Raw genomic sequence first — 72,089 nt, forward strand, 5'->3', positions numbered from 1 at the left:
TTGTATACGTCGATGATGATGATACGATGACAATAGGAGGAGAACATTCGTTCTAGACAGAAAACGTGTAAACCGTAATATTCCTTAGTCTACGAATTTATTGAATAACTAGTTAAATATTGTTCTGTAGCTATTGAAAACGCAATCTAACTATTAGTTGCACTAAAGCTTATCTTGTCGGTAAGAATACAACCAGAATTCCTTAAAATAACTACTTAAAATCAACCTAACTATCCATCCAGGTTAGCGTGCGTAACAGATGCCCATTGGCAATCCAGAAATTAATACTATTACTTCTATATTGTTGGTGAGTTGCTATTTTGTTAAAATCTAAAAAGTAAGCAAGATAAAAGGATAAAAGAATGAAATGATCCACAAATAAAATAGGCACATCCGAGTAAACTACCGTCAATCCCCACGATACCGTCGTGAGCATCAAGAGAACTAAACGTAATTCCCTATAATACAAATATGTATACACATGTCAATGAAACCCTAATCTTGCGTTGTCATCACATTAATAGGAATTTTATAATTCATTTTTGTAAAATGAAATCCTCGGGTTAATAAAAGCAGAAATTATCTCTATATAACGGTGTTGTCAACACCTCGAAAAAACTGAAATACTGAACAATTTCGGAAGGAACTATTTATGGAAGCAAAAATCTCTAGATAAACTTGGGTAAACTGTTGAAAGCCAGAAAAGAAAAGCCTTTGATAATTTTAAGAAAAAAACTCTGCGAGAAACTGGAAATGTATTCAAAGGAGGAATTCCGGAAGGATTTGAAGGAAAAATATGGGTAGATTTCAGAAATCTCAACATAATAACACGAGCACAGAGTACAAACATCCAAATTCATATTTGAATCTGTGTATGGAATGTAACGATCATGAAGCTTGTGGAATTGAACTCCTGAAGGTTTTTTCCTGATTTTTAGAAGTATTCGGATGTCACTGTAGGTGGAAATATGGATTTCTTGAAATTAACTCAAAAGAACTCTGGGAAAAAGTTAGAAATATTCCTTAACCGATTTTTTGTATTATATTCGAAAGAGTTATGTATGGATATTTGGGAAATTTCTTGAACATAATTGAACAAAATATTATTATTATTATTATCTTTATTATCGAGACTTTCAGCCGATGGCTGGTTCATCTCCGATTGAACAAAATAAAAACATTTTATATTCCACCCTGGAAAAACCTTAAAAAAACTGAGAATTTTATTTTGTATTGTGAGTAGACACCCTGTGTTATTACATTCGTTTGCATCGTGTTGCTTTTATATAGTTATAGAAGCTAGTAGCTAAAAATTTGCTAAAGGTTCTCGTCCTCTGACCGAAAAGTTGGCTACGCCCTTGTTCAGGTGTTAGGATAAGAGAGGCTATATTGGTGAAAAAATCCTCAATGTTTGCTTCCGTTGTTCCAGTCCTAAATGACCATTGAAGGCCGGTTCACAAATCTTCGCCGAATGAATTCAAGGTTGGTTTAAAGTTACTTAATTTATATGTGTGTCATATAACTTCAATCCAGAATATTTTACCATTGAGTTTCCGACTGCAAAATTAAAATCGACAATCCATGGCCCGTTGACAGCTTTCAAGTTAGCACCTTCAACACCAAGGGAGCAGGTGACATTTTGCCGCTTCAGACTGCCACTTCCTAACTTCGAACCGCTTGTCCTAACCTTTATCCAAAATGTGTAGCGGTAAAACGATACGCCTCCATGCGTAGCATCTGATTCCAATCCGTTCGTCACTCAACATATATGGGCAAAAGGAAGGTCCCCCAGAGCATGGCCCAAATTACCGTAATGAAATGAATGGCATTTCAGCTCGTCGTGTCAGTACGGTTCTTTTCAACAAACTTGGCAGCTCGATCCCAAATAGGATATGGACCGTTCGTCCTCCCAGGGACATCGCATCGGGGCCTGGCCAACATTTAGTTCATATATTTAGTGGGGGTACGACTAGAAGCATCACCGAACAAATGGAGACAATCTGCTCGGAGCTTATCTTAAAATCGCTCTTGTTCGTCGTCGTCCGATGGCTGCCATGTTGAAATACACCCCGATGGATGCTGGGTGGCTCTGAGCTTCACGGTTCGGAGGTGTGAACCTGTTGAGATTCTATTTCGGTCCCTGCTGGGTCAAACGGGAAAAATAAATAAATGAATGAACCTTGACACGGTTGCTTCGGAAGATTTATTTCGGGACCGATTCAAAGGAACGTCCAAGTAGGACAACACGATGCTGTGCCCTTATCAGTAAATGTTACACTCATGGCATACCTACCTTTAATTGTTTGGAATACTCAAATGCTTACTCATGGAATACAATTGCTACAATCTCGTTGTTTGTTGACTATCATCCTCTATCATTCCCTTCAGAGATCATGATTTCAATTTAAATTAAATCCAGTCCAACTCGGAAGAAAAACAAGAGCCCATACCGAGCTCATCACTGCAAAACCATCCAAAAATGTCTCAATGTCAGACTAAGCAAGCCCTCGTCTCCTTGGAAATCAAATTCCTTCTTCGTTTCCGTCTTATCCCGGTCGGTTCTTTCGCATTTAGTAATTCTGTTGCCGTGCGTAAGAGATCCCGAACGGTCCGAGCTCACAGAGGAATACTTTTTGTTTGCAACAAATTAGTCAACCCACCTTTTCTCCATTTCACCATATCCACTGACTGGATTTGACGGAGAAGGAGACTTTGTAGCTGACGGCTGGTGGAAGTAATTCTGCTTGCGTATGCTCCGGTTCCTGGTTATTTTTTTTTGCGTTCTCCTTGGCTTGATTAAACGAAAGGTCGGTAGCTCCCGAAAAAAGGATAAACTGCTCCTTAGGTCACGGTGGGTAGATAATTATTTCTTTCTTGTGGTAATTTTGAAGAGCTAACATTGAACACGGTACAAAAATAGCATTATGGGCTAGGAGTCACAGATTGGTCTTAAAGAGATAGAATCAACGATATTTTCGTAAAAAATCAAGAAAAGAGAAACATTGCCTTAAAATTACAAATAACTTTTCAATTCAATTTCGGCTGTTGGCTCTCCTTGGCGAAGCATCCCAACAGAACAGTTTTTTTATGATTTTTTTTTCGAACTGACCATTTTTTGCAATTTTACATATTTATGTACACCGTGGTGCATAATTGATCGGACAAACGCCGATTTTTATACAAAATGGCCATCTTTGAGATGCTACAGCTATGGTTTGCTTAGATTACACTTGTTTACAACATTTTTGAACTCGGTTAGCTCATGATCATTTTAGTGTAAAATCATGCCCTGAGTTCGAAAACGTGAAGGAAAAAAAATTAAAGCTGAAATTTTTACGGCTTTCCACACAAGGCTGTCGATTTGTAATCGTATTTTGTTCTAATTTTAAGCAAAGTTGCTCCCGTCATACATCTCTATTTCCGTAGCCAATGCTACGATTGAGCTGAAATTTATACTGTAATTGGCTAACATCTAATGTTTCAAATGTACACTCCCGATCTAAAGTTTGGGGTCTCCCCCTCAAAAACATGTCATTTTTTAGGCCTTTGTCTCCACCAATTTGCACCCAATTTCAAAACCCTAGGTCTCATTCAAAAGATAATAAGTTAAAGAAACATTGATCTAAATGAAACTTTTCCAAAAATGTTTGCATGCAAACTTAAGCTAAAGTTGCCAAATTTTCTAAAAAAATGAATATAAATTTACGGCAATTTCACTGGAAATTGGGTCGACCAAACTTTAAGATGAAAGCGGTAACATAACCTATTTTCTATTAGCTTTCAACTGCTTTTTACCGAATTTAGCTAAAAAATCTAGAAAAAAGTTGATGATTAACCGTAGTGTGGCCAGCAAAAAAAAAACACCCGTAGAAGGCCGGCAGGGTACCCGGATACCCACGAAATGGAAATGATCACATCTCAGCGATTTTTCCACCGATTTTAAAAGTTTTTGCCTCATTCAACTCAGAAACTCTTTATCTAACGAGATCGTATTTGGTTGGACCGGTCCGATCACCATAGGTACCGGAAAATCCGGATTTCCGGATCCATGTTTTTATACAATACAATATGTACAATATACGGGGTTTTCGGTAGGTTAGTAGCAATTTCGGTACCAAGCATCGTAAAATTGCTTTGGTATATTGTATCTGACCGGCCTGGAATCATAAAACGTGTTGACTTTGAAACTGTGATTTCGGAACACGCTTCCCGTGAGGCCATGGTTGACCATAAACACTTTAAGGTATCCTAGCCTTAACAATGTGGGTTTCAATATGGTATAAGGACATGCTCCCAAAAATATGGATTTTCCGAAAACCACGGTGATTAGATCGGTCTAACCAAATATTTTCCCGATAGATGATGAGTTTCTGAATTGAATGAGCTAAAAATTTCCAAAATCAATGAAATACTGACGGAGATATGATCATTTCAATTTCGTGGGTACCCGGGTACCCTGCCGGCCTTCCACGTAATAAAAAATGCAGGAGCCCCTCCCCCAGCCCCTCCTCACTTTAAAATTCGGTCAACTCCATTAGTAGATACTTGTTGGGTTTAATCACCGTTAACTAGTATATATCTATTTTATTGATATTTATCGGTGAACGAGTAAAACAACATCGTTTTTTGCGTGACGTTTCGGCCTAATCACTTTTCAGCCATCTTCAGACGCCTACAAGTTTCTTACAAAAAAAATTAACATTAAACAAGATTTATACATTTTCATTTTTTCACCCCACAACTCACAATTTGATCGCCGCAGCTGATGCTACCTCCTATCCAGCTGGGAGATCACGTACCACTGTCTAGTAGGGTACTATGCGGTTGTGGTGCGCGTCCTCTCTCGTTTCCTCTTCGTCGTCTATCGTTGTTCGTCACTTGTCGTAGCTTAAACACTAACGCATTGTAGTTCGTGTTGAACAATCCACATTCACGCTGGAGGTTCACTGTATTAGTTTCCCCTGCCAGCTTGATGTGGAATGTCTCCGCGACGACTCTGCTCTCCTGGTCGGCGATGCGTTCAATTATTTTCGTCTCGTCAAAATTGAACACATGGCCGTCACATAGTGTGTGGTGCGTCAATCCAGTCCTGTTGTCTTTCCGTTTCACGTCATTTTTGTGTTCGTTGATTCTCGTGTCCAGTTTTCTTCCCGTCTGTCCGATGTACACCTTTCCATCCCCTGTTCCACACGGTACCGAGTACACCACATTTTTATGTTGTCCTGGTGGGATCGGGTCCTTCAGTTTAGCAAAAATCTCATTTTTCAATTTAGATTTTGCTTTCACCGCCAGTGTTATGCCGTGTTCTTTGAGGATTTTCTGCAACTTCTCACTCAGACATGGTACATACGGCGTGGGGATGTACTTCGTTTCATCCACCTCCTTATCGTTCTGCAGTACGTTGTAGTGCTTGTGCACCCTCTGTTTCAGGACATTCTGAATGAACCAATTGGGGTAATTGTTACATTTCAGCATTTCCTTCACTGTACTGATGGCCGAGGGGCGGTGCTGCGCATCGGTTAACTTGATAGCCCTATCCACTAGGGCAATCGCAGTGTTGCGCTTGTGGGAGTACGGACTTTCCGAAACGAAATCGAGATACCGTCCGTTTGTCTGCTTTGGTAACCATTTTTTCTCAAGGATTCCATCTTTTCTCGTTACCATGATATCGAGAAATTTAATCTGCTCATGTTCTTCCTTCTCCACCGTGAACTGCAGCCTATCATGGAAGTCGTAGAAAATCTCCAGGATTCGATCCACATGTTCCCTCCGTGCAACGCAAAAACAGTCGTCCACATACCGTCTGTATATCACCATATCGAGTTGTTCTGCACTCACCCTCTGTATGCTCTCCTGTTCCAAGCGCTCCATAACGATGTTCGCTATAACCGGAGACAGCGGGGATCCCATCGGTACACCGAAGGTTTGCGTGTAGGTGACTCCTCGATAGTTGAAGAAAGTAGAGTCCAATACTAGCCTTACTGCATCCAAGAAACTTCGTTTGTCGATCTTCGTATGCCTGGCTACCTCACTCCACCTTTCCTCGATACACTCCATCGCGTACTGCACCGGAACGTTTGTGTATAGCGATTTCACGTCCAGTGAAAAAAGCACGTGCTCCTCGGGGATCTGCATTCCTGTTACCTGTTGTGCAAACTCAAAACTGTTTTTCACGTGGTGTTCTGTTTTTCCAACAACATTTTCCAGGACCCCTGCCAGATCCTGTATTGTATTGTATAAAAACACGGATACGGAAATCCGGATTTTCCGGTACCTATGGTGATCGGACCGGTCCAACCAAATACGATCTTGATAGATAATGAGTTTCTGAGTTGAATGAGGCAAAAACTTTTAAAATCGGTGGAAAATCGCTGAGATATGATCATTTTCATTTCGTGGGTACCCGGGTACCCTGCCGGCCTTCGACGGGTGTTTTTTTGCTGGCCACACTACGGTTAAGTACTGTTCCTTTGAATTCCACTAACTAAATTCTTAGTGGAATTCAAAGGAACAGTACTTAACGCGGTCTTCTTTTTATTTTTAGAAAAAAGTTTTTAAGTAAATTAACTCTTGATGTCATCGACCAAAAGTTTGGGGTCACCCCTCAAAATTATGTATCGGTCAAAAGTTTGGGGTCACTTTCATAAAACATGGAAAATTGATTTACTGATATCTTCGTCATCTATAGTAAAATTTTAATTCTTTTAGGATCATTTCAAAGATAATTAACTAAATTTACGTTCGATGTATTTAATTTAACGTATTCAACGATTTTTATATTAAAAAATGTTATGTAAATTCAATTTACTTAATAACTTTGTTCTAGATTTTTTAGCTAAATTCGGTAAAACACAGATGAAAGCTAATAGAAAATAGGTTATGTTACCGCTCTCAGCGGCCATGCACAAATTACGTCACGCTTTTAGGGGGGAGGGGGGGTTTTGCATAACGTGACGATCCATACAAAAATTTGAGACATCCCATACAAAAAGTGTGACATAGGGGGGAGGGGGGGGGTTGAAAAAGGTTGATTTTTGCGTGACAAATTAGGTCAACCCAATTTCCAGCGAAATTGCCGTAAATTTATATTCATTTTTTTTAGAAAATTTGGCAACTTTAGCTTAAGTTTACATGCAAACTTTTTTAAAAAGTTTCATTTAAATCATGTTCAAAGTTTCTTTAACTTATTATCTTTTGAATGAGACCTAGGGCTTTGAAATCGGATGCAAATTGGTAGAGACATGGGCCAAAAAAATGACATGTTTTTGAGGGGGTGACCCCAAACTTTTGATCGGGAGTGTATGTTGAGAAAGAATTTTTAAATTGATTTTTCTTCTTGTACCGATTTTTCGAACCCTCTAAGCAGAATACCCTTTTCGAATGAGTGTAATTAGTTTCGATTCCGCCCTGTTTTGCTTATCCTTTGACAGATACGAATATTTCTGTACAATCTCTGGGTGAATTTCTGCCAGAATCTCTGAAAGAATTCCGTAAAAAAATCTGAAGGAATCCATGGAGGGTTTTCTAAAACTTTCTTAAGAAAACCTTGAAGTGCTTTCTGGGGGCGAAATTTATACAATCTAAATCTGGAACAAGCTAAACCCGATTTTTTTTTGTACGGACCTTTCGTACACGGATAGTATTAATCGTGGCTACATGTGTACACAATTTCATGAGAATCGGCTCAAAATTGACTGAGTTTTAGCAAAAACCCAACCCGTGCAAAAAAGAATCGAGTGTGTACAAGTTTTTTTCGAAAGGAATTCTTGAAGAACTTTCTAAAGAAATGTCACAAAAAAAGGAATCCCTAGAAGATATTGTGTAAGAATTTCTAACTGAATTTCTTTAGATTTCTCGGATGATTTTTTGAAGTACATCTACGAAGAGTTTCTTAAGAAGTCCTTAATAGAATTTCTTTAAGAATCCCTGAGAAATTTTGTCAGGAACTCGTGAAAGATTTTTTGAAATTAATCCTAGGATGGATTTCAGCAAGAGTCCATGAAAGAATTATCAAATTAAACTTTGGAACTTTTTTAAAGTAAACCTTAGAGGAATTTGAAAAGAAATCTCTGGAGGAAAAGCTGGAGACATATCTGAAGAAATTATTAGTCAAATTTAAAATGAAAGACATGGGAGATTTTCTGATAGAATCTCTCGAAAATTTTGTGTAGGAACCCCTAGGAAAGTTTCTATAGGAATTCTTGCGGAAAATTCCTGAATGGATCTTACAATTTTTTAAAACGAGTCAGTGGAAGAATTTCTAGAGAAATCCCAAGAAGATTTTCTGACAGAAATTCAGATTAAAAAAAATCCTTGGAGTAATTTCTAAAGTTTTGGAATAAATCCTTGAACGACCGTTTAAGAGAATGCTAAAAAAAATTTCCGAAGTCCCGAAAAAATGGTAAATCTCTGAAGGATTTTCTGAAGAAATCTGCAACTTTTAGAGCAATCCCTAGTGGAATTTCCGGAGAAATTGGGAATAACCGTGGGAATTTCTGATGAAATCTTTGGAAGAATTTCCAAAGTAACCCCAGTTCAAATATTTGAAGGAGCTTTTAAAACATTTTCTGGAAAACTCTGGAATAGTTTCTGAAGGCATCACTGAAAGATTGAATAAAGGAATCTCTGAAGGGATTTCTGAAGAATTGTCTCTAGCAGTTCTGAAAGAACTTTTGAAAAAATTCCTGGAGAAATTTCTGCTCAAATTCATGAATAATTTTTCGCAAAAAAATGAGGATGATTTACTTCTGAAATTCCTCTCATTTTTTCAGGATGCCTCCAAAGAATTATTTGTGGAATTTTTAGGATAAAATGAATTTCTAATCAAACGAATACCTAGGGAAATTTGTGAATAAATATCCAGAGGAATTTCTGAAGTAACCCCTGTGCGAAATTCTCAAACAATCCTGAAATAATTTGTGAAAAATTATGGAGAAATTGGTGAAATAATTTATGTCAGATTTATTAAAAGAATTCTTTGTAACACTTCTGGAAGAACAAATGGCAGATTTTCTGAAGCAATCTGTAACATGAAGCTTTTGGAAGTTCTAGTCGGAGACCGTCGATATAAAGTTGAAAATTCTGGGTTCACTTAATTTTATTCAACGCTGCAGATTTGCAACAAAAGGCAAGGTACATACCTATATAACTCGTACAGAAAGATCGTTCGGAAAATACAGCGCAATCATTAACCAACCACGCTCCATCAAGTGCTTGTCACGAATCTCTAAATTTCCGAAAGAACCGCAAAGCAATTCGAAAAGGAAAATTTTTGAAGCAATTAGTTAAGTAATTCCAGGGTAAATCCTCTGAGACATTTTCAAAGGAATCCTTTAAATTCCTTAATAAATTTCGGAACATTTTGAATTTTTTGGGGCATTAGTGCATTTCCATTGCTCAAAATATTAGATTCTGAACCAACCATACATATTTTTGGAGACAAAAGATTTCGATCGTAACAAGCTTGCGAGAAAGTCCAATCAAGTACAAGACACTGAAGACAACCTTACAGTTGAGGTCGAAATACGTGTCTGTCAAAGGATGCAGATTCTTAGTGGAATTCAAAGGAACAGTACCTAACACGATTTTCTTTTTACTTAGTAGGATTGTGTTGCAGACCTGTACGGGGGTTTCTCACTATTTAGCATTCCGTTTTTTTACATGATTGTTGCGTAATGTGGGGACGAAGGTCCGATAAGCTGAACTTCTTTGAGCAGATTTAAAACTGTCGTTTGATGGATAAGCTAAAGCTAAAAATAAGTATATTATTTCGAATTCATTTTATCTTAGATTCAGTGTGTCTCACAATTTTTCTGTGCGACCACTACTACCTCATCCCTCACTATATGCAAACAAATAATGGCATCATCAGCTTCGCCAGATCTACGATGTTGATTGTGGTAATTAGATAATGCATTTATAAATTTATGCCGCAATATTTGGATTACACGAACACACTTGGATAATTTATAATAAGATGTAATACTTAAGTACTATTTTACTAACTAGTTTACTAAACGCATTAACTATCTAAACTATCAGTCGTCGTTTTTCTTACGCCATTCTTTTCATTCCATTTCCCTAGCAATCTTTAAGATGTCGTTAACTATCAGAAACCATGCACGTACTTTGACATAGGAATCCTCGATATAGTATCGCAACAATGATCTTGTACTATTAATCAATTTATTCGACCAACTTGACTGAATTTTCCTGTATCAAACGTTTCCTAGACAGTAAAATTCTCTGGGGAAATTGTAAGGACGTAACGTTGGGAAGTAGCATAACATCATAGCATGATCATTTTTCTGATTCTACTGCAAAATTCAAATATTTTGAATAAGGGATACCTCAAACTTCGAAAATAGCACCAGAATCACTGCCTTTTTTCTAGCATCGATTGGGCCTGACGAATCATTTTCGGCCTAATGATCCAGCATCTTTTATGGCAACTTATTAGCTCTATTGACCTATTTCCATTACAGTGTTGCTTAATCAAGATAAAGATAGATTCCCGAAATCAATATCGAAAAGATAGGTTCCATCTAGAAGCTCCATCAATCACGCACGAATCTGTTCCAGCAAGCTCGAAGCTAATTTTCGCTTTCGTTTCCAAATTGCCATCTCTTCCGGCACCGGCACCATTGCATTGCCGCCGGTTTGTACTTGTTGATCGCAAATCGCTGACTTGCTTTTATTTTGCCTCCTCGCAATGACACGCTCCGACACCTCCAACGAACGCCTCGGATTCCAATCCAAGTCTAAATATCTACAAGCAGAAGCGCGAATTGTTCGGTCTTTTTTTCCCGGCAGGTGATCAATTATCGTGCTCCTGTGGGCGCTCGATAAGCTGATGGGTTTCGTTCGATTCGCGCGCGCTATTCCATGGCAGGCAGTGCTAGGAGGAAAACAAAACATCAAACGCTCTACCCACCGCCGTCCCAGGAAAATACGAAACAGAAAGGAAATCCTCCAACCATTGGACGGAAAGCTTCTCTCATCAATCAATCCGATGGCACGTGGCGCGTGGCGGCGTTTTGTTCGCAGTCGCATTGATTTTGTATCCATCCATCGCAACGCGAACGCCGCCGCCCGCTAGTTTTGTCGTCTTCTTGGTCGCCGCAATGAAACGCAGCACGCCATGCTGCCTCGCGCCGGGCCGATGTGGTGGAATGAAACGCATCGTGGTGGCGCGGCCTACTGCTGAGATTAATCGTTCGTCCAAATGTTTTCATGGCGCAGAGATTGCTGCGTTTCTTTCCGGTGTGATACTGCACGATTTGAGTTCTTTCTGGTATGACACACCAGCTGGAACACGGCCTGCTTCTTCGTAGAAGCACATATTGCAGTAACTTGTTAGACAGAGGCACTCGGTAATCAAGAGTTTGCTTCTGTCAGTTGCGGTTCAATAGCTCAATTATAAAGATTTAACTTTTAGTCAATAGTTGACACAAAAGAAATTGGAATTCTGGTATCATAAGCACCAGAATAAAAAGCAGTAAACTCTCAGATATTCAGTCGAACTATGCTGAGACTGGGCTGTTGAAGACTAGGACACGTTTACTTGAAGGAATCTAATGGGCTCCAATGCGGGCGGGGTCATTAGTTCTGAATGCTTTGGTTGGCCAAGAAAATGGTTTCAGGCCTTCGATAGGAAATTCCAAAGATCTCCAGTAGAAGAACTTGTAAACTTTGCACAGGTACTAAAAGCGTTCGCCGTAATACGAAGTTGACTATCTTCAAAACGTTGATTAGACCGGTCGTCCTCTATGGGCACGAAACATGGACCCTACGTGCAGAGGACCAACGCGCCCTTGGAGTTTTCGAACGGAAGGTGTTGCGTACCATCTACGGCGGAATGCAGATGGAAGACGGGACTTGGAGAAGGCGAATGAACCACGAGCTGCATCATTATGGCACAAATTTCCCAAATGGAGGAGAACGTGCCTCTAGAGCCGACCTACTGATACGAGCTGCATCAGCTGCTGGGAGAACCAACCATCGTCCATACCGCGAAAATCGGGAGGCTACGGTGGGCGGGTCACGTCATCAGGAAGTCGGATAGCAACCCGACTAAAATGGTTCTCGAGAGCCATCCGACCGGTACAAGAAGACGTGGAGCGCAGCGAGCTAGGTGGGTCGACCAAGTGGAGGACGATCTGCGGACCCTACGCAGAGTGCGGAACTGGAGACAAACTGCCACGGACCGAGTGGAATGGAGACGGTTACTATGTACAGCAGAGGCCACCCCGGCCTTAGCCTGTTTGGTGAGGTAAGGTAAGGCTCAAACGTGGCGTAGTAGAGTGTTGGACGATTAGGATTTCAAGACAGACGAGAGTAATTTGGGTGGATGCCGTGTGATACACGGATTCGCATACCTAGGTTCCCGCAATAGCCGAGTTATCAAGCCAATTTTATCGACAGCTGTCACCGTACGGCAAATCTGCCAGATATTCATTGAATTTTGAGGCGGCAACGAAAGTTATGCAAAACAATAGACTAGAATGAAGGTTTCAAGTGAACTGTCCAGTTCATTCAAATATCACCAAGTGACAACGGCGTGTTCTATTATATTGCATTGCTCGTCTTTACATTGGTGTCACAGTACGAACATAGCAGTGTTGTTTGCCGGATTCCACTGTCATGAGAATTGTACCAGAGACCAAAGTATAATGCAATTTACTTCGATATAAATATTCGATCGCAATTCAATAAAAGCTTAAGCAAATATAGCGTCACATGGTCTGACATGTGAATAACGCTTCCAAAGCCCAAAATCGATGTCAGCCTGGATGGAAACATTCTATGTACCGTAGCCTAAATAAACGAACACCTCTCTGGCTGAAGATTTACCCAGGCAAGTTGTTACAACCGATGATCCAACATCCAACGCGGTTCATGCATTATTGTAATGTACTGCTTGTTGCCTACCCCGCCGACTACGGACCCATCAGCAGGGGGGGGGACGTCAACGTGAAATAGGAGCACTCGTGAAACTCACGCACAACGACGCCGTCCGTCATTGTGATTGAAGCCGGTACATGAAAACGATTTCCTCGTCGTCGTTGTCGGCCGCGATCTGGCTCACTGAATTGGTGCAAAAATGTTTATGAATGAGGTTCTCCACGTGATTGAATGCTCTGCCGATTTCTCGCGTCAGCTTCCCCCACACCAGCCGCAAAGCCTTTGGAGTCGGATCCGTGGAATATCGTTTCTCCATCAGTTGTTTGCTGCTGGTAAAGTTGGCAAAGGATACGATGCCTGACCGAGGAACATAATTCCGTGGCTTTCAGTCGTACATCTACAACACGCACTTTTGTGCCAAAATGCGTACTTTCCGTACCAACAACTATAACGAACACAACGCAGGAAACTCGAACGAACATCGCAAACTGTATCTGTACGGATCACGAGAAGTCCTTCGAGGAAAACAGGGAAAGAACGTACCCCATGCGGTGTTTGTGTGATTATCATAATTCACTCCATCCGTCGATGTCGAGTCGAGAGTTTGTAAGGGGGATGCAATTTCCATTCCGTGAAACAGAGAACGAATAGAAGCTGCCAGTCGCCGTCGTCGTCAGTCAGCTTACGAGAACCTTTTCGAAAAGGTCTTTAGACGTCGAGTATTGAAAGATGACGCAACATTGGACAGCGATTGGAGTGGCTGTCAATCGCGGAGCGAATGTCTAAGCGGATTTTCCGCTAGTAATAAACGAATGCTCTTAAAGCAGGGTTAGCATCTATAGCAGTGAAAAACAATTCGCTTTTTTCGCTAGCTCACGTAGTAATGAAACTCATTATTCATTAAATAAGATAGGAAAAAAACCTCGTCATTGCGTCGTTTCCTTTCAATCATTACACTTACCATGTTAACATTGCATTGGTTGATGTCAACAAATCTGTTTATGAGATGCAAACATTTATTTGTAGAATATCATATTTTTGACAACACTTATTAAAAATTACTTATCTTATAGGAGTGTCCTCTGCTATACATAGGAGTCGTCTCCATTCTACTCGGTCCGTGACTGTGTGACTCCAGTTCCGCATTCTGCGTAGGGTCCGCAGATCGTCCTCCACTTGGTCCACCCACATAGCTCACTGCGCTCCACGTTTTCTTGTACCGGTTGGATGGCTCTCGAGAACCATTTCAGTCGGGTTGCTATCCGACATCTTGATGACGTGACCCGCCCACTGTAGCCTCCCGATTTTCGCGGTGTGGATGATTGATTCGTCTTCTCCAAGTTCCGTCTTCCATCTGCACTCCGCCGTAAATGGTACGCAACACTTTCCGTTCTAAAACTCCAAGGGCGCGTTGGTTCTATGCCCGTAGGGTCCATGACTCGTGCCCATAGAGAACGACCGGTCTACAGCGTTTTGTAGATGGTTAACTTCGTGTGTTGGCGAACTTTGTTCAATCGTAGAGTTCTGCGGAGCCCAAAGTAAGCTTGATTTCCTGCCACAATGCGTCTCTGCTGGTGTCATTGTCTGCAGTCACCAGCAGTCTTGTGCATTATCACCATCATAACACAAAAAAGCTGCAACATCAACATTTCCCTACTTCCTCCATCAACGCTACAGCCGACCGTCTTACTTACCGATCAGGCTAAGGCCGGGGTGGCCTCTGCTGTACATAGTAGCCGCCTCCATTCCACTCGGTCCATGGCCTAGTCCATGGCTGTTTGTCTCCAGTTCTGCACTCTGCGTAGGGTCCGCAGATCGTCCTCCACTTGGTCGACCCACCTAGCTCGCTGCGCACCACGTCTTCTTGTACCGGTCGGATGACTCTCGAGAACCATTTTAGTCGGGTTGCAATCCGCCATCCTGATGACGTGATCCGCCCACCGTAGCCTCCCGATTTTCGCGGTATGGACGATGATTGGTTCTCTCAGCAGCTGATGCAGCTCGTGGTTCATTCGCCTTCTCCAAGTCCCGTCTTCCATCTGCACTCCGCCGTAGATGGTACGCAACACCTTCCGTTCGAAAACTCCAAGGGCACGTTGATCCTCTGCACGTAGGGTCCATGTTTCGTGCCCATAGAGGACGACCGGTCTAATCAGCGTTTTGTAGATAGTTAACTTTGTGTGACGGCGAACTTTGTTCGATCGTAGAGTTCTGCGGAGTCCAAAATAAGCTTGATTTCCTGTCACAATGCGCCTCTGAATTTCTCTGCTGGTCTCGTTGTCGGCGGTCACCAGTGAGCCCAAGTACACGATTTATTTAGTTACCTTGAATTCATAACCATCGAAAGAAATTCGGGGTGACGGGCACGGTGATTCCTCCCTGGAGCCCTTTGCCGTCATGTACTTTGTCTTCGACACATTAATGACTAATCCGAAATCGTTCCACTCGTGTTTATCCCCGCTTTCCTTACTACACCCTCTAAAGCACGAAAGACCATCACCTGCGAGATTCGAAGAGACTCGAGAGTGTCCCTGATACTAGAACTACGCACATCACTCGATCCATCATCGTCTTGATCAATCGTATCAGTTTATCCCGGAATCCGTATTCGTGCATAATCTGTCATAGCTGGTCTCGATCGATTGTAGGGTAACCTGGGGTAATATGCACCTTCGGGGCAAAATGCCCTCATGCTATTTCATTATATAAGTGAAGTTCCATTCGATGCAAGCAAACTAGACGTAAAATTAAGGCGGACAAGCCCAAGAATGAAAAAAGATGCTGTAACATGTTTCGTGACTTTTATATGACCGAAAAAGCGCACAAAAAATGTCTTTTGCAACATGTTTTTGATTTTTAAAAGTTTTGATGTAACTAAACAAACTAACAAACAAACATGTAAGCAAGATGTTATGAAATACATAGCATAGCTTAAAGGCAGAAGTATTTTTGTGGTGTTCATGACTTTTAAAATACAAACTTCTAACATCAACTGACAATCAAGAATGAATATGAGAACGCAAATACATGAAACTGTCAATGTTTTTTTTTTTTATTTTGACAGCAGCTCGTCTGGAAAGATCAAACTAAAACTATGAAAAAACAAATGAAATGGAGAAACGTTAAGTTAAACACAGCCGAGCCAAACTATTTAAAAGTTTAGTGATCCCCATGCCGGAAAAGAGCGTGCGCTTCAAATTTTACCGTGGATTATGACATTTTACCTCCACAAAATTAATGCGCTATTCGGTCAACTGAGTATTTTGTTGATTTTCTACGACCGTTCATCTTTATCAATAAGCTTCTTATCAAGAATCAATATGGTGGCATCATCAAATGGCTGGCTCAAAGATTACACAGTGTCAACCAAAAATATTCTCACATTAGATTTTTTAGTGTTCTTTTAAATTTTCAACAAAACTAACAGAATTTTTTAATTTATACTCATCGGTAGGGTCAACACAAAAATAAAATAAGAATTTACATGATGCTTTAGTGAATATTCGGGTCACTCAATAGATTAGTGGTCGTTAACAGACTGATAGAATTTTGAGGCAAATGTTACACAGCCAAACAAACGTAACACTTTGATCATTACCATCATGCACTAATTTATGGGTCGATTTCAAAATTCGATTGTGGACCGTGGCGTTTGTATCGGCTTTGTTTGCGTTTGACATTTGCACACTACCGCCATCTAGTCAAAGATTGGCTAAATTCAGTCTTTTAGCATTATGCATTAAACTATGTTTTGAATAAAAAATAAAGTTCGAATTATTACTTCTGTTTGTTTTTCATGTGGCTATCACCAAGAATCATGTTTCAGGCCAGTTTCTGCGGGCAGGCATCAAATCATAACTTTTTATTCATTTTAATTGTGAATATTTTTTTTGACAAGCACTGTAACTGTGAACTTTTTGCACAAGCAACACACATGTCACAGTAGTGCACTGCTGCGTATGTTTTGGTTACACAGAAGTCACGGTGACTTACTAGGTGACTTACTTCTAACATTGTAATCCTTTTGCATTTCGAACGTCACGTACGTCTGTCAAGAAATGTTTTATTATGTCTTGAAATATGTTATCCAAAAGTTTCGGAAAGCAAACATACGAAAAAATTATCCTATTTTATTGAGAGTGCAGCCAAACATCAATCAGCTGACTTGCACAACAACATGCGTCACAAACAAAGAAAAAAGAAAAATCTCAATTGAACTAACTATTTCTAGTTCCCAAAGTGGTAGATCTCAATTAATTGCAAATTGAATGGCTGGAATCGACTTGTGCTGCAACAGTGGGATCAAAGCAAACAAAACGGACGGTTGACCGCTTGAAAAAGTTCAACATTACTGAAAAAGACGACATGATGGAAGTTTCACCGCCGTAGCGAAGCAGAGGACTGCTCCAGCCACGGTATCACCGTTAAAGTAAGAAGGATGATCGGCAGTGTGATGCCTTCCGTGGCGGGTGCGGGATACTGAAAAACATCTTGTAGGTCATTCTGGCGGCTTATGGTTCGGGAGTGTGCGCGATCAATGTGCCAAAATCTGTGAAGAATATGATGACGAACTGTCTACGGCAAGTAGAATCTCCTGTCACTGGACAACACCGACTAGTTATTTTGATCCATTTCATTTTATTTTTCACTACAACACGCCTCAGATTCATACAGAACTGATACCCACTGACAAGCAAATGTAAACAAACATTTGTGAAAATTAAACCGCGTATTTCATGTTATGATGGAATGATGTTATGCGTATTGTAAATAAAACTTAACGATAACATGTTTAACAAACATGAGTGACAAACCACTGTCAAGTGACGAAACACACATTTTTTGTGTTTGTTCTCAAAAAACATAATGGAAACATTACTTTGAATACACATGTTTCAAGGGGTCTCCAGTTAGCCTAGTGGTTAAGGCTATGGATCGCCAATCCGGAGACGGCGGGTTCGATTCCCGTTCCGGTCGGGAAAACTTTCTCGACTCGCTGGGCATAGTGTATCATTGTACTTGCCTCACAATATACAAATTCATGCAATGGCAGGCAAAGAAATCCCTTCAATTAATAACTGTGGAAGTGCTCAAAAAACACTAAGTTGAAGCGAGGCAGGCCAAGTCCCAGTGGGGACGTCGTGCCATAAAGAAGAAGAAGAACACATGTTTCCTAAAAACTTGTGAAAACTATTTTTTAACTAGAGATGTTCCCAAAAAACTTTTTTGTAACATATTTTAACATTTTTTCAGCTGCAACTTATTTTGATGTGTTACGATTTAAAATCGATGAACAGGTGATATGTGGGTAGGGGTGGTGGGGGTAAAGTGGACAACCTAAGCATTTTAGTCGTTTCCCGCGGAAATGTGGCAAAATCCATCTGCTTTTCCAAGTAACATGGAAGGTAATGATATACTCTAAAAATCTTGTAAGGGGTTACCTTTAAAAAATATTGTTTTCTTAGATTATTTTCTTCACCAAATCGTGCATCAAAATAGCGTGAAAAACTGGTGGGGGTAAAATGGACAATCGATGGGGTAAAATGAACAAGTCGTTAAAATTTATATAACAGCATATTGTTACTATGTTTTTAAATACAAACTATCAAATTTCATGCGATACCGTTATTTTGTCGTTTTCAAACTTTTAATACAAACTTTGAAACACACCTTAATAATTATTGTAAAAATAGTGTAAAAAACAAGCACTGTTTTGAATGAAAATTATATTTTGTTGAGATAAAATATTTTTTTATAACTTTTTACTTCAACTATCTCACGATAGGTATGACGGCTGATGATTCTGAAGTTTGCAAAAAAAAATAAAATTTTGGTAAAATTTGAACCGATTTTCCATTTTACCCCCACGGTCTGATTTTGTTAAAATTATTTCCAAAACTTTTTTTGTAACAAAATTTAATTTTTTTTTTCGGTCAAATATATTTTACTACGTGGACTTTATTGGTTTAGGGTGTAAAACTTGTTATAATTTTAAAATAACTTACGAGAAAACCTTAGCAATTATAAGCAGATTTTACATCATTTCCGTTTTTTCACGTGATTTTTAAAATTTTTGTCATTTTGAAGAGGTTTATTTGATTTTAATGTTCAAGACCAGCAAAAGTATAATGATTCATGCTTAGGCATAAGCTTCAATCGTTGTAGCATTTTGAAAAACAATAAAAGCCATGAAACTGTACCCTGTCCATTTTACCCCCACCACCCCTATGGGCACGTTGTATTCGCGGCATTTCTGCAACAACTGGCGGATGGCGAGCATGTGGTCCGTTGTAGCGCGTTCACCCATTAATTTAGCCTGATATTGCCCCATGATTTTTCTTGCAATCGGTAATAAACGGAGGCATAAAATTTGAGAGAGTATCTTGTAGGTATACACAGTGTAAATTTACGCGAGATCTAATGCACATAACGAGAATGCCAGCACTGACAAAAAATTCTGCTAGCATTAAAATTTACATGTCCAATTTCGATTGCAGGTGTAAATTTTAATCATCGTGTAAATTTCCTTTATAGCGTTTTTGGTTTGGTGGTTTGTTTTCAACTTGCGAATTATCAATCAGAAAGTGAACCGAGGTGGAAGTGCCGAAATCACTGAAACCGTAAAGACCATCATGGAGAAAATTCATTCATCGTTTAAAGAAATAAATGAAAATCGTATTTAACCTATTTATTTATCTCATTTTATGCAAATTGCAAAATTCACTACAATCTTCGCGTCCTGGAACCTGCAGCTGCTGCTGCCAAGGAATCCGCACCGTCGAAACTCTTGCACACTATTTATTCACTGTCTCAGACAAACGAATCACTATCTTATCATCAGAAATAAACACTGCTGCTTCTAACTGCTAACAGCTTGATGAAATTTGAGGAAATAAATCGAAAAATCACTACAAAATCACTAGTTTTAGCAACCGCGTAATTTTCATTGATATTTCTGAAGTAAATGCCTGTGTATGACAAGGCGCATATTTTTACGCTTGATTTCAGATTACGTGAAGCTTGTATCTGTGAGATCTGTGATTCCAGTGTGCTTAATATTCAGATATTCTTTCTGTGTAACGCTCAGTAGTGATTGCGCGATACTTTCCGCAATCCAACTTGTCGTCCTTTTTGTAGATGGGACACACGATATCTACCATCCATTCCTCCGGTAATAGTTCCACCTCCCAAATCTTGGTGATGACACAGTATAATGCTCTCACCAGTGCTTCGTCACCGTATTTTGGAAGCTAGCTTGGCAGTTGATCTGCTCCAGCGGCTTTATTGTTTTTCAACCGGTCAACCTACTACTCAATCTCTTGGAAATCTTTCGTCTTGCGCACGTAACTCCTAGATCTGTTACCACGCCACCTTCGGTGCTTGAAATATCGCCAGTGAGATGCTCATCGTAATGCTGCAGCCACCTCTCGACCACCTCCCACTCGCTCGTGGGAAGATTACCTTGATTATCTCGGCACATGTTGGCTTCTGGCACAAAGCCTGTGAGTAAGCGGTTCAGCTTCTTGTAGAACTTCAGTGTGTCCTTAGCGCGGTACAGCTGTTCCATCGCTCCGCGATCTCGTCCTTCCTGCTGATGCTTCTTCCTCCGGAAGACTGAGTTCTGGTTGTCCCACGCCTGTCTATAACGTGCCTCATTCGCCCTCGTACGGTGTTGCAAAGTTCTCGCCCATGCTGCATTCTTCTCGTTTTTCAACTGTTCACATTCGCCGTCGTACCAGTCGTTTCTGTGATTCGGAGTCGAGCTGCCTAGTGCTGCAGCCGAGGTCGCCGTTGTTACCTCCCAAAAGGTCCCATACTTTTTGTAAATATTTTTGTGTACATATTTTCTTTAATTTCCTTACTTTAGTATTTCATTATTATTATTCTTTTAAACTTTTAAATTATTATTTCAATTACTTTAATGGCAGAAAAAAAAACTGAAATTAAATTTGAATAAGGAATAGAAAATTGAATTAGAAAAAAAACATCGATAAATTTTGTCCTACCTGAGCACCCCTATTTCCACCTAAATTGCACCTCAAAAGACAGCAGCCGTTACTCCATCGCAACAATCCACCTCGCGACACCCCACATCGCGAGCCGTCTGTCAGTACGATAGTATTGGTACGATGTAGACTCCCGACGCCAACGAAGGAATAAAACTGCTCGTCATCGTGGAGCAGGGATCAATAGGTGAACGGCCATTGTCACTGCAACAGTGCGCGTTTTAATCCGTATATTTTTTTTTTCTCTTGTACATACAGTGAACGCCTAGTATGGCTTTGTGACACCAGTCCAGCTTGGTTGAACCAGCACGTGCAAGAGAAGCCGCCGGTGTGCCAGATTCCTGTTGGCCCGGCAGACACGGAGAAATCTTGCGGAGTGAAACGGATGGATTGCCGGTGTGCCAGATTCTACTTGGCCCGGCCACCCGCAGAAGTGCAAGTTGTGTAATAAAACGCCAAGAAGAACAGAAGAAGCCAGTGTCTCGATTTAGGCGTGGTAGTGAAGTGATCGGAGGAATTACCGGCGCGCCAGACCCAATTTGGCCCGGTCGTCCGTACCAACAACATCCAGACGGGAATCTCCGGTGTGCCAGACCCTACTTGGCTCGGTTGCCCGTTCCGACAGTCCGACGAAGAAGCCGCAGTGTACCCGTACCAGCATCCAAACGGGAATCCCCGGTGTGCCAGACCCTACTTGGCCCGGTCGCCCGTTCCGACAACCCGACGAAGAAGCCGCAGTGTACCCTTTCAGTATGGCGCTGGACCCGAGTGAACGGCTGAAGACACTCGCTGGTCATTCCGGCGAGCCCAGGATCTAAACCGTCGGGACGACTCTCACCGACTAGTTTTGAAGGTCACCTGAAGGACGAGAGAGGTCCCATGTTCGAACCAGGATCGAGCAGCCTTTGGTCGGTAATGTGCATTATTTCCTTACTTTTCCCATATCCTTCATTGAACTTTTGATTTGAATCTAACGAGCATGAATATAAACCCGAAATGTTAAATTAACTAGCCTGCAGTGTTGGAAATTATTATATAACCGCTGAGCCCTAAAATCAACCATCTTTCGTGTCTAGTCTACCTTGCCAGTTTTTTTTAGGGGAAGATTGTCCGTAATCCATCCAATTTCCTCGTCGGAGCCATAGTGAACGACCCTGAGGCCCAGGAAAAAGCCTGGGTGGCCACAATAGGGTGGCCCAACAAAAAGATTTTCTAACAATTGGCGCCCAACGCAAAATAAAGGAAAAGGTTTCCATTTTAACCTTAAAGTGGAACCCTTTTCAGAGTAGCTCCGGGAGGAATTGGAATCCTTTATATTCCAATTGTTCTTTTTATGAATAGTGAAGTGAATTGTATCGAAATAGTATTGTGCTAAACGGAATACTTTTGTTCTTTTGGAATCGTTCGGATGATGAGAACTACTGCTGTGAATCGTTCTTTTCCTTTCGATTCGTCTTTATAAATTAGCCGCTTCTTTTTATAACAGAAAAGTGAATTAGTCTATTAGTAGAATTTAATGAATTATTTGTGAAATTTTGCTTCCTTTTATACACAATGCCTCTAATTTAAAATTCTTTTGTAAATATTTTTCTTTTTTTCATTTTTATACTTTCTAGTGTCTAGTTTAGCATAATATATGCTGGATTAGTTTATTCATTTTTCTTTATCTTTTTTTTGTAATTTTTTTTCCTAATTTAATAGAAATAAGCTTTTATTTAAGCCACTTCTTCGTTTTTTTGGGCGAAAAGTAGCTGTACTGTTTTTTGTAGGTTTAGCTTATTTTGTTTATTTTTTTGGTTTCATTTCTTATTTTTAATTTTACATTCTCATTTGAGAAATGGCGGAGGCATTTGAAACACAATTCGCACACGCCGTTGAGAAGATTCGGGAGTGGTACCACGGCTTAAGGGTGGACCATTTGTCTCCAGAGGAGTTGGACTTCGAAACCAATATTCGATCGATCGTCATTCGGGATGATCCCACCTACTCACGAAGGCGAAGGTGGCTCCGTGAGCATATGAAAACTGAGAAGCAGAATGATACTATTATTGAAGAGGTAGTTTTAGAGGGGAATGGTGAGGAAGTTGTACAGTTCTGTCGACGCAACTTCGACGAACTTTTTGCAGGGTTGCAGCAGAGCGATAAGAATTCAAGGGTAAGGGGCAAAGCAAAATTGCTACATTTCGGTCACCGGCTTATCCTTTATATAAAGCACTTTAGGGATTCGGAGGAAACAGAAAGTTTCCTCAAGTCAATGCTTGTTGATGTGGTGGATCTGTTGGACCAGTATTTCTACACTAAAACCTCTGCATCTGAACAGCACAATCAGGAGGGACTGGAGGAACAAGCTCTGATCGACTTGTTTCGTTCAGAGAATGTTTCGGCAGTTCCACCTCTTCGAAATGCAGATCCAGGTGCAGACGTTTCAGTGAGTACTACTGCTTCAGGAATTCCTGCAGTAGCTAACCAGTTTGAAGGCAGTGACTGTGTACGCTCTTTACTAGCTCGCATTAATGAGTTGGAAGCGAAAATGGCCAGGATGGGAACACTGTGTGAAGAAGAAGCTCAGCACAATGAAACGGAGCTTCCGAGTAGAAGTTCACAGCCACTGGTGGGTGCGCCAACAGTTCTTCAAGTTTCTTCAGCTCCTCATTCCTATTTCACACCTTTTCCGGGATTCTCAAGCTCCTCGCAAGGGTTGAGCTCTTCAGTAGCTGCCAATCCTTCTAGGCCGATTACTAGTGTAACTTTTTCGTTACCGCAAAGTCATCCTACTGCACAGCCGCAGCCACCTTCATCGTGGCACAGCTACCTTCAGAACCAGCAACAACCGTTTCAACCTCCGATCACCAACCCATGGTTAGGATTCCCTGGTGCCTCAACCGTACCATCACTGAATCCTGTTCCGGGGTCCGCGGCTATGAGCCTTGGACATCCTGGGAATCCATGGCTTGGAAATCCCACTTTTACTACTCCGTCGGTCAATCCGTGGGCTGGAACCTCAGTTCCGATATCAACCCCATTCGCTCATCCTTCGCTCGCTTCGTTGAGTTCATTGCCTCTGAGCAACCCGGCGCGGCATACTTTGCCTGTGTCCAAGTGGACAGTTACGAAATACGATGGCGAAGATCAAGGGTTGAAATTAAACCAATTTCTTGGAATGGTTCACGCCATGGCCGTCGCAGAACATGCTTCGGAAGCTGAACTATTTGATTCGGCGATCCACCTTTTCAAAGGGCCAGCATTGCAGTGGTATATGACCATGCGTGCCACAGGTCGTCTGGTGAACTGGCAGCATTTGGTTCTAGAGCTCAGGAGGACTTTCATGCACCCTGATCTAGACACGCTGATCAAAATGAAGGTGTATCAGCGACACCAGTCACGAAACGAGACCTTCCTACAGTTCTATCACGGTATGGAGGAGCTTTTCGGGACAATGAGTGTTCCCTTGCCGGAACACGAGAAAGTCCAAATCCTTCTTCAGAACATGAGGATTGATTACAAAAAGCAACTCAATTTCCTCCCTATTGCTGATCTTCCGACACTTGTGTCTGCTGGTCAGAAGATCGATGCCGTGAACTTCTCAGTCTACAACAAGGTTTTTGGACCTGAGAAGTCGGTTAACGTAATAGAGTACTCGGAACCGAAGAAATGCTTATCCCAGGATAAGCCCAATAAATCCTCTACTCCACATCAACAAGCATCGTCGAGAAATACGAAGGCCAACTCTCCTCCACAGACCAATCAGAATCGGAAGGGTTCCGAAACCGGAACCGATACTCCTCGCGGACCAGCTCGAGCACCAACCACTTTGGAAGACATGATCAAGTCTCATAAACCCCTATCCAGCCGCCGTTGTTTCAACTGCGGCTTATTTGGGCATCGGATGGACCAGTGCAGGCTTCCTAGGGGAGTCCTGTGCGAAAACTGCGGTTTTAGAGGCTATCCGACAAATAATTGTCCATATTGCGTAAAAAACGCCTTAGCAGCGAGCCAAAACCGCCGCCCGCTGAACCCAAACTACTAAGCGTAAATCCCCCTCCATTTTTCGAAGTGGCCTCCGAGAACCTTTATCCGGAAACGCCTGCCTCCTACACCATCTCATATCCACATGCCAATGACAACCGTCCATACATTTCGGTTGACATTTTTGGGATTACTGTTTCTGCCTTACTTGACAGCGGGAGTAATCTCACGTTGATCAACGATGCAGTGTACAACATGGTGAAACCTAAGCGCTTATTTCCTCTCCGTGATCCACCCGTCTTGCGTACCGCAAGCGGAGAAGCGCTCGAGGTCCGTGGTAAAGTTTATTTACCTTTTTCATGGAACGGCACCGTCAGGGTTGTTCCGACATTAGTCATCCCGAATCTGGCAATAAACTGCGTTTGCGGGATGGATTTCTGGAAGAAATTCCAAATTCAACCCACAATCGTAGGCTGCGCTATGGTTGAATATACGGGAGAAAACCCTACCCCGATTCCGTTGCTTTCATCTTCTGTTTTGACTGCTTCAGAACAGCAGACAATCGATCAGATCAAAACCCTTTTCATACCTGCCCGTCCGGGAAGGCTAACAACTACTCCACTGGCGGAGCATTCAATTGAACTCGCCGAAGAATGGCGAAAAAAACCGCCGGTCAGGCAGTTCCCCTACGTAATGTCTCCCAAAACGCAAGGTTTGGTGTCCGTGGAGCTGCAACGTTTGCTCGACGCTGGCATAATCGAACCCAGCCATTCTGATTGGTCGCTGAACTGTGTACCCGTTATCAAGCCTCATAAGGTTCGGCTCTGTTTGGATGCGCGCAAGATCAATGAACGAACTGTTCGTGATGCTTACCCCTTGCCGCACCCATGTCGAATTCTTGGCCAACTTCCCAAGGCGAAATACCTTTCAACAATTGACTTTTCGGAGGCTTTCCTGCAAGTTCCGCTGGAGAAGTCTTCAAGGAAGTATACGGCCTTTAGCGTGCAAGGTAAGGGGTTGTTTCAGTACACCAGAATGCCTTTTGGTCTTGTAAATAGTCCAGCTACGTTGGCAAGACTAATGGACCGAGTTCTAGGCCATGGTGTACTGGAACCTTATGTCTTCGTTTACCTCGACGATATCGTCGTAGTAACGGAGACATTTGAGCATCACGTACAGCTCCTTCGTGAAATTGCGCGCAGATTAAACGGAGCCAACCTTATGATAAACCTGGAGAAGTCTCAGTTTGGGGTGCCGGAAATTCCCTTCCTAGGGTATCTCTTGAGTTCGGAAGGCCTTCGTGGGAATCCCGATAAGATTCGACCGATCGTCGAATATGAAAGGCCAACCACTATTACCAAACTCAGGAGATTCCTTGGGATGGCGAATTATTATCGCCGGTTCATCCCAAACTTTAGTGAGACTTGTGGGCCTCTGTCGGATCTCCTGAAGTCAAAAACCAAGGTCATCGGTTGGAACGAAGCCGCGGAGAGAGCTTTCTGCAAAATCAAGGAGCAGCTTATCAGCACTCCTATCCTGGGGAGCCCGGATTTTTCTCGGGAATTCGTCATCCAAACGGATGCCAGCGACGAAGCCGTCGCTGGAGTTCTAACTCAGCAGCAGGAAGATGGTGAGAGAGTCATCTCATACTTCTCCCGGAAGCTCACCACTCCGCAGAAGAACTATCACGCTGCTGAGAAGGAAGCTCTCGCCGCTCTTCTCTCAATCGAGGCGTTTCGGGGGTACATTGAAGGCTACCATTTCACCCTCGTGACGGATTCCTCCGCACTCACCCACATTCTAAAGACGAAGTGGAAGGTGGGATCCCGATGCAGTCGGTGGAGCTTGGCCTTCCAGCAATTCGACATGACAGTAGTACACCGTAAAGGCAAAGAAAATGTGGTTCCGGATGCTCTGTCGCGTAGCATTGCTGTAGTCCAAGATTCACCGGCCTCAACGTGGTACTCTTCTTTAATGGAGAAGGTCACCAGTCGCCCAGACGACTTTGTCGACTTTAAGGTCGAGAACGGCAAACTTTTTAAGTTCGTTGCAGCCAAAAATGTACCCTTTGACTCTCGATTTGAGTGGAAGGAGCTTGTTCCAACTGATGACGTCCCCCGGGTGCTACTAAACGCACATGATAATAACTTTCACCCGGGGTTTGACAAAACGCTATCTCGTGTCCAACAACGTTACTATTGGCCCAAAATGGCCAAGGATATAAGGGCGTATGTACAGGCTTGCTCAACCTGTAAGGAAGTCAAACCTTCCTATGTCCAAACTGCCCCCGAGATGGGCAAAATGCGTTGCGCGTCCCGACCATGGCAGATCATTTCTATGGACTTCGTTGGTCCGTTGCCACGTAGTCGAAAGGGAAATCAGCATATTTTAGTAATATGCGACTACTTTTCCAAGTGGGTAATGATTCACCCGGTGAAGAAGCTGGATAGTTCAGCCGTGTGTGTGATTTTGAAAAATCAGTGGTTCTATAGGAATTCTGTCCCTGAAACCATTATCACCGATAACGGCAGCTCTTTCGTTTCGAAGGAGTTCAAAGAACTATTAGACCACTTCAAAATCACACACTGGCTGAACTCCCGCTATCATTCCCAGTCGAACCCCGTGGAGCGAGTGAACCGAACAATTAACGCGGCCATCCGCACTTACGTCCAAGAGGACCAAAGGATCTGGGACACCAAGATCCCGGAGATCGAGCTGATGCTCAATACCAGCGTTCACTCCTCCACTGGGTTCACTCCGTATTTCATTACCCACGGACACGAGATAGCGGAACAGGGATCCGACCATCGTCTTTCTCGACACGACGAGGAACTTCCTGCGGAAGAAAAGGAGGAAAGGCGTAAGCAGGCGTTCGCCAAAATCCACGAGATCGTTCGCAAAAACCTCGAAAAGTCTCACGAGGTCTCTCGGGACCGGTACAACTTGCGAAACCGTACTTTCGCGAAATCTTTTACGGTGGGACAGCTGGTCTACCGCCGCAACATGAAACAGTCCTCGGCGGCTGAACATTATAACGCCAAGCTAGGGCGTCAATATCTTCCCTGCAAAGTGAAGGGCAAGATAGGCTCGTCTTCCTACGAATTGGAGGACTTAAGCGGGAAAAATTTGGGAATCTGGCCAGCTGTTCACCTTAAACCCGGATGATAACATCCACGTAAGTACCAGAGATCCTGCTTCGCTTTCCTCCTGCCGATTCTCCGAATTCCCTAAAAAAGGACTTCACGGCCGGTAACATAGACCGAATACTTACCTGCTGCATCCTGTTTTCCTTTTCATTCATGCGTGTTCGTCGATGTCGTCAGAGCTATTATGTTTTTATTTATACTCCTCTTCGCCTCATTCGCAACACCATCTGCTTCTCTTCTATTTTGTTTTGTTCTCTTTGTTCTTCCTTAAACAGGGTCGAACTAAGGAGATTGTTTACATTTTGCGTAACGCCTCCCAGGTGGCGAATTTTGATCGTAGTTTTATGGTCCAACCGAGGGGTCTAGAGCGTTGTTGCTAGGCCTCCTCATATTTTTTAGTAATAGGGTGCCCTAGAATCTTAGTTTAAAGAATATTAGCGTGTGAATGAATTGTGTGTTGTCCTGGTGTGTCAAGTTTTGATCCAGACAACCGTGTGAATGAGTTGAATGAATGAATGTAATTGTATGAATGGTGGGGGGAATGACTGTGTATGAGTGTATGCGTATATTTTCTGTTTCCGAACGAAGTATTCGGTGAAAAACAAGGAAGGAGCAGATTTCGCAAAAGTTTATTTTCTCTCCTAAGTAGAAACAAAAAAAAAAAGTTTTTTTAATAGAATAAAAAAAAAAACAAATACAATTACAATCATAATTAAAATTAAAGTTGAATTTATGAAGATTTGATGGTGAGAGGATGGATAAGAACGCTTTTTTTCTGACGAACATATTTCTGGAAGGCTGTTTTTCAATTTCATATACTATTTCGATACAAATCAATCATCGACCTCATAGCTGAGCAGCCAATAGAGAGCTTCTTCGCTGAACTCCTCAATCGTCCCTTCCTGGTGGACAGTCTCTATTATTAAGTGTTATGTGATTATGTGGGAAAGAGTTCCTCTACATGGACAAAATCATTCCACATAATCAGCTAACACTTAACAAGAGGAGGGCCACATTTTCAAGACTTTTCCCGAGGGGACAGTCTCTATTATTAAGTGTTATGTGATTATGTGGGAAAGAGTTCCTCTACATGGACAAAATCATTCCACATAATCAGCTAACACTTAACAAGAGGAGGGCCACATTTTTATGACTTTTCCCGAGTGGACAGTCTCTATTATTGAGGGTTGAGTGATTATGTGGGAAAGAGTTCCTCTACATGGACAAAATCATTCCACATAATCAAACTAACGTTCAACAAGAGGAGGGCCACAATCTCCCGGTGGACAGTCTCTATTATTGATTGTTACGTGATTTTGTGGGAAAGAGTTCCTCTACATGGACAAAATCATTCCACAAAATCAGCTTAACAATTAACAAGAGGAGGGCCACAATTCCCAGAGGACAGTCTCTATTATTAAGTGTTATGTGATTATGTGGGAAAGAGTTCCTCTACATGGACAAAATCATTCCACATAATCAGCTAACACTTAACAAGAGGAGGGCCACTAAAACAAATCCAATTCCCCTTCGACCCCTTCAAAAAAAAAACAAGGTTTTTTTTTAACTGGAGTGAGGGATGAATGTTACCTCCCAAAAGGTCCCATACTTTTTGTAAATATTTTTGTGTACATATTTTCTTTAATTTCCTTACTTTAGTATTTCATTATTATTATTCTTTTAAACTTTTAAATTATTATTTCAATTACTTTAATGGCAGAAAAAAAAACTGAAATTAAATTTGAATAAGGAATAGAAAATTGAATTAGAAAAAAAACATCGATAAATTTTGTCCTACCTGAGCACCCCTATTTCCACCTAAATTGCACCTCAAAAGACAGCAGCCGTTACTCCATCGCAACAATCCACCTCGCGACACCCCACATCGCGAGCCGTCTGTCAGTACGATAGTATTGGTACGATGTAGACTCCCGACGCCAACGAAGGAATAAAACTGCTCGTCATCGTGGAGCAGGGATCAATAGGTGAACGGCCATTGTCACTGCAACAGTGCGCGTTTTAATCCGTATATTTTTTTTTTCTCTTGTACATACAGTGAACGCCTAGTATGGCTTTGTGACACCAGTCCAGCTTGGTTGAACCAGCACGTGCAAGAGAAGCCGCCGGTGTGCCAGATTCCTGTTGGCCCGGCAGACACGGAGAAATCTTGCGGAGTGAAACGGATGGATTGCCGGTGTGCCAGATTCTACTTGGCCCGGCCACCCGCAGAAGTGCAAGTTGTGTAATAAAACGCCAAGAAGAACAGAAGAAGCCAGTGTCTCGATTTAGGCGTGGTAGTGAAGTGATCGGAGGAATTACCGGCGCGCCAGACCCAATTTGGCCCGGTCGTCCGTACCAACAACATCCAGACGGGAATCTCCGGTGTGCCAGACCCTACTTGGCTCGGTTGCCCGTTCCGACAGTCCGACGAAGAAGCCGCAGTGTACCCGTACCAGCATCCAAACGGGAATCCCCGGTGTGCCAGACCCTACTTGGCCCGGTCGCCCGTTCCGACAACCCGACGAAGAAGCCGCAGTGTACCCTTTCAGTATGGCGCTGGACCCGAGTGAACGGCTGAAGACACTCGCTGGTCATTCCGGCGAGCCCAGGATCTAAACCGTCGGGACGACTCTCACCGACTAGTTTTGAAGGTCACCTGAAGGACGAGAGAGGTCCCATGTTCGAACCAGGATCGAGCAGCCTTTGGTCGGTAATGTGCATTATTTCCTTACTTTTCCCATATCCTTCATTGAACTTTTGATTTGAATCTAACGAGCATGAATATAAACCCGAAATGTTAAATTAACTAGCCTGCAGTGTTGGAAATTATTATATAACCGCTGAGCCCTAAAATCAACCATCTTTCGTGTCTAGTCTACCTTGCCAGTTTTTTTTAGGGGAAGATTGTCCGTAATCCATCCAATTTCCTCGTCGGAGCCATAGTGAACGACCCTGAGGCCCAGGAAAAAGCCTGGGTGGCCACAATAGGGTGGCCCAACAAAAAGATTTTCTAACACCGTCCCTCCAGCCATCTTCATGTGTAGCTGCTCCAAGCTGCTCTTCCGTTGGTAGGGCCACTGCTTACTGCTGCGCGTAGTCTTGAGCCACTTCTACAGTGTATCAAACAATTGTCCGTACAGCAATTTTTTGGTCAAAATAATTTTCCATTCAAATGTTCATTACTTTTTTATACGTCAATCAAAAGCGCTCAAATTTTGACCAATCATGAACCATATATTAAAGCTCCATTGGTAAAATTTTGAGCGAGATCGAATAAGTTTTCTGAAAGTTATAGAACTTTTAGAAAAACTTATAAGATTTCTGAACACATTTTTAAAACATTATATCTCAGTATGTACTCGATGAAACTTTTTCAACTTTTTGTGTGTTACAGCTGATACCTAAGGCTTCCATATGCAGCTACTTTTGAGGTTTTATATTCACTACAAAATATATGAAAAATGTGCTTATGTAGTTGACGATTTTTAAAAATTTACCATATTTTGCACATTTAATCTGCCAAACGTTTTCCACCAATAGAAGAGCATTGACTCAACAAAAAATACATAGCTTCATATGTGGTTTAGTAGGTCCTGTATAAAAATATTACATTAGGAGAGTTTCAAAACGTTGAAAACACTTGGCACTTTTGTTGATCAAAATATGATAACTTGCCAAATGACACTCTGAACATAGGGGAAATTACCTATTCTCGGCCGTTTTGTTCTCTTCGTCTTTGGGTTTTTTTTTTGAAACCTATTGAACTCAGAGTTGGTTTCAAATCATTCCCAACTAAGCTGAATTATATGGCCAAGTTTCGGGCAATTCGGTTGACGAAAACCCCACATGACGAAGAGAACAAACCTGCCGATAATACCCATTGTGACCCTATACAGATTTTTCATATTTTTTGTAGTGAATATAAAAAACTCAAACAAAGCTGCATATAAAAACCTAAGGTATCAGCTGTATCACAATAAAATGAAAAAGTTTCATCGCGTACATATTGAGATATAATGTTTTGAAAATGTGTTCAAATATCTTATAAGTTTTACTAAAAGTTCTATAATTTTCAGAAAACTTATTCGATCTCGCTCAAAATTTCACCAATGGAGCTTTAATATATGGTTCATGGTTGGTCCAAATTTCAGCGTATTTGATTGACGTATAAAAAAGTTATGATCATTTGAATGAAATGTTTTTTTGACCAAAAAATTGCTGTACGGACAATTGTTTGATACACTGTACGTTACGCAGCTGCTCGATGTTGAGCCGTGGCGTTCGACTTCGACGTGTGGTGATAACAGTCGAAAGTTTTGAGCGCATGCATACAGCGACTAAGTAGTGATCCGAATCTATATTCGCACTGCGGTATGTGCGGACATTGATTATATCCGAGAAGAATATTTATCGTCGATGAGAACATGTTCGATATGGTAACGTAATAAAAATACCCTGTAATAATTTTGGAAAAATTGAAAACCAGCTGCAGTTCTCCTTTTGCGCATCGATCACGCCCTCACCGTGCTCTTTGTGCTGCTCGCCAACTGAATTAGTAAAGAATACAAATTTACAGGGTCGTTCCCCGGCATTCTCCCAACATGTCCTAATCACAGTATTCCTTCACTTTTAATGTTAGGTTTGCCGTGGACAGCACCAAGCTGATATTGATATATGAAATGTTGTTAGGCTTCATAAAATAAGCGATGACCTGTTTAGTATCGTCACGATAAATTGCCAATTTTTATTGTTGTAATCATGACATGTTTTCTTGGACACAAGGTTTGACAGTTCGCTTCGATACATCGAATTCATCTCCGCTGATCTATGTTTACTCTACTATTCGAAACATAATACAAAAATAGGACAGAAGATACCAAGCAGAATAGTCTAAAACTCCGAAAGCCAAATTCATTTGAAACAATTATTTACTATTTCACAATGGATTCTTATTTGTAATGCTAGTTTTGGGGAACCGTTAAACTTGCAGTTTAGTTGAGGTTTGGGAGAGCAATAACACTTTGGGAAGTTATGGGATTGGGTGTATCCGCTCCTTGTTGAGCTAGTAAGCGGCCGCTAGGAAATATTACAACCCAAACAAACATGTTTGAACCTTCATACAAACAATTCTGCAAGTAAGGAGAGGTGTAGAATAATCGTAAAAATTCTTTAGGTAATAAATGGACAGCCCTTGGGCTTTTCCCCATCGTAATCCTCATTAAGAGTAAAGTCAGATGAGGTATAAATAAATAAACAAATAAACAAACAAATAAACAAATAATAATCTCGTTTTTTTTTTCTTTCATTCTTTTCAGGTACTACAAAATAAACAAAAAAAAAACATTGATAAATATTGGATGCGTAGGTAAGAAAACTATAAAGCAAATGTTTCAAATATGCACATTATGGTGAGCTCACAATGCTGTAGAACTTTATGGGTCGCATCTTTTCCTGATGGTTTTGTAAATTACCTAAAGTGCCTTTTTAGCTACTGAAGTATCTTTTCAAATCGGCAAATAACATTTTTTTGTGTGGCCAAAACTATGAATGAACTTATAGAATTTTAAACTGAAAAGCAGGTTCTATCCTACTGTGAACATCACTCGAAAAAAAAGAGACAACAAATATTACACGATAATTGGCTGACACGTTTTATAACTTATTCACAGTAAAACGCAACACTTCTTGGAGTTTTATCGTGATTGATTTCACAATTTCAATTTCCCCATTGATTGTAACGATAGAGCAGACAGAGCCTCGTGTTGCCTCCAGCCAGTAGTGATATCCACTCAAAAATGCACGGTCATGTTTGTATAAGTTCCACTTGGTGTGCTCCGGCTCAGTTTGCGTTGATGCGGCAAAAAAGAATCCACCGTACCGTATCCTATCCATATCCATATCCAATCCATAGCCAACAACCTGACATACCTACGTACGTACGAACACACACGTATCGCTTCGAGAGATTTGATATTGGCCCCGTATGCAAATATCTACATCATCTCTCGATCCCCTTCTCGGTGTGAAAGGGATGGGAGGGGAGAGTATTACATCGTGTGAGGAAAATTCACGCACGGCAGGTTTGCACACAAACAAGGTTTTATGCTCTTTGCCAAAAAATGTGCATTTTGCTACGGAAAAGTGAACGGCTCTGCAGCATGATTGCTAGATAAGTGATTGCTAATATGCATGTGAGAGCAGTCTAGCCACAGCTCGTCGACGAATGGAGGCAGTTTTAACCGAGAAGCAACCATGTGTGTGATGTGATATGCGTTTTTCTCAGCCACTTTTAATGGTCCACTTGTTGTTCAATCGATACGCATTTGTAAGTCCCAATGGGTTGGAAACATTATCCGGTGCAATAATCATGAATTAATTTAGAGCTAACCATGGGCGCCAACGACTGAGAGCAGTCAACTGTAAGATTTTAATCGATATCTACATTTCGTTATCAGCAAAACAATTAAATCTTGCGTTTGTGTACAATCTACAGCTTACATTTAGAAAACTTTAGTCATTACTCTATCGCCCACATAGAAATGCGAGCCTCCCAGCCGTTCAAAGACAATTGCTCCAAGATTGACCCAATTCGGTTGGATGTTGAATAAAAGATTACATTCACCACACAAATAGCATCATTGCTCTCCATGTTTCACTGTGCATACTTTGGATTGGCTACATAGCGTCAGCTAGGCAACTCTCAGCTACATATAATCGGGCATGATCTTTCAGCAACGGAGAGGCCTTGCTTAACTTTACCAACTTTAATTACAGTACGGCGTTTTGCATTGTTTCTTGCTTCTATTATGAGCAATCAGGATTTAATACACTCTGGAATGGAAGAATTTCAACAGCAAAGCATAATGTCGATCTCTTTAGTCGCTATCAGCTCCACTTCCTATATCGACTCGCCGTATACTATGAAGGTAATGTAGTTAGTAAAGCAACCCCACTTTAGTCCGGTGGAAGTGTGAGCCTCAATTCACCGCGTTCCATAGTACCGGACCACTTTTATTTTCTTCTATACCATAGGGAGAGAATCTGCTCAACAGACACCCGTACAGAAAGGTCCGGGTAGTGTGGGATTACAATAAAAGTAAAAACCAGGACTACTCTCTCCTCGACCCACTAAACATATTCCTATGATCGCCAAACCCTTCGTCTCTCCGGAACCACCACGAAGACCTTGCTTCAGAGAGGGGCTAGTGCACATCGCACCCACAAGGTTAGCTGCATAGCCTGCAGCAACGAAATTCTACGACTCGCTTTGGAGAGTTCATCACGATAGCATGCTAACGCTTAGCCAGTTTCCCGAGCGGTTCTCATCACTCCCTTTGTCCTCGGAAGACGACAGGGTCAACCCCACGCCCGCGCCCAACTGTTTTTCAGGCATCAAGAACTGATACCTACATGCAACCAGATCTGGCCTGCTGAAGGCAAGGGTATCACTACCCTTCATGCCCTCTTATCTGCACCAGGAGGTTGTTGCTGACAGTAGGGTTTCCACCTGCCTCGGCCCTTACCGGGGACCCCTTTCCCACCACGGGCTTGGATCCAATCCAGTAGACCGTCGCCACGACAGCAACACAACCAGGATGTTCTCTCCACGGCCACTTAATCGCTTGTAAGGGTCTATTTCGACCTCAGGCACAGGCATGGCCTACGAATCCGACTCCGAATCCCTGGATCATCTCTTGTACATCATCTGAACTAGCCATTCTCCGAGTCCACGCGTCACCTCCTCTGTAGCTCCAAGACGATGTGGGTGATAGCCGTTTAAACGGCATTCCAGCCAATCTCATCCCCACACATCCTCTGGACAAGATTGTCCGGAGTTGTGTCCACCCCGCATGTAGCAAGCATGCGGTTCCGCATTGTGCGAAAACGCGGGCGCACGAACGAAACGTGTTTCGCCGGTTCCTCTAAACTAGCACAAAGAGGGCAAACGGGAGAACCCGCATGCTCGAAACTGTGTAGTTACTGTCGAAAGCAACCATGACCTGAAAGGACTTATGTCAGGTGGAATATTACTTCCCCATGGCGCCTGTTTATCCAACAATCTACATCGAAATCAACCTATGGGTCCACCTTTCTTTGGTGGACTGCCATTTGACCATGGAGGCCATCCTGGCAGTCCCGCGTATGCCTCTTGTGCCGCGAATTTCGAAGCACTCTTAGTCCTCCCTGATAAGAATGCATCGTACCAGTGATGACGCAGAGCGCATCGTGTAACACGATACAGTATGTGCTCGCAACCCTCAGGCACATTAGCTTGTAAGAGCTTTCCAGCTTTCGGTACTTAGCGCCATGTCCCACGCCTAGCCGCCATACCTTAGTATGAACTAGGCGCCACTAGCCAGACGCTTGCACTTTCTGGCGTACACCGCAGGGCTATTAGACATTATCCGGGGCAGTGCCACTATGGCTGTGGAGGCTCTTTTACAGGTGTGATCAACGTGGCTACTGAAGGTAAGCCTATCGTCGATCATCACACCCAAGTGATTGACGGAGCGCTTCGACTTGATTGTGCAATCGCATACACTGACCGCCGACTTCCGGCTGCTCACAACCATCATGATCATCAGTTTTATGCTGAGTCAGTTCCAGTTTCCTGGACCTCATCCACGCCTCCGAAACCTTGATCGAGTGGGTGGTAGTCAGCTCCACGTCTTCGATCGACTCACCGTAGACTTCGAGCGTATTTAATGTCGTCAGCAAAGCCGACAATCTCCACTCCCATCAGATACTCTAACCTCAACACCTCGTCGTACATGACATTCCATAACACCGGACCCTGTATGGAACCTTGCGGGACTCCTGAGGTTATGTGATAGCACTTCCGACTCACCTCAGTGTCGTAAACTAGTACTCGATTCTGGATGTAACTTCCGAGGATATTGTACAAGCCCGGGTATTCCAGACGCAGGAGTGCATCGGCAATAGCTGGATAACTAGCGCTATTAAACGCGTCTCTTACATCCAGAGTCACTACTGCGCAGTAGCGAATCGCCCTTCTCTTACGCTCGAGTGCTTTCCCGGTGGTTTTTGTAACCGGCAGAATAGCGTCTACGGTCGACCTCCCCTTCCGGTAACCGTACTGGCCGTACTAGCCGTAATCGAGAGACAATTTACACCCTCGGTGTACCTCAACATTCAATTGAGGATGATCTTTTCGAGAACCTTTCCCGCCGTGCCCGCCGTCGTCGGATCTCCGGGTGGTTTCCCCGCCTTTGGCAATAGAACCTGGCTCGGCCTCTTCCACACTTCTGGGAAAACTCCCTAGTTCAGGCATTTCTGCATAGCAGACCTGAACATCTAGGGAGCCTCTGCAATAGCTACTTTGAAGGCCAGGTTCGGAACACCGTCCGGACCTGGGGCCTTACCTGCGCTAAGGGACTTTGCTATCCCCGCAAGTTCCGCATCGGTGATCCTCTCCTCATCGCCAGCCCCAGTCCCCGGCTGTCCTACGAAAGGAGGCCAAGGACTAGGATCATGACGCGGAAAAAGTCCTCCAATGACCCCTCCAACATCTCTGGAGAATGCTCTGCAGGAGCCATCACACCTCTCGTCTTGGCCATAACGATCCTGTAGGCGTCACCCCACGGGTTCGTATTGGCACTCTGACAGAGACCCTCAAAGCAGGCCTTTTTGCTTGCTCTTATCTTGGTCTTAAGCGTGGCTTTTGCAGCGGCGAACACCACCCGCCGTTCGTTTCGCTCTTCCTCTGATCGTGGACGCTGTATCCGCCGCCTAGCCCGTAGGCAGGCGCGGCGCAGGTCCGCAATCGCGTCGGTCCACCAGTAAGCCGGTGGCCTCCCATTTCTAGGGTGGACTCGCCTAGGCATGGTCGCATCACACGCACGTCGCCGTCTACACCGATTAAGTTTTGCTCACGGCGGAGCGCCTCCCTAAATACCCCTTCGTCGAAGTATGATGTCTTCCACCTGCGAGGGCTTCGCCTTGGCCTAGACGCCTCTTCTTCTATCCGCTGTCTGCTGTTGTTGTAGGCGATACTGTAGCGAACCGCCAGGTGGTCGCTGTGAGTGTAGCCATCATCTACTCTCCAGTTCGAACTACTTGTTAGGCCAGGACTACAAAAGGTCACGTCAATAATTGACTCCGCTCCGTTTCGACTAAAGGTACTCTTGGTACCGACATTAGCCAAGTCGACATCTACGATGGCCAGTGTTTCTAGCAGGATCTGACCCTGCTGGTTCGTGAAACGGCTTCCCCATTCCACGGCGCAGGCATTAAAGTCACCCGCTATTACCACCGGCCTTCGCCCTGTTAGCACGGTCGTTAAGCGGTCCAGCATTTGCGTGAACTGCTCGATCGGCCACCGCGGAGGCACATTTACAGAAGAATACCTTGGCGACCACGAAACCCTCATAGGTAGTAGACACCAACTCCTGCACGGGCTATTTACCCGTCGTCCATATCGCCGCCATTTTTCTGGACCCATCCGTGACCAAATTGCCGTTGCCAGCGGGAACTTGGTATGCGTCCGCTATCGCTATGATGGCGATATCCGTCTCCCACTCAGAACCCGCCTGACAAAGCATTTGCCGCGTCCCAGTGGCAGTGGTTCAGGTTCAGCTGCGTTACTTGCACTGTGATTTGTTCACTGCGGCTTTCTTGAAGGCCGGGCACTTCGAAACACTCGTTGGATACCTGTTGTTCACGGATTTCCTGGTAAAGATATGAAAAATGCGCGAACTCGTGCAGCCTTGTGCCTTATTGTGTGGCTTCGTGGTCGTGCGGCTAGTGTCACCAAGCATTTAGTCGCATCGTGCTAGGAGCGCGGGTTCGATTCCCGCCGCAGCTGTCAGGAAAAGTTTTCGGCTGTGCCACTGGGCGTTGCATGCTAGTCCGTTGTCTAGTGTCGTGCTTCCTTCAAAGAGCGAATAGCTCACTGGAAGTACTCAACGTGTCCGTGTCTTTTTTTTATGGCCTTCGGCGCCGCATCGCCTACACAGTTTGCTCCTTTCAGGGCCTTTGCAGTCCCATGACTTGTGTCCTGGTTCCAGTTACCTGAAACAAACCTCCGGTGGCTCGTGGAACGTCAGGTGACATACGCACCAGCCTACCTTAATCTTGCCTACTTAAACGGACTTTTTAACGTCCGCCACAGGTAGCTGAACTAAAGCTACCTGTGTCCCTGCCGGTCCCTTCCATAGCCTAACGGCTGCGGCGCGGCGGCCACCTTCTCCTCACACTGTTGCCGCAGTGCCGTGAGGAGCTCTTCCACTTCGGTGACTTTGTCTAGATTTTTCACCTTCAGAATCGCCTGTAGTGTGAGAGCCGTCACTTCTACCTCTTCGTCAGGGACCTCTTCCGCCAAACTTTTGTCGGCGGCGTACTTGCACTCCTTATCGCGCTTCAGCTCCAGGACCATCTTGCCCGTACGAGTACGTCTGATACTGCATACGTCGGCTCCCAGATCCACGAGCTTGGCGTCGCTTCGCATCGCCTTCAAGACGCCCAAGTTCTTCGACTGCTGCCACGATCGAACAAAGCTCGCCGTCACACGAAGTTAACTATCTACAAAATTCTTATTAGATCGGTGGTCCGCTATGGGCACGGAACTTGGGCTCTACGTGCAGAGGACCAACGCGCCCTTGGATTTCTCGGTGTTGCGTACCATCTACGGCAGGCTGCAGATGGAAGACGGGACTTGAAGAAGGTGAATAAACCATGAGCTGCATCAGCTGCTGAGAGAACCAACCTTCGTCCATACCGCGAAAATCTGGAGGCTACGGTGGGCGGATCTCGTCTTCAAGATGTCGGATAGCAACCCGACTGAAATGGTTCTCGAGAGTCATCCGACCGGTATAAGAAGACGTGGTGCGCAGTGAGCTAGGTGAATCGATCAAGTGGAGGATGATTTGCAGACCCTTCGCAGAATGCAGAACTGGAGACGTACAGCAATGGACCGAGCGAATGGAAACGACTCGTCGACTCCTACATACAACATTCAGGGCTAAGTATGACCGACAAAGTTACTGTGCGCGTTTTGCTAATCGGTACAAAAATGGCAATTGTACAAAATGTTCCACCCATCAGTGTACAAGTAGATCGTGCGGGTGCAATTGCTCCACCAACTATAGACTTGTCTCTCGTGATGATTGGGTCTTCTTACTCAGCTATACAAGCATACAGCAGAATGAGGAAAGCCACAAGAAGCCGCCAAAATTCAAGCTGATTGAATCGCGAGATAAACCGAAAGCGGAATACGAAAAATTAAGAAACACAAACATTATTAAACGAAAAGACGCCAACGTAATTCTTTTTCCACATTGGCCTCCACCCGCCGTGCAGTCTTGTGTAGAGCTGCGGCGACCGCTGCGCGCTGGCTGGTGTGGTGAACCGTCTTGGAATGCCACATTCTCTGTTGTAACATCAGATGAAGCCAAGATGAATAAACAAAAAAATAGCATTAAACGCTAAACTGCGGGTGTGGCGTGTGGCGGAAGGGTTACCATCGTCGTATAGAAGTAGAGGAGATGAATTGAATCGCATACGACTGCGAGCGAAAACCGGGAGGAAGTCAACACTAGAAGAATAATATTGCATTTTACAAGTTGATGTCGTTTGGGGGAAACAAAATTGAATGGCAGTGCCCTGAGGGGAAGAGATGCACACCACACTGACTGTGAATGGGGCACAATGGTAGAAACTGAGATCGACGCCACGAAAATCGGCTCCACCACACCGACCGGGTGGGAGGAAATGCTGGAAGACCCGGTGCGGTGGAGGAAAATGCTACTTTTTTTCTTTTTGTTATTCGTGCGCCTTGGAGTGTGCTGTAAGCAGATGAGGAGAAAACAGATTAATGTAAAGCGTTTTGTTTTCTGCTAATTGTTTTCAAATAGCACGTGGAGAAAACATCAAACATTTTAAGCCAGACATCTTGGGGTGAGGTGCGGATCGAGTGAGAGGTCTAATGATAAAATCATGTTTCGAAAATATCATTAACATGTGAAAAGCGAAGGAAGGAAGTGAGGCCGATGTTTTTTATGTATGAATGGGAGCTTTTAATCGACGACATGATATCTTTTTATTTTTATCTTAGGAGGTACAACCCTAACAAAGAAACTGATAATTATGTCTCCTCTAGACAGGAATGTCTCAACATATCTTTGGACAGATATGCCAGTCTAAATTTTCTAGAGTTTCTCATTTACACAAGACGTTGCTCGTATGCTCGTTCATTCAATTCTTTGAATATGATTAAATTTTCGCACATCCAGCTTTAACTGGGACTAATATTTAAAGCTACCAGTTTATATTTATAAAGGATAATCTGGCAAAAAACTAACAACATGCCCTATATTGATTATCTCATCATTAAATGAGTTACCCAGAAACGCACAACAACAAGGGCGGCTTTCATCACAAAACACTAATTTAGCACGATTCCAAGTTTCAGCGCCATACCAATCATGGCAGCAGAACTCCTATAAATCCCACCTCATCAGTTCCCCAATTTCGTTCCAGATCGGCATAAAGTTGCCAAAAGTTTAAGCCATCACCATCATGAGATTTACACCAAGCGCCGCCAGAGCGGCATATTCCAGTCCAGGATCCGTAAACAGCTATTTAGCGAAATGAAATTGCCAACCATAATTAAATTACAACCCGGACTACGGCGGGTTCGACCAACTCGAGCTGGTTGGCTAGCATCGCATCGGTCTCCCGTCCGTCAACACCGTCATCGCTAGGGCCAGGACAGGGAGGATATAAAGAAAGGGAGTTCCATCTACCTAGTACCTGCAACTGGGTGTTGTAAACGGTAATAACTTCCACTAAATATGTCGATTACGACCGCAATTCTTGATTGGATTGGAGCGCACGGCATTACGATCCGCGCCCGACGATTGAATGTGTCGATTGAGGCACTCATGGGAGCAGTCGTACCCGTAGAGTTCAGTAGAGGGTTTTTGGATACACTGTTGATAACTGTGTGTGTGCAGACTTGCTGATATGCTAATATTGATACAGCATCTGAAATGCAGTTCTATGTTTTATGAAAATTGGCTGATAGTTAGAAATTGATTCATTTTAGAGTAAAGAGAATAGAAAAGTGATAAATAGGGAGTTCTACCTAGTGGGACCTTTATAGCTATGTATAATTCAGCCAACGAGATCAAATGCTGGCGGCATATAGCCATTTAATAATATCATACTAATGGATTACTAAAATAACTAAAACTGTCGCTATGGAATGAACAGATAGTGCCACCGTAGCCTTGCGTGTTTGACATGACTCGGCTGCTGTCACAATGCTATTGTCCATATACAGTGGCGCCTTTGTTTACATGCGGTGAAGGCAAGAAAAGTTTTCTTCATTGATCCATTGCTTAAAAAGTGACTGTTGTTGCTACATGCTGTTTATTGTTGTTTATTGTTTATTCGTCAACAGGAGAAATCCCCACCCCAATGACAATGGTTTATCTTAAAACTAACATAAAACTCTTCTAAAATTAAGCTTATTAGTTTCCCGGAACAAATTAAAATTAAATACACGATGACATTTGTTGAAAACACGGGACATACTGCGAATCGGTTCATGGAATCCATAATTAGTTCTGGTGCGGGGAAAACGGATGAATGCATTTTGGCGAAGATTCCGGTAGTGTATGTTGATATCCAGCATGCTGAGGAGCAGCGGACAATCAATATTGCCTTGTAGGAGATCCCCTATAAAACACGCTTTTGCCACGTCGCGCCTCGGCTCGAGTAGCTCCAGGCATATCAGTTTGCAGCGGCTTTCGTAGCTTGGCAAGTTTAACGGGTGCCTCCAACTGAGGTGACGAAGGGCGAAACGAATAAATTTACGCTGCACGGCCTCAATCCGTTGAATTTCGTTCCTGTAGTACGGTGACCATACGACGGATGAGTATTCTAGTACTGGACGCACAATAGAACAATACAAAGCTTTCAGGCAGTATACGTCCGTGAACTTTTTGCAGAAGCGAAACAGAAATCCCAGCTGTGACGAGGCTTTTGAAACGATGTACGCCACATGGTCTTTGAAGGTCAGCTGAACATCCAAGAGAATACCCAAATCCTTCACTGTAGTTTCACGCTTCAATCGGGTTTCCGCCAGGTAATAATCGAAGTGTAATAGGGAGCATTTACGGCCGAACGAAATTACCGAGCATTTTGACACATTTAGCGACATTCGGTTGACACGGCACCATCGAGAGAAAATTTCCAACTGTTGTTGCAGGAAAGACGCATCATGTAAGTTCCTCAATACGTAATACAGCTTCAAATCATCGGCATACGAGAGTTTCAGACAATCCAATACAAGATTGACATCGTTCATGTAGAGCAGGAACAAGAATGGACCGAGGTGGCTGCCTTGAGGAACGCCGGACCAAACCGAGAAAGGCATCGAAACATGGTCTCCAATTTTGACGGACATGCTTCGTCCGGTCAAATACGATCGAAGCCAGAGGAGCAAATTATCGTTCATCCCTAGTTTATCGAGTTTAGCAATCGCAATCTGATGATTCATTTTATCAAAAGCGGCAGACAGGTCGGTGTAAATAGCGTCAACTTGCTGACCGGCTTCAATTTGGCGAATCACAAATGAAGTAAAACATGCCAAATTAGTTGTCGTGGAGCGTTTAGGCATGAAACCGTGTTGATCCGGCGAGATGTAATGACTGTAGCTCTGAATTAGCTGTTGCAGAACTATCACCTCAAATAATTTAGAAATCGAACTCAGTGCAGCTATACCACGATAATTCGAAACATTCATTCTACTGCCCTTCTTGAACACAGGGAACACATATGATAGCTTCCAACATTCCGGGAACACCTTGGAGGTCAAAGACATGTTGAACACTGTTGCCAAAGGTGCTGCCAATGAATCCAAACAGCTTTTTAATACCAAAGAAGGAACTCCATCTGGGCCGCAACCCGTAGAAGATTTCAACTGCTTTCCAGCTGCAATAATCATGTCGTCGGAGATTGAAAACTGTTGCATCGATGCTGATATTCGAGGAACATTGGCGGTGGCGTCTGCTACGTCTTGAGAGCTCAAGTGTTCGTTGGTAAACACGTTGCTAAATTGAGTGCGGAAAAGGTTGGCTATATCCGTGGTAGAGTCTGCCATGATCGAGCCGTCGGTCATGGTAGAAGGCAGTCCCGATTCTTTCCTTTGGTCATTGACATGACGCCAAAATCTTTTCGGTTTCGATTTCAGGCTGTTTTGTAGACGCTATCGTTGTAGATTGTAGAGACGATCGTTGTGTTTCTTGTATTCGGTGTTCACTTCCAAATATACTGTTCTAGTAGCGTCGGTCCGATGTTTGCTATGTCGCCGAAGGGCTGCCTTCTTCAACCTCTTGAGACATCTTAGATCGGCATTTGACCAAGCCGGCTTGGGCGCAGCACGTTCAGATTTCGTTGGAACATACTGGTCTATGTCATACCACAAAATTCCAGAAAGCGTTGACGCAGCGAGATTGGCATCCAAATCGCAAAAAACGTCGTCCCAATCGACATGTGCCAGAAAGTCGTTGATTTTATTGAAATCAGCCTTACTATAATCCTAGGATACATTTTCCACCGTATCGCAAAAGCGGATTTGAAGGGATATTTCCATTCTCGCTAGCACAGGGGGATGATGCCGACAGATTTTAACGAGTGGAGAGGGGGCTTGTATGACTACGCCGTCCATGAATATTTCCTCGCTGAAAAAACACAGGTCGAGGATTCGATTGTTTTCATTTTCGACACCATTCAACTGCCTAAGTCTAGCGGTGGAGTACGCGTCGAGCAACTGTCGTGATGCTGCGCTAATAGAGGATCGAGAAGAAATCGGAAAGAGGTACCCACAGGAGGTGCGTTGCCAGGAAATTGCACTCAGATTGAAATCTCCGACGATGATAACGTTGTCTCTGGGCCCCAACTGAGCAACAACCCAATCGAGCGAGGTGAGGTGGTTCTCGATCATATCGCCATCGTTTACTCGATCAGGTGGTATATAAACCAAGCACAAATAAAGCGTTGCGTCAGCTGTTGTGATAGCGATCCATAGTTGCTCGACCATCGGACCGCCAGGGGGATTGAGCACACGCGATTTGAAGCACGATCGCACAGCCAGCAAAACGCCACCTCCAGAACTTTTGTTGTTGTTTGAAGGTGACCGGTCCTGCCTATAGACGGAATACGAGTCGTCGAACAGTTGACTCGTCGAGGTGTTTTCATTCAGCCAGGTTTCACAAAGAGCGTAGACATCGTAGCAGCCGTCACTGATTGCTGACTGGTACTCGGCGATAGAGCTGTTGATCCCACCAACATTTTGATAGTACATCAGGATACTTGCGGAGGCCGGTGAAACGTTTGTTCGTGTTGTTGCGGACGGTGCGAACGATGAGGACCTCGATGAAGTCGGAAGTGCCGGTAAGCAGGAATTCGGATCAGCGTCATGCGGCGATGATTCGGAATCATTGTAGCATGCCAGTTCCAAAGCCGGTGGCAAGGGTTCGATGCTAGGAACGGAGGACGAATCAGATCGCGAAGCAATGCTAATATTAGGGTACTTGCCTGGCGAGGCACGGTGGAAGCCCCGTTCCTCAGTCTCAACTACAGGACCAGGACGGATGAGTTGACGCTGGCAGCAGGGCTCGACTGAGTTAGACGGGTCGGGGGCTTCCATAATGCCGTGGCTCGTGCGTCCTGGTGAGTCGCAGGCTGTCGTCGAAGGGTTGCGTTCGTGGTTGCGTTCCAGTGCGTTTCGTGTTTTGCAGCGGCATGGAGCTACCGCGGGCTCGTGACAGGCCAATCTCGAGGCCGGAAGCAAGGATTCGGTGGTACTAGGAGCGGAGAACGTATCAAATCGCGAAGAAATGCTAGTGTAAGGGTACTTGCCTGGCGAGGCACGGTGGAAGCCCCGTTCCTGAGTCTCAACTACAGGACCAGGACGGCTGAGTTGACGCTGGCAGCAGGGCTCGACTGAGTTAGACGGGTCGGGGGCTTCCATAATGCCGTTGCTCGTGCGTCCTGGTGAATCAAGTGCTGATGTCGAAGGAATGCTTCCCGGTGGTCGTGTATTGAAGCGGTTTTGTTCTCCGTGAACGGAACGTCGAGTAGTGGTTGAAGTCATGATTAGTTTCTTGGGAAATTAACGAATTCCCTCAAACGAATGCCGACAGGCCAGGATGATGGCTCCAGAGCCATTTCCTTGAGATCAGGATCTAATCCGATTTTGTAAGAGACAAATGTCAAAGTGGTTACGTCTTTCCCTTTCGGAACAAGACGCACAACCTCTGGAGCATCAGGTAAATTTAAACATCGTGAAACTACTTTTTGCACATCGTTGTCGCTTATTAGCGGATTCAATCCAGTCATGTACAGCCAAAACTTGTCGGGTGTTGTGGCTTGCGTGATAGATGGCACAGAAAGTTGGATCTCGCTAAGATCGATCGTCTTCGTACCATTTACAGGCGGAACGGACACATCCGGTCTACGGTCTTCTCGACGCCGTTTAACACCAAGTCTTGGCCATGCTGACGGCGAGGAAACAGCGACAGATTGAAACGGCTGAACTGGCTGACCAGTAAAATTGTCGATTTTCTGGCTCAGTTTTTCAACCACCGTGAACAGCTCCTGCACTTGTTTTGGTACATCAGCAAGTTGGCAATTAGGCGTCCCATCATGTTGACTGTCGCGATTGTCGGCAATATAAGCTTGTATTGAACGGCCGTTTAGTTCATTTCTACAAGGAGGACAAATGAAAATCGCCTTCCCTGATGAAAACGCTTCTTTGAAGGTGCGAGAGTTTAATCCACAGCACTGTTGGTTGATGTGGAACAATGCTTCACAGAAACCGCAACGGATAGGCTCGATATCATTTATCTCTAGGTTGCATTCGCCACAAAGTTGTTTCGCCATGATTGCGCACTCCAACCGAACTTGGTATTACTATAGAACACCGGTAGGGATACTCTAATCTCGCAGAATGCAATTCACAGTGAAATGCAGTATATCGGATATGAAAGATGAAACTCGAATAAAACGCAGTATAGCACGGGTGAGAGATGGAATTCGCAGTGAACCGCAGTATAGCACTGATGAAGATGGTGAGTTATTTGATCTTTATCACCGAGCAGCTGCAGGCACAAAATTAATGATTTTCACGAAAAACACTATTTCTTTGAATGAGTATTTATGCTGATGACACAGTACAACACTTTAGCAACGTAGTCCAACACAAACGTATATTTTAAAGCGGTGAAAAAACAGTGCAAAAATACCGAAATACGAGCGATAAAAACACAACATTCACTTAAGCATAGGGCTAGTAGCGAATCAACCTATATGCTGCTACATAGAACATAAAATAGAATCGCAACTCCAGTTATTTTCAATACGGTTGGCATAGACAATGTCCAATTAGAGAGGTCATTATAAGACGTTACATCTAAAATGCCCTAATAATTATGCTGGAGGCAGCACACTTCTCTCGGTATAATTGTGTAAAACAATTTTAGTTTGATTTTCCATGCCCAAGGGTATGAAGAAATAGAGTTCCTTATTTCGTGGACAAAAAAATCTATTGGGGATTGAGTAGTCTAAACTCAGACAATAAAACGATGTTTAAATCTATTGTTTGTTTCGTAAACTTTTTCAAAATACATATAATTTAAATATTTTCAAAGTGTCATTCAACATTTTGTACAAGGCAATCAAAAGTTCATGGAAAAAACATTTACATCCACAAAACAGACAATAACAGGCGGCAAAACTTAATCTAATCACCATCAAACATACGAAAAACATAATGTATTCCGGTGAGAATCCACATCACCCCGTACTGACTGCCCCCATTGGCATCGCCAGCAATTTCACTCCCGAGAACAGTTCTGCCGAAAACTTTCTTTATCAAACTGATGACCTCATTTCCTTTAACTAACAGCAACGGAGAGGGAAACCCGTCGTCGCTATGCTATGGTCTGGTAGCAGGTACCTACGGAGTCCAGTTTGTGCTTTGCTTTTTTACATGGTCCTACGTAGTTACCTCCACGGTAAAAATGATTCTCACGACGAGTAAGAACAAGCCGCATGTATGCTGCCGCAATATCGGAAAAATAATGTTTCCATCATTCTTTTTTCGGATATTTGATCAACGTGTCCAGCCCCCTGAAATCTGCCATATTTTATTCGTTTCGCAATATTCGCTTTTTTGTACACTTGAGATAACTCGATTCAAGCTGCATCCGTCTCCTTGCGCGTTTACAGGTGCGGCACAGGTTTGCAAGTCTTGAGTCTACCAGTACGCCGGTGGTCTCCCGTTGCTAGGGCGGACTTTCCTAGGCATGGTAGCATCGCTTGCACGCGAGAGCACCACTAACAACTGGACACCGAGTAGACCGAAAAAGTTCCGCTCACGACAGAGCGCATCCCTAAATACCTCGTCGATGCAGTGTGATGTCTTCCGCCTCCGAGGAGTTGGCCTTGACTTGATCGCCCCGTCCTCCGCCCGCTGACTGCTGTTGTTGAAGTCGATACTGTAGCGTACCGCCAGCTAAGAGTGTAGGCAGGAATCATCTACCCTCCAGTTTGAAACTTGGTTTGAAATACTTGTTATGCCAGAACTACAAGAAGTGACGTCGATGATCGACTCCGCTCCGTTTCGGCTAAAGGCACTTTTAGTAACCGACGTGTGATAGATCGACAGCGGGCATGGCCATAAATTAGAAGTCATTCGCTATTACTATCGGCCTTCACACTGTCAACTCGCCTTTAGTATCATGAAGACTAATATTAGACACAGCTGGTGCCTTTTTCGGGATATGATGTTGCGGATATATCCATACATCTGAGATAATCGTCTGCCTAACACAAGCGTACGCATTAATAAAAAAGTGAGGTTATGTACCTACAAGCTGCCGATGCGCTGAGCTTTTGCTGTAAAATTGTACTGGTCAATTTGCGTTTTCTTTATGAATATGATCACACACAACTTTATGTTATAACAGTAACTTCTGGTCAGGGTTTTCGGGTCCCATTGTCCGTATTGACGCCATTTTGAATCCCTGCGCGACCCAGTTATCGCTATCGGCAAGAATTCAAAATGGATCCGCTACGATAGCGATATCCGTCATCCCTCACTCAGCGACTGACTGACGCAATAGAGGGAAATTCCATGGTGGGTCGCGAAAAGTACGTCTGTTGGCAAAAAGGAGTCGCGCACCTGAAAGTTTGGGAACCTATGGCCTATAAGCTTGCTCCTGCCAGGGGATTTTACAGTCTAACAACTTGTGTTCCTATTCAAGAAACCTGAAGCAAGAATTTACAGCCCACCTTGAGCTTCCCTAACTTGATGGTCTTTTTGTTGTTGCATCAAGGTCCATGGTCTTGGCATCGTACCTTGACTCGTCCGTCTTGATGGTGAGGGTGTATACCTTCTGGCGATAGGCACCTGCTCTCCTACCTCTCTTTGGCTTAGCGTCCTTGAGCTTCTGTTCCTCTTTATTTGTCTCCTGTCACTAGGATCCAGAGGGCGTCCTCCCCTTGATTCGCCGTTATTTGTGATGGCTGAGGACCTGCGAATTACTGGCTTTACAACCTTTCACTTTCCGGGCTAACAACCTCTTGGCCTTGCGAGTGCCGCCTGCTAGCTCGCCGTTGACAATGATGCAACATGGAACCCGGTAGAACGTTGAACGATACAAATGGAAGCGGAAATAGCAGACCCCCTTATTTCGGGAGAAAAAAAACATCGCCTGGAAGAAGTGGAGTAAGGTTTACCAGGACGGAGTAATTTTGACTGCAATTTGCCGACGTTTCGGTCCAGGGAGTGGACCTTCTTCAGGGCTCGATTTGTTGATTTAAACTCACACTCTGATATAATAAGGCTTTTGTAGCGTTTTCAAGAAACACGGGTTACTATCAGTGTGGTGAAACTGCGGCGGCGGACCCGGGCTGGTCAGGCACCAGCCCGGATGGCTGTGATATTTCCAATCACATTACCAGTCTCCTCGGGTTCTATATTCCATTTATTGTCTTGCTCTATATATACTAATTTTAATAAGACGAAGATCTAAGGAAAGAGAATGTAAATAGAAGCAAACCTGATCGTTATCTGCAATAACGATGCAGTTTGTCCAGTATAGCGGGTCAGCATCAGAAACACAACACATGTCACAACGGCTCAATGATTTGCGGGGATAAAGACTGTAGACTTAAGGACAAACGTCTTGAAATCCCGCTTCAACCGTGCATCAGAACTTCAAACGCACAAATCTCAAGAAGCAAGCTTCACACAATAAAACATTTCATTATTCTTTTCTTGCTCACTTGTAATAAGCTTAAAATAAGAAGATCAGGTGCGCTGGTTTTGTTTACGAAGAGATTTGTGCTCTCGAAATCGTGAGTAGGTGCCAAAGTCGGCCATTGTGGCGGCCATTTTAGGATTCTAACAAGTCTGTCCTTAAAAAGTAACCGGGGCCCGTGATGCAGTGGTCATACGATAGCTTTAAAAACGGATAGTTATGGATTTGATTCGCAGCTCCGTCACTTGTCATTTTTCGGCAGTTGCTCTTCCCCTTGGAAACAGCTTTCACTGACCTTCTTCTGAGCCCATAGCTCAAATAGACTTAGATAGTAATATCTCGGCTGCAGCACTAGCTTTCGCAACTACGAATCACAAAAAAGATTGGTATGACGGCGAATGTGAACAGATGAAAAACGAGAAGAATGCAGCATGGGCGAGAATTTTAAAACACCGTACGAGGGCGAATAAGACACGTTATAGACAGGCGCTGAACAGGAAAAACTCAGTCTTCCGGAGAAAGAAACGCCAGCAGGAACAACGAGATCACGAAGCGATGGAAGAGCTGTACCGTGTCAAGGACACACGGAAGTTCTACAAGAAGCTGAACCGCTCGGCAGAGGTTTTGTGCTACAAGCTGACATGTGCCAAGACAATCACGGGAATATTCTCACGAGCGAGTGTGAGGTGGTCGAGAGGTAAGGCGGTCTGCGATGGCAGCATTGAATGGCGACGTTGGAAGCACCGAAGGTGACTTGGTGACAGATCTAGGAGTACGTGCGCAGGACGAAAGATTTCCTGCCCTTAGACCCCAAGTGATCGAAGAGGAGGTTAGCCGGTTGAAAAACAACAAAGCCACTGGAGCATATCCACTAGCAATCGAGTTTCTAAAATACGGTGGAGAAGCACTGGTGAGAGCACTACACTGGGTCGTTACCGAGATTTGGGAGAAGGAATTATTACCGGAGGAATGAATGCAAGGTATTATGTGTCCCATCTACAACAAGGGTGACAAGTTGGATTGCGAGAACTACCGCGCAATCACACTACTGTGCGCTGTCTACAAGATAGGGAAACAAAGCCCAAAATGCCAAGATGGGGTAGAATGGCCCAACTCATAAAATCATTCCTGAATGGGACTTGATCATTACTAGAGGTGAATAGTGTCAACATACACACTTAGAAAAAAAATCACCGAACTCGGTAATATTTTACCGAAATCTCAACCGTTAAGTTTTTTACCAGAGAAACTCGGTGACGTTTACCGAACTTCGTTAAAATTTGACAGATAAACGATAACATTTTACCGAAATTTGGTAATTTTTGCAGAATTTCGGTAAAAACCATTACCGAACGTTCGGCTGTTGAGATTTCGGTAAAAATTACCGAACGCGGCTAGCTGTGTATGTTTGCATTCTTTTATCGAGAATATTTTGTAAAGTTTTTCTTTCGTCGTGCAGTTTGCGCGCCGGGTAGTTACGCGCAGCTTCATTCAAGTTGTGCGCAGCCATAGAAGCTAAGCCGCCAAACCCACGGAAATTCTTTTGATTTCCCAATGAAAATTGGCAACTTCCTGTTTTTCGTGCTTGCATTTAAGGTTTTCGGGTGATTTTATTACCAGCCATGCGCTTCCAAGGAAATTGAGGTACACATGGAGGCGCACGGTTGTTAATGTCTACGCTATCCACGATAGGGGTCATTCAAATATGACGACCATCGTTTAGCGAAGAGAGGGGTGACACTCCATGAATATACGAAAAAAGCGGCACGGAGGGAAAGGGAGTCGGAAATTCCCGAAAACTGGTGGACGTAGTTTTTGAATGTTTTTATGAAGTGGCATCTTACCTCATGGCAGATCTAGACGCAAAATTTGAAAAGGGTCTATCTGCTTTTTGTTAACAAACATGTTTCAGTCTCTGTAGGGCCCATCTGCATCCACCCACGCACATCAACACCCTTAATAGATAACTTGAAGAATACTCTTTCTGATAAGGGTGTTGATGTGTGTGGGTGGACGCAGATAGGCCCTACAGGGACAAAAACATGTTTGTTCACGCAAAGCAGATAGGCCCTTTTCAAATTCGAATGATTGTAATCAGTTTCGTACCTTTAAATTCCGCCCTATGTTGCTTATCCTTTGACAGATAGATACGCGTATTTCGACTACCACTTGTAATCTTCCTCAGTGTCAGTTATCCACTTGAAGATGAGTGGATAACTGACACTGAGGAAGATTACAAGTGGTGTGAATTTCTGCACTGTAGTTTTAGCCGACTGCTGCAACTTACCGTGGAGCGTGTTGTTGTTGTTGTTACACGTGTTCACTGTTCGATTGCTGCGATGCGAAAGAGGACGGTCATCGGCAGCGTGGTCTCTCGTGCCAAACTGTCTTGCGCCTTTGTGACGCCGACGACCCTTCGCGGTCGCGCGTCGCGACGTCGCTGAGTCGCGATGTCTGATGGTGCCCGAATAGAATTGTCGTGATCGGGTCGCGGTGTTCGATGATGCTCGAATGCTGGCGACTTGCATCTCTGCGCGTAGGGTGTTCAACTGGTGTGCCACATCTTCCTTCTCCTCTCGACAAAAACACAAAAAAAGGTTACCATCTCCCCATGTTTTAATTTTAGTACAGCCTTTGTACTAAGAACAATAATTTCTTCAACTTTTTGATTTACCTGTGTTTTAGTATCCAGTTAAACTATTTAATTTGAACCTTATTTCAAAGGAAAGTGTCCTAATACCAATCGATTGATTCTAGGAAAACTCCTTCATCTGTTAGAAGTAATAATATTATCAGAGCTTCAGAGTTTTTAACGATCGTTAGAGTCGTGTGCACATCACGTCTAAAAATGTTACTTGTAAGTCGGCAGAATTTGGTTCATCGATGTCCTGTACGTAATTTTACGAATAAACCGGAACTTATTTCTTACTTGCAGAACGCCGTGAAGCTCTGTTCACATGATTGGAACCACTAGCATTTGAAAAGCTTGGAGCCTTCTCTCGCCATTTGAACACTTGAAAGTTTTGAACAAATTTATCAATGAGAACCTGGTTTCCATTATCCTCCTCCATTATTGCATAACGTTATAGGTCAAATCTTCACTCCTCCTTTGTTGTAGATTGGTACTCGATCATAGCGGTATATCCGGCCGTTACTTTCGATGCTCGTGCCCTCTTCTCTTGTCTTTTCAATCCTTGATTGTTAATTTAACTTTCTTCGCTTTTGTAAATAAATAATTTCATGGATGATTGTCAGTATTCCAATCATTGCCCTGATAGATGATACATCCAGGATAGGGTTTTGATTAACATAATCTATTAATTGATTCTAATTCGCAAGTTCATTTTTTTCGACTTTGACTATGACACTCCAAACATAGGCTAACTCTAAGACCTCGATGTACCGAAAAAAAGGAATCCATTGATTTTGTATATCCAATCGGATGTTCGGTAATATTCATTACGTTCATTTATTTTGCATAATTTGCCCTATGTATGAATTGAATTGAGCGTGTTAAACCAATTTGACAGTAAATGGCAGAATCAAGATACCGCGGCTCATTCACTTCTTGCGAAATTGACTGCCGAAAAATAAATGCTACCATTCCGTCGCTAGTCAAAATGCGGCATATTCCTTACACAAAAGACCATGTTTGGGCTCATTTTCAAAAAGTACCGTGATTTCCAGATTTATAAGCATTGTACAGTTGAACCTTGAATTTATCTTTCTTTCTGAAGCCGAGATTCTTTATATTTCGGATGTATGTCCTGGCACATTCGGAACTTCAGTACACGCACACAATCGAACGCCTAACCACGTGCGTTGAATTTGTTCCTAAGGTGTCGTTACAATCACTATTTGCTGTAGTCTTCACAACACGTATGAAAACCCCTTTATATGCTCCCCCGCTGCTTCTTCTCGAATCAAAGAACTATACTTCCTTACAATATTCATGGTAGTCTAACGCCGTCTGAAGCTGCGTACACGTGTCCATGTGTGGATTTAATTTTTGGTGGGTTTTCTCGAGCAAAAGAATGAGTTTTTGTTTATCCCTTGTGAGTCGTAACTGCTCAACCGAAAAGACATCCACCTGGACCACGTGCATAACTTCTTCACGATCATAAGTGTTTTTTTTTTTTACCCTTGCATTTCCGATGGCTTGCTCCGGTAGCACTTGTGGTTTTGTCGGTTGTCCTCACGCGTTCTAAATTTTCCAACTCATCAACAATTTTCCAGTTTCCGACGGTTCTGAAACCTTTTTTTTCTGCAATCCTCTCTAAAGCTTCACAAAAATCCATGTGTGGATTTTTTCATTCCAATGGTCCTCCTATTTCGTCCGGAACTTCACAAACGTACATGTGTGATTTTTTTTACTTTCCGACGGTACTTCAAACTTGTCCGGAACTTCACACAAGTCCATGTGTGGATTTTTTTTTTACTTTCCGACAGTACTCCAAACTCGTCCGGAACTTCACACAAGTCCATGTGTGGATTTTTCACTTTCCGACGGTACTCCAAACTCGTCCGGAACTTCACACAAGTCCATGTATGGATTTTTCACTTTCCGACGGTATTCCAAACTCGTCCGAAACTTCACACAAGTCCATGTGTTGATTTTTTCACTTTCCGACGGTACTCCAAACTCGTCCGGAACTTCACACAAGTCCATGTGTGGATTTTTCACTTTCCTACGGTACTCCAAACTCGTCCGAAACTTCACACAAGTCCATGTGTGGATTTTTCACTTTCCAACGGTACTCCAAACTCGTCCGAAACTTCACACAAGTCCATGTATGGATTTTTCACTTTCCGACGGTATTCCAAACTCGTCCGAAACTTCACACAAGTCCATGTGTTGATTTTTTCACTTTCCGACAGTACTCCAAACTCGTCCGGAACTTCACACAAGTCCATGTGTGGATTTTTCACTTTCCTACGGTACTCCAAACTCGTCCGGAACTTCACACAAGTCCATGTGTGGATTTTTAACTTTCCGACGGTACTCCAAACTCGTCCGGAACTTCACACAAGTCCATGTGTGGATTTTTCAATTTTCCGACGGTACTCCAAACTCGTCCGGAACATCACACAAGTCCATGTGTGGATTTTTCACTTTCCGACGGTATTCCAAACTCGTCCGAAACTTCACACAAGTCCATGTGTGGATTTTTCAATTTTCCGACGGTACTCCAAACTCGTCCGGAACTTCACACAAGTCCATGTGTGGATTTTTCACTTTCCGACGGTACTCCAAACTCGTCCGGAACTTCACACAAGTCCATGTGTGGATTTTTCACTTTCCGACGGTACTCCAAACTCGTCCGGAACTTCACACAAGTCCATGTGTGGATTTTTTTTCACTTTCCGACAGTACTCCAAACTCGTCCGGAACTTCACACAAGTCCATGTGTGGATTTTTCAATTTTCCGACGGTACTCCAAACTCGTCCGGAACATCACACAAGTCCATGTGTGGATTTTTTTTCCACTTTCCGACAGTACTCCAAACTCGTCCGGAACATCACACAAGTCCATGTGTGGATTTTTCACTTTCCTACGGTACTCCAAACTTGTCCGGAACTTCACACAAGTCCATGTGTGGATTTTTTTTTTTACTTTCCGACAGTACTCCAAACTCGTCCGGAACTTCACACAAGTCCATGTGTGGATTTTTCACTTTCCGACGGTACTCCAAACTCGTCCGGAACTTCACACAAGTCCATGTGTGGATTTTTCAATTTTCCGACGGTACTCCAAACTCGTCCGGAACTTCACACAAGTCCATGTGTGGATTTTTCACTTTCCTACGGTATTCCAAACTCGTCCGGAACTTCACACAAGTCCATGTGTGGATTTTTCACTTTCCGACGGTACTCCAAACTCGTCCGGAACTTCACACAAGTCCATGTGTGGATTTTTTTTCACTTTCCGACAGTACTCCAAACTCGTCCGGAACTTCACACAAGTCCATGTGTGGATTTTTCACTTTCCGACGGTACTCCAAACTCGTCCGGAACATCACACAAGTCCATGTGTGGATTTTTCACTTTCCTACGGTACTCCAAACTCGTCCGGAACTTCACACAAGTCCATGTGTGGATTTTTCACTTTCCGACGGTACTCCAAACTCGTCCGAAACTTCACACAAGTCCATGTGTGGATTTTTTTTTCACTTTCCGACAGTACTCCAAACTCGTCCGGAACTTCACACAAGTCCATGTGTGGATTTTTTTTTCACTTTCCGACAGTACTCCAAACTCGTCCGGAACTTAACACAAGTCCATGTGTGGATTTTTCACTTTCCGACGGTACTCCAAACTCGTCCGAAATTTCACACAAGTCCATGTGTGAATTTTTCACTTTCCGACGGTACTCCAAACTCGTCCGAAACTTCACACAAGTCCATGTGTGGATTTTTTTTCACTTTCCGACAGTACTCCAAACTCGTCCGGAACTTCACACAAGTCCATGTGTGGATTTTTCACTGAAAAAAAATCTTATTAAACCACCCGTTAGATGGTTTTCCACGGTTTTACGCTTGATTTCAACCATGTTCCATACGCTTCCAAAATTTTCCAGCACACGCGCTCAAGCAAAAGTACAAACCACCTGAGCAACTGATGCTTTTTCCATTCCGGCCGCTTCATGGATTTCACACACGTCCATGTGGAATAATTTATCCGAATCAACACTCCTAACCTCACTTGTTTACCGGCGTCACCAGCGTTATTAGCACATTGCATTACTTTGGATCAGAAAAAAAACTTCCGTGTCCACCATTTCGCTTATGTTTGAAAATGTTTTCAACTTTCACATGTTTATTTGCTGCTTAAAACTTTAAGCAGCAAACCTGGCAAGGATCGCCAATGTGAATTTCTGCACTGTAGTTTTAGCCGACTGCTGCAACTTACCGTGGAGCGTGTTGTTGTTGTTGTTACACGTGTTCACTGTTCGATTGCTGCGATGCGAAAGAGGACGGTCATCGGCAGCGTGGTCTCTCGTGCCAAACTGTCTTGCGCCTTTGTGACGCCGACGACCCTTCGCGGTCGCGCGTCGCGACGTCGCTGAGTCGCGATGTCTGATGGTGCCCGAATAGAATTGTCGTGATCGGGTCGCGGTGTTCGATGATGCTCGAATGCTGGCGACTTGCATCTCTGCGCGTAGGGTGTTCAACTGGTGTGCCACAAGTGGTAGTCGAAATACGCGTATCTGTCAAAGGATAAGCAACATAGGGTGGAATTAAAAGGTACGAAACTGATTACACTCATTCGAAGAGGGTATTCTGCTTAGAAGGTTCGAAAAGTCTGTACAAAAACCTTTTCAAATGTTCGTTTAGAAATGGCCTTTTTGCACCACTCCGTTAAACGAATCAATTTTTAAAATCGCTAAAAATCGATGAAAATGCAATAGTTTAATGAATATTTCTGCTGAACTATCGAGCAAATGTTGTGTTACCACGTTGAAAGCCTAACCACATTTGTTATTTATCATTGAAAATGATGACAGTTTGAAAAATGGCATCTTACCCAACTTTCCCCTATTCTCTCAAATTTTATACCGCCGTCTATCACCGATTGCAAGACAGTTTGCAAGACAATATCAGGCTGGATTCATGGGTGAACGCGCTACAAAAGAGCAGATGTTGCCATCCGCCAGGAAATGCCGCGAATACATCGTGCCCACGCATCACTTGATCATTCATTTTAAATGGGCGTATGATACAATCGATCAATACCAGCCATGGCAGATTATGCACGAGTACGGATTCCCGGATAAATTGATACTGTCAAGGTGACGATTGATCGAGTGATGAGCGTAGTTCGAGAATCAGAGACACTCTCGAGTCCCTTCGAATCTCGTAGAGGATTACAGCAAGGTGATGGTCTTTCGTGGTTGCTGTTCAACATTGATTTGGAGGGTGTAATAAGGAGAGCGGGGATAAACACGAGTGGAATGATTTTCACGAAGTCCGTTCAGCTGCTTGGTTTCGCTGATGATTTTGATACCATAGCTCGCAAGTTTGAGACGATGGCTTAAACGTACATCCGCCTGAAGAATGAAGACAGGCGAATCGGATTAGTCATTAATGTGTCGAAGACAAAGTACATGATGGCAAAGGGCTCCAGGGAGGAATCACCGCGCCTGCCACCCCGAATTCATATCGACGGTGATAAAATCGAGGCGGTTGAAGAATTCGTGTACTTGGGCTCACTGGTGACCGCCGACATCAGCAGAGAAAGTCAAAGATGCATTGTGGCAGGAAATCGAGCTTACTTTGGACTCCGCAGAACTCTACGATCGGACAAAGTTCGCCGTCACACGATATTAAAAACGATATCTGCAAAACGCGTATTAGACCGGTACTCCTCTATGGGACTATACGCGCAGAAGACCAACGCGCCCTTGGAGTTTTCGAACGGATGGTGTTGCGTACCATCTACAGCGGAGTGCAGATGGAAGAGGGGGCTTGGAAAGGCGCTGATCAGCTGAGAGAACCAACCATTGTCCGCACCGCGAAAATCGGGAGGCTACGCTGGGCGGGCCACGTCATCAGGATATCAGATAGCAACCCGACTAAAATGGTTCTCGAGAGTCATTCGATCGGTTCAAGAATCCATGGTGCGTAGAGAGCTAGGTGGGTCGATCAAGTGGAGGATGATTTGCGGACCCTTCGCAGAGTGCGGAGCTGGAGACACACAGCCATGGACCGAGTAGAATGGACACGGCTTCTATGTATAGCAGAGGACAGTCAGGCCTTAGTCTAACCGGTAAGGTAAGGCATGCTAAGGATGATCCTTGATGGTGTATAGAAGAACGGTATGTGGCGGAGAAGGATGAATCGCAAGCTTGCTGCATTCTAGGGCGAACCCTGCATCCAGGAGGCGGTCAAAATCAGAATTAAACGTCGAAAAATGCATGTTGTAACAACCCTGTAAAATTGGTGCTCGTCACAGATATGGTTGGAACACAAAGGCGAGGAGTGCAGCGTGCGAGATGGGCAGTCCAGGTACAGCATGATCTGGCGAGTACCGGGCGGGATCAAGGATAGAGACTGGCAGCTGCAAACCGAGTATTGTGAAGTACTATTGTTGCTCTTAAATATAATGCATTGCAAATAAATGTGGAACTCATAATATCCTTCTAGATAGTCTGACAGAAAATGTAGATGAACTTCAGCTTAAACATTATCTTGAGGAATCTTAGCAATGACTAAGGTTTCTTCGGTGGCGCTATTTTAGCGTGTGTTTTCAGCCTCAGTCGCCATCATCAAAAGGACTCTTCAGCGAGAAAAAAAGAACACCATCCAACGAAGACTCTCAAATGCCACGTCGTCCTCGTCCTTGTCGATGATAAACCGAGAAAAGTTGCCCAAAGAAATTAGCTCAATTGTTGTACGCTACATTTCCTTGCTCTCGTTGCTTGGTATCTTTTATCATTCAAGTGTAGTTTTTTTTTCTTCCTTTGGCAAGGTGGTGGTGCTTCGCTTTTTGTTCTAGGTACACGAATAGTGAGCAGACCCCAAAAAGGAAGCAAAAGAAAAATGTGTTGTAAATGGAAAAACTTTTTCCTACGGTCATATACAAAGAGCGAAAATGATGGAAGAATTCGAACGCCGGTTTGAATGAGCAAACAAACTATGAGGCGGAAGATAACTTATGCTTCTTCGCGTGACCCAGTTTGCTCTATACGGTTGCTTCGGCGCTGCAGTTGTTGGATCAGTAATTTCATCTCAGGTGACACGGACAATGATGGCAGCTCATTCATCTAAAGTGTTGTCATCCAAATGACCATCAGACAGAGAATGGCACTATGGGAACAAAGTGCGCTTTCCCACTTTTCTCGCTTTTATTCTTCTTGCAGCTTCCTAAAGGGGCGAATCCCTTCAGCCGTGAAATGGTAGTGAAATCAATCACCCAGCGGTGTGTACATCATAATTTCTTCTCCATCGTAGCGTGAAGCAGCCGCCGTCGTCGCCGCCTGCCGTTTTGAGCGATGACTTGCCGGAAAAACAATCAAACCGGGTGGCGATGAAAAATGAGACTCGCCACTTCTGAAGAGGATTTCCCCGTGCTGGCTGCTGCAGTTGATATGCGCCAGACGCGGGTTACTGACACCCAGAAAAACGTTTCTACTAAATTTTGCTTAAGTCTTCCGTATGTTAAATAATTTTGCGGTGTATTTGCTGTAAAACCATGCAGTTTTTTTTTAATGCAACACTTCTGATGTTTCCATAAAAAAAAATGTACAAAAACCTAGCAATCTTTTCCAAGGTGCACCGACAATGAAACACCGGCAGAAGTTCTTCAAAGAAATGGAAAGAGTGGGATGGTAAACCAAACAGAAAAAAAGCGCTGGTCAAGTGATAGTGAAAGGTAAAGGTAGAAAGATCATCGCTCGAAACACTGAGAAGAGTATCCCGGAAAACACAAAGCAAGTGATACATCACAGCAGCCAGCGTAACAAAGTGAAAGAGTGAGCTGGTTCGAATGGTTGGCTGGTTGGTTGGTTTGCACTCCCCCGATTGGAGTATTTCTGCGCCTGTGGTGAAAATGGGAGATGAAACAGTTGTTGGTATAGTCAAATAAAAAGAGGTTTTTCACGCCCGGGGAGTTAAACTGATGTTCAGCTTTTGTGCGAGCAATTCTAGCGGGGTGTGAAATATTTTTTTTTCTCTCAAACAGATTACTTGTCAGATATTTTTAGTACATGGTCGCAACTATTCAGCTCTTCACTGAAACTTCCATTAAGGCAGAATTAATTAGGCAAAATATAGTGTAACGACAATTCATCCTTACTGCCGCGAACCTGTTTCAGAGCAAGATTCTGATAGTCGGTTCAAGAAATTTGCTTTGACATAATATACATATGCACATTTAAACTATTCTTTCCAATCAAACACACACGCAAACATCTTTATAATTGAGCATGAGCATTGGTGACCGTACACTTTGTAATGGCTACTCCGTGATTGACCAGAGCTAGCGGAAATGCACTGAGGACCAACAGATGGAGCTTGGGATAAGCATAAAATCCTCAATGTACACGTTCCGAGAGCTCTAGCTTTATTGGGTCAATAACGGCGCTGGCCACGTCCTTATGGTCAAATGGAAAAAAAGGAATGTAAGTTTGACAACCGTTGCAAGTAGAGGTTGTATATACTACTGTGTTTTTGTTAGCAGGGAGGGATTGATAGTGACATAGTGTTCCATGCTACTGAGATCATAAACAAAAAACATATACAAGCAATTGTGTTACCTCTCAATTTAGAAAAATAGCGCGACTCTGAAGATTCAGAATAGAATTTAGAAAGATGTCCATATGCAAAAGAGATCATGCGTCACCGTCAGGTAAAAAGGTCGATTTTAGCGTTACGTAATAAATGGATGCTGCCTTACCTGCTTCTACCACCACGAAACCGAGACTCTGAATCTAAACTCGGTGCTGACATCGATAACGACGGACGTTTGTACGGAATAACACTGAAACATGGCAGTAGCTCCTCTTTGGAGCCACCATATGTTGGTAGCAGCACAATCTTTCAATTGGCAGCACGATTGGCGTTTTATTCCAGTTAACGCGACAATGAAGCGACGATGATCAAGATGACAAAACCCACAGTAGGCCGTCTCTATTTTTCGCAAAAGTTGAAATGTTAAAAGTTCAATATTGCAAAACGATCGTTTTAGCCAAAAAAAAAACATCATTCCAAAATTTGAAGCTCGTATCTCCAGGCTAAATGGTCCCCCACGTTACTTTCGAACACCGATACTACTCACTCAGGGTAGGAGGTTCAAAAAGGAGAATAGTTAAAAACGAACGTCCAAATCGTGTGCGATAGCATTCAGGCATTCTTGACTGATGCCAACGCTCTCGCATTCGGAACCTTACCCGAGCAGAAAGGCATAACAAAATTATAACCGATTAACATGCCGATTAAGTTATTTACTTCAAAGAATTTTCATAACAGAATGAGTTATAAAATTCGCCGGTTAGATGTTAAAATAGCAAAAATTATAGCTAAAATTGCTCTAGCCATAACATAATTATAACAGGTCTTGATACAATTATAACAAGCTTATAACAAAATGAAATGTAAAAAATCAAGAAAGGAAAATCAAATTATATCACATGTTGTTACAAAGCAGTTATAAATACATTGGGTAAAAATTAAGTAGTGTAAAAAATAACTCATTTTTGGGTAATCAATTTTTAGAGTGCCATTTTATTTTTAGTAAAAAGTTACTGGCATCAAAAAACTTCTCCACATGGTATACATAAAACCCAGGGATTCGAACCTAGGACGACTAGAACCTAGAACAGGAGCTCGTCGTTTTTACCAGTGAGGCCATCGCAGCACTTGAAGTGAGGGGCGATATAAGCTGAAATGGTTCTTTATATTGGTAGCACCTCTATAAATAGACTCTCTTATCCAACATACCGGAGAGGGAAAGTATGTCGTCACCATATCCAAATATGACGTCACCATGCACGTTACTACAGCCCATTTAGTCCCTCAGCTTCATTGTCGTGCGCACTTGTTGTGCACTAGAGCCAGCGTTCACTACTTCAGAGCTGGAGCCCACATCGCTGTACCTACGCGAATGGACGTCACATGAAACTGTTCCTAATACAGGTGATAGCAATTACATCTTCGTGTTATTAACTAAGTTGAACAGATAGCTAATGACTTTCAAAAGTGTGGAACTAAGCACTAGTTGCAACAGCGTTTATTTAAATGTTTAAAGCGTTTGTTACGCATGTTTTATTCCATTATTATTTCATGGTACGCCTTCTGCAAAGTTGTTCAGTAGTATCATGGCGCTTAAGTGGTGAATGTTTCAGTAGGAATATCCACCGCAAATTCTTGCAGGAATATTCCCTTGGAGGAATTTATGAATGAATTTTCAGAAGCATAGAAAAAAGCATTTCCGTAATGAAAATGTTGATTTGCATCGTTAAAGGGTGAAAATCAACTATGGCGAATAATTGTTACTATAGCCATAATTGGTACACTTACCCTAATTGGTGAATTGGAATGTGTTTTCGTGTTCTATGATCAGAGATGATGGTTCATAGGAGTGGTTTACTTGGGATCCCAACATGTAGGGTAGCGGGCAGCGGTGGGTTTTATGGCACTCTTCGCTATAACTCAGTCAATTCCTAACCAATTGACTAGAAATTTTGTACATGGCTGAATACTATACGTATCTCATCGCGTTCCAAAAATTGTGTCAATTGGTTCAGAATTGGCTGAGTTATATCAGAAAAGTGCCCAAAATAGGACCCCAGCCGAGATGGTTCATGATGAAATAATCTTTCAACAAATCCCAAGGCAAAGTTTTTTGAACAATTCAAAAAGGAGGTCATGGAAAAAATCATGGAGAAATTGTTGAAGGATTCCTTAGAGGATTACCCGGAAGAATACGTGGAGGAATTTCTTATGGTTTTTTTGCAGAATTTCCTGGAGGAATCCTTTGAAAATTAGTGGACAAAATCTCTAGAGGAATTCCTTGGAGGAATTATCGTAGGAATCTTTAGAGCAATTTTTTGTAGGAATCATCGGAAGCCTTTCTTAAGAAATCCTTGGAGAAGTTGCTGAAGAATTCTCCAACCACAATTCCAAGAGGAACTCTAGGAAAATCTATTATAGAACTTTTCGAGAAATATTTGAATATTTGACTTGAGGATCGTCAGTAAAAATTCACGTAGGAATCGTTGATAAAACTCTCGGAGAGATCTCTGGAAGAACTTCTAGTGAGCTCCCTAGAAGACCTACAAGAGAAATATTTTTAATATCTCTAGAAATATTTCCTGAAAGTACTCCGTGGCCAATGGCCATCCATAATAAACATACAACCTGTAAGACATTTACGAAATCCTGTAAACAAATGTGAACGCCGCGGTTCAATTACATATAACATTTTCCACTTGAGAGCCAAGGACTTCTCGACATCTTCGCTGATAAGTGATGATCCGAACTTCCTAAGACAGCAGAATAATGAGATTTAACATATCAAATAGCTTGTAGTAGTGAAATTGTGCATAACATTTTACACCATTCGAGAATATCAAGAATCATGAACAAATTTGCTGAACATACGAACTGTGCAGGTGATCTGGATCACGATAAGAAATATTTAAAATTACTTAATATCATCACGTAATGGTGGAGTTTCTTACCTCATTTTCCACCTTCCAAAGTCATAAGCTTTCTGTACAAATTGGATGAAGACATGAGCTTTTTGGTAGTTCATATAATAAAGGATATCAACAATTGTAAATTTTCTAAACACAATGGCGCCATACAGCGGTTAATTTACGCACTAAACACTACCAAAAAAATGGATTAGTGACACATTGCATTTTAAAAATTATGACTGAGTTTGTTATAATATTGATGTAAGTATGATCAAATCACAGATTCATTTATTGTAACTGACTTTGTTAGAACCTTGAAATAATACAAACAAGTTTTCGTATCGATTCCAACAAATATATAGCTAAATATAACAAACCTTGATATAGATATCAACCGTTGATATAATTATGTTATGTTTTTGTTATGCCTTTCTGATCGGGACAGAAGACTGAACAGCTATCCTGTAGGCCATGTGAGCCGACCTGAAAGCCTTTTTTCAGCCGAACAGACGACTACCAACTCTTTTCACATTGTTTCTTGAGTTTAGCCAGATCAGAGTTCCACCAAGTGATTCCTCTTGTGGTCATCACAGACCGTAGAGGGCATGCTTCTTCGAAAACTTCCATGATGAAGATCGTTGTGGAATCAACGACATCATATAAATCACTTAGAGTGTGAATAGATGGTGAGTATCCATTAAATTTGGCCGCAACCAAATCAGTAAAGAGATCCCAGTAGGTTGACTGGGGATTCCCGAAACGCAAAGTTCGCGAAGTAACATTGAAATTTCCAAAAAAAAAGATGTAGCGATGATCAGATAAAGATCTTCAACTGGCACATGACAATTGATCAACTCGTGACTAATTGGCCCGATATACGGCTGATTAAATGCTTAACCTTCCTGTCCCTCCGATTGTCAAATATAAAAACAAAAATTTTCGCCCTGCTCATTTTCCCCGCTTCATACCTATTCTCCTCCCACTCACTTCTCATTTTTATCTCTCGCTCTCTTGTGCAACTTTTGATGCTTGCCCGAGCAGGAGAAAATAGCTGAAGAATAACAAACTCAGGTATGGAAAACCGAATACCTACAACCTGAATGAGGTATTAAGAAGCCCTGCATAAGAGGTAAAATACCTAAAATAATAACTGATGTGTTTCCTGTGCATAACACACGAATAATGACTTCAGGTATGGTAATACCTAAATAATAATCGGTGATTTTTCCATACAAATAGTGATTTTTCCATAATTGAATAATACCTCAATCAGTCCTCAAAACCGAAATAATAACTCGTTGAGATATTCTATCAATACCTACAAAATACCAAAATAAGTTATTTTCAATACCTGCAGGTCCATGGACAACCGACCAATACCTGGTTTTGGTATGATACCTGACTTTGGTATGCTCCAGTTATGTGCCAGTTATTCATTCCTGCTCGGGTGGGGCACGTTATGGAAGGTTGTTAGTTTTTTTTTTGCTAATTTCTGTGAAACCGAGATTTGATCCCTCGACCCTCGGGTTGATGATGTAACAGAACCGAGCTACAGTATGATCTATAGATGATCAGATAATGTGCGTTGATTTTTTGATCTATTTGAGGCTCAACAAATGATGCCGGTCCTACAGCCGTGACTCATAAATTAGAACGTTGTTATCGTGTTGTTGTGTTGTACTTTTAGCATCATTCGTCTCTCCTAGCAGTTCTGTGGCATTCAGATGCTAATTATCCAAAACATATCGAGCATTTTAAATGCTACGCAACAGCTGTCAGATGTTAAGCAGCAGTTCGATTGCTTATATAGGGCAGCTTAGCAGTCGAACTGCTATTATAAAGCAGTAAGCACGTGGAATGCAGTTTTGAAACTGAAATACTGCTTATTTAAATGCTTATTTGTTACCTGGGCAAGATCTGCACTACTTAAGTATTCTATCAAACTGGAGCATCTCAAGTTAATGTCTGAGCTGCCTCAGATGATATGGTGAGCATAAGCATCACTACCGAAAATCAGCCTTTTGAAGTTCAGTATGCGATGACTCGTTTGAAAGCATCCGTAGGCGATGGTTCATCATGCGGTGGATAAACCGAGCAATAGACATATTTCCTTTTGATCTTTCCAACAGAAACATCAATTGTGATAGCACATACATCTCTGAAGGTTAGTTCAGAGATGAGTGTAGCATTGACTGCGTTGTTGACAAGCACACGTGTTCGAGGCACATGCGAGTTTGCCTTTTCATTTTTAGCTGAAAGTAGCAAACACAGGATTCACAAGTAGGAAACCTAGAAATTCCTCTTATTAATGTAGGGTTCTCGAGCTAAAGCCACTTTGGCTATGCCATTTTACATAAGTCTGTTTATTGTTCGTTTCTGTTCTTTCAATGCTGAAGATTACTAATAATTAAAAATCGCATAATGCGGAATCACATAGGTGAAAGTTTAAACTAATCAATTACATGTTCATAATCCCGCTCTTATTTAGCCTCAAATTTGAGACTAAAAAAGAGCAGCTAATCGTGTCGGGGAAACACTAGGTCCACTGCCAGTTGAACCCTGCTAGTTACACTAAACAGCGGGAAGAAAAGTTAAAGTTGTTGATCAGCTACATACGGGCACAAAAAGCCGGCAAACTTTACGAACTCCGAAAATCAGTTCATTGAGCTTTCTTAGGCTACAAAGTGAAACGTTTAAATATAAAAATTTTGTCAATTTATACGACTTCACTTGAAATAATAGATATTATTAGGATGTCTTAAGGAATTCGCCATGAATAGCTTTAATTTCAATACATGATTTAATCAAGAATTAACATTGAATATGTTTCATAGTCGTGTATTCAATCAAACCCGAATTTCAACCAGTTTCATTCCAAAAAGATAAATCAAAGTTGCACCAACCGTGTATTTTTGAAGAACTCGTACAATGTCTTTTCTATTAAAATATGCATCTTATTCCATCTTGAACCCCCTCCCAGTCAATAAATTCCCAAAGCAATTGAACTAATCAATCCATTTTTATTGCGTTTCCCGTTTCAGGATTTGTTTTATTGCGCGTCGCCTCCGCAGTAGCTCTGTCCCGAGACGGCCAGGGCGCGCTTGGGTCTGATTCGCTATCGTGAAAAGCGGAAGTGTCGAATCCCCACCGAGGACAAAAACAACACTGCAATCACGGAACCATAAAGTAAAACCACTCACCTCCCCCCAAGCCGCGCCCGGATCGACGGCCGCAGTCAGAACGCGATGGCCAAAGCTGACTCAATCCAGAATGGAATCAAAACAGAGTGAGTACACAGTCATTTTATAATATTGGCAAATAATAACTTTTTCACGATTCCTGATCAACGTCTTCTTCTCGCTGAGCGGGCCAATAAAAAGTTCTGACGTCTAATTAAATAGGTAACGCACCACAACCACGGATATTGGCCCTCCTCCCGCCGTGTACAACAACAATGGTCAATTGAGACCGGCGGCAGCGAACGAAATCGAACTTTTCAAACTTTAACTCGACCGTGGTATTAATTTTCCGATTCCTCTATCGGTGAACAGCAGACTTAGGAATCAACAACGCGACGACTGTTTCCGCTATCTGTCGTTTCACAGCACCTTGGTTTGGAGTTTGCCAACGAGGGCCAATGGTTCCCAACTCGGGGATAAATTGGGTGACTTAAAGTAGTTCTGGGTGCAAACATTCGCAAAATTTTTAATTGAAATAATGTTTAAAACAAACAAGAATCTAATTTATTTCAAATAGATTTGAAGCTTCACCAATACAATGATGCCATGGAAACCATTAATGTTTCCTTCGTAGATTAAGGCGGGAGAAAAGGATGAAATTTGAGTACCTAAATAGGATGGAATAATGAAATTGAATAGTATAAAACAGAAAAAAGAAAAGAGAATAGAAGAAAATAGAAGAGTAGAAAAGAATATTGGCCTGGTTGAAGTCAATCTTTCTGGTCCTAGTAGCATATTAATATAAAAAAAACCCTAAATACGAAAAATCAGCACTCCCAACTGGGATTTCCCTATATCATTTGAAACCCACTGATTCGTTCCGACAACTTGCTTCAAGTCAATCAACCTGGCTTTCATTCATCAAACACTTCCAAAAAAGTTCAAATTGCCTTTCGCACCTTGTCTTCTTCTTGCTCCATTGTTGTTGTTGCTGAGGTCACTCTGAAGTACCTACAAAATTGCCATTCTCTCATCAACCATCATCCGCGATAGAAGTTTCACCGTTACACCTTAATGCTAATTAAGGCCAACAAGAAGAAGCATCTGTCACTCGCCCAGCCAATCGATTGTTGAGCGATGAAACGAAGTTTTCGGTTAGATTGCCTTGAAAAGGGATAGCCGAAAAGCACCAAACTCGCACTAATTCCAGCTTTGCACAATCGGGAAGAACCGGCAAACTCTCCTAACTTTTCAATGTGACGAAAAGAGCACCCGGATTCGTAATTAGCTGAGTGCCATGCCGCGCCAGTCATTAGCCAGGTACCCACTCAGACGAAACACTCCAGACAATGATGCACACAATTGCGGTGCACTTTTGCAGGCTGCTGCAGTCTGCGTTTGAATCGTGCTTTATCTCAATTTGCTGCGTTTATTGAGATGGGTCTGGGGCAGGGCGCGTCTGAGTTCAACAAAAGAGTAGAATAACTTTTTTATGATTTGTTGTGATGATTTCAGTTAGCGGTTTTCTGGTTCAACGCCTGTTTGAACGTGAACTATTGAATATGAGATTTAAGGTGAAGTACACAGTTAACACCGCTACTGCGGGGAAAATAAAGTTATAACTGTGGATTTATTTCGACACAAATGATGCCCATATCCAATCCGATGGAAAGTACCTAATAGGATGACGATTTACACTGTATCTTTGTGCGAGTAGATCTTTTTATGATTTCCCTAGATGCTTGTCCCAACGACACATTTTTTTTTTCATTCTATCTGGACCAACGCAGAAACTTGTCACACAGTTGCCTAGGAAATTTCTCCAAGAGCAACTTATTTTCCCTGTGACCGTTGAAAAGAATAATAGATCTGCGTGGGAACAGATACATTTGGAGCTATTCCCTCGGGATTCACAGACTTGAGCTTTCATAGTTGAAGTGAATTCTTTCTTTTTTGGGTCAAATCAATTTTTGGTTTCTCACAGAGCTAAGTTGTGTCGAAAATGAAGCTTTGTGTAACTCTGAAATGCTAATATCTATTTATGCAACGAGTTGCAAACACAGCTCAAATGATACATATGAGGCATGCAAAGCATAAAACAGTAGTCATATTGAATTTTCGGCAGCCATCTTAGATAATCTGGACACCATTTTTGGACTCTGGGTATCTCTCCCATACGCATGATTTAGAGCAAAGAAGTGAATTGTCGGACAAAAGAGGCACAAAACAAGCAACAAATAAAGCGTGGCGATTACTCTTTATCCCAACTGGTAACAGATAATGACATGAGGCGTGTTGTTAATTGAACCTATTGTTTGTTTGATGAGTTGTACTAGAGGTGGTTGTCACGCTACACGATAAGTTGCAACAATTTGCTACAATCAGGTAGGCAACATAACCCTTTCGTGACGGAGCGCAAAAAAGTAAAATTTCCATACAAATTGCTCAACTTTGGCTCTCCAGAACTCTTAGATTTCCCAAAAAAGCAACAATTATTTATTTCTCATTTGAAAGTACTACTCTTTATCTTTCGATTTCTAGTTTTGACTACCTAGATAAATCGGACATAAAAAATTTGCGACAGATAAAACTTTTTCATGTTTTACGATTTTTGCCCACTTTTTGTTTACCTTGTTGTGATAAATTTCACATGCATTATAAACAAAAGTTTGTTTACACACAAACAAGTATAAGTAATGGCTGAATTACACTAGTTTATTATTTATTTTATTTATTTATTTATTTATTTCTCATATAATAATGTAGCGTAAGGAACTTCCTTTTTAAATACTACAAACGTTGAATTCACGTAATAAAAATACAAATTTAATCCGAAACTGAAGCTATACTGACCGATAGTTCACAAACAAACTTAACTTATTGCTGATGCTGACTGTTGAACAAAGTGACACACTCCTGTCTAAATCCGCTTACACTAGTCTCATTTTTAACATGGGTTGGAAGATGATTCCAAAACACTATGCCCTGCACAAATAGTGTATTCCTGTAGTGCGACGTATTGAACCGTGGTAAAGTAAAATTACGATTACGACTATTTTGAAATGGTTGGAGTTTGGTAAATAGATATCTAGGGGACTTTTTAGATATAATTTTAAATAAAAGAACGCAGCTACGAAGCATATAAAAGTCCTTAAAATGACAACCGAGAAGCTGTGGCTGTAAATGGGTGACTCTTGAGAATCTGGAAAGATTAAATACATAGCGAACACAAGAATTTAGAGCTACTCGCAAACGACCTATCGACACTGCAGAAGCGTTCAGCAGAAGAACGTCACCGTACATAAAATGTGGAAAAATTAAAGACTTAAACAGCTTTAATTTAATAGAAATTGGTAAAGTATTTGAAGTGATACGAAGCATACGAAGGCAACTGTATATTTTAGAACACTGTGCATTAATATGACCCTCCCACTCGGGATCATTTTGAATAACGAAACCTAGCGTTGTCACTTTTTCAACATATTGAATCAGCACATTTCCAAACCAAACATTTGGACGAACATTTATATCTCTGTTTCTAGTAATCATCATAACCTTTGTTTTATCAGGGTTGACAGGCAGAAGGTTTCTCGTAGACCAATTCAAAATTTCCAATAGATCCTCATTTAGCAATTCGACCAATTCGACAGTTGAAAGATCGGTAGCCATGATGTAAATTTGAACGTCATCCGCAAACAAATGGATTCGGCAATGTTTCAGAACACTTGTTAAATCGTTAATGAATAATGAAAATAGCAGGGGGCCCAAAATTGAACCTTGCGGAACACCAGATAATATATTAACACTATCCGAGTAACAATCCTCGATGCATACAAATTGAGACCTATTGGACAAATATGATTGCATCAAACGGACCGCCGATCTTGAGAACATGAACTCAGATGATAATTTGTTCAAAAGTTTCGTGTGCGATACTCTATCGAAAGCCTTTGAAAAATCAATCATAAGAAGGAATGCTACACCCCTCTTGTCTATAGTAGTATGTATATCATCGTGCACTTTAAGAAAAGCAGTTGTAGTACTGTGTCCTGCTCTAAAACCAGATTGAAATTCCGACAGTAATTTGAAGTTTGACAGATGTCCCTGTATTTGTGATTTGAGGATTTTTTCAAACACTTTGGATAAACTATTCAGAATGCTTATTGGTCTGAGATTGTCAAGAGAATTTCCTGATGCTTTTTTCCGAATTGGAATCACTTTGGATGATTTCCAACCACGAGGATATTTCGATGTAGATATAATTAAGTTGAAGATAGAACTAATTTGGGAAACTATGGAAGGAAGAATCAATCGAATAAACTGGAGTGGAATGTTATCTATGCCAACCGCATTTGATTTTATAGATTTAATAGCTAAAATGACATCATCATCACTAATCGGGGAAAACTGGAATCCATGACTATTTTCAGGAGGAATATGGAAAGTACTATTGTCAATA

At 42.7% G+C, this 72,089-nt stretch overlaps 1 protein-coding gene and 2 long non-coding RNA genes across 3 annotated transcripts; 2 read left to right on the forward strand and 1 right to left on the reverse strand.

Moving 5' to 3' along the window:
• Positions 1–4,791: 4,791 nt before the first annotated feature.
• LOC134286475 (uncharacterized) lies at positions 4,792–6,135 on the reverse strand. The gene has a single exon (XM_062848090.1). The coding sequence runs from the start codon at positions 6,133–6,135 to the stop codon at positions 4,792–4,794; it is 1,344 nt and encodes a 447-aa protein (XP_062704074.1).
• Positions 6,136–20,752: 14,617 nt separating this feature from the next.
• Positions 20,753–22,064, forward strand: LOC115271030 (uncharacterized). The gene is made up of 2 exons (XR_003899694.2): positions 20,753–21,096; positions 21,168–22,064. It is a non-coding gene; the product is annotated as an uncharacterized LOC115271030 (long non-coding RNA).
• A 6,840-nt stretch (positions 22,065–28,904) lies between these two features.
• Positions 28,905–30,974, forward strand: LOC109424400 (uncharacterized). Its single transcript, XR_003899690.2, has 2 exons — positions 28,905–30,006; positions 30,078–30,974. It is a non-coding gene; the product is annotated as an uncharacterized LOC109424400 (long non-coding RNA).
• Positions 30,975–72,089: the final 41,115 nt, after the last annotated feature.

Source organism: Aedes albopictus, chromosome 2, assembly GCF_035046485.1.
Source record: "Aedes albopictus strain Foshan chromosome 2, AalbF5, whole genome shotgun sequence".
NCBI lineage: Eukaryota > Metazoa > Arthropoda > Insecta > Diptera > Culicidae > Aedes > Aedes albopictus.

Coding starts and splice junctions, on each gene's coding strand:
- LOC134286475 (XM_062848090.1), bottom strand. CDS start 6,135: ATGCAGATCCCCGAGGAGCACGTGCTTTTTTCACTGGACGTGAAATCG.